The 71,623-nt window shown below is 43.3% G+C and overlaps 1 protein-coding gene and 1 pseudogene across 2 annotated transcripts; both read left to right on the top strand.

Annotated features, from left to right (window-relative positions):
- Positions 1-19,596: 19,596 nt before the first annotated feature.
- On the top strand, positions 19,597-31,408 carry LOC113604536 (E3 ubiquitin-protein ligase TRIM36-like; annotated as a pseudogene).
- Positions 31,409-31,784: 376 nt separating this feature from the next.
- Positions 31,785-65,244, top strand: TRIM36 (tripartite motif containing 36). 2 transcript variants are annotated; one of them, XM_027076878.2, is made up of 10 exons: positions 31,786-32,092; positions 34,153-34,387; positions 42,970-43,295; positions 47,395-47,541; positions 49,706-49,801; positions 53,343-53,596; positions 53,807-53,931; positions 58,294-58,584; positions 61,056-61,353; positions 63,106-65,244. In XM_027076878.2, exons 1-10 carry the CDS (start codon positions 32,066-32,068, stop codon positions 63,455-63,457), a joined length of 2,151 nt encoding a protein of 716 aa, XP_026932679.1. In that variant the 5' UTR covers positions 31,786-32,065; the 3' UTR covers positions 63,458-65,244. The 2 variants fall into 2 exon arrangements, with proteins under 2 accessions (XP_053075807.1, XP_026932679.1); XM_053219832.1 differs by lacking the exon at positions 47,395-47,541 and having other exon boundaries at positions 31,785-32,092.
- Positions 65,245-71,623: the final 6,379 nt, after the last annotated feature.

Here is a 71,623-nt window from a genome sequence, read left to right as displayed (position 1 = left end):
CATTTTAAGCGAGCTCCCCAAGGGTGTCTTGTGGATATTGAAGTTTGAGAAGTGTTGGTCTACAGGGTAATGTCGAATGTCTGCCTCCCTTGCGTGCTATTTAAGGCCCTGGGAGAGCTAGGCCCTACCGGCCTTCCCGGCTTCATCTTTGGTCCTTCCTCCTCCCCAACCCAGCCACAGCTAAGTGTCCATAACTCCTGAATGCACTCTGTGCTCTCTAATGTTTACTATATATTTTGTCGAGCAGACTGTGAGCTCTTGGTGTCAGCAGCTCGGATTCACTTGTCTTTGAATCCCTAAGTGGCAATGCACACACGGTAGGTATGAAAGTCATGCTTATTAGATAGATACATCAATCAGAGAATCTTGTGGGCCATTTCTTCCACAAACCTATTTCCTCTAAAAGCAATAGTGTGTATGATATGTACAAATCATTTAAAAATAATTCTGTGTGTATTCCTCTGATTTGTAGCCAGTTTATCATAAGGTGCAAAATAACATGTCAACTCATTTCTTACCCTCAAGCTGGATGTAAAATTATGGTCTATCTTTGCAAGATGTAATACATTTTGACTGTAATTAAATTATTGCAGAGAGAAATCACATGTAAATAAATTATAGGAGAAAAACATCTTTGGACATGACCGCTGTCTAAATCACTGTTCAGGGCTTATTTTTTAAAAATGTAAGCCTAAATATTGATCACTGTTTCTCCTTTCTTCAAGGTACTAAGACATCCTTATTCTAGCTGATCTGTATCCATTTTACAAGTCACATTCTCAAAAAAAAAAATCATGTACTCATAGTATGTCCTTTTTCTTCCTCAATAATTATAAACTTACCTCCACACACATACTCAGCTGACCATCTCCACACAGTAGTTTTTAAATTTTCATATGGGGGTGCCTGAGTGGCTCAGTCGGTTAAGCATCTGATTTCAGCTCAGGTCATGATCTCGCGGTTCATGGGTTCAAGCTCCATGTCGAGTTGTGTCCTGACAGCTCAGAGCCTAGAGCCTGCTTCGAATTCTGTGTCTCCTTGTCTCTCTGTGTCCCTCCCCCACTCTCTCTCTCTCTCTCAAAGATAAACAAACATTAAAAAATAAATAAATCTTGCCCTGCATACGAGGGACATTTCCTCTGTTGTTCGGAAGATCCATAAAAGGAAGATTGTTACAAAAGACCAAATTCCCCCTACTGGGTGGACAATTATTGGTGTAATTTACCAAAGAATTACAGCCTGTGAGACCACAGTGTGTGCTGAAGAAAGCCAAGCAGATAGAGTTTCTTTCCTCTTCTGAGTTTGGGAAAGTGGGTAGGAAGGGAAGGATGTTACCTCTCTCAGGAGATGATGTGGGCATCCATCTTTGAGAGGGAGAATGTCAGGACACAGAAGGGGACATGGTGGTGACAGTGAAGACTCCAGGCAGAGAGAAGACCCAACAGGTGGCTGCCCCCCAACCCTCAGAAAACATGGAAGTGGAGGAAATAATTTCAAAACATATAGAATAAAACTTAGCACAGATGACTGATTTAGAACCCCCGGTTTAGGAAATTGCTTCTGTAATGCAGAGACTTACTATTAAAAAGGAAAAAAATCTCTCATGTTTGCAAGATGGGCTTGAACAGAGCTTTGACCTGAGGCCCAGAGGCCCAGCGAGCAAACATGGCTCCTTCCGGGAGGCAGGGGACCCAGGGAGTGTCTCCCAAATCCAGTTCACAGCCTGAAGGAGACGTGGCTGTGTGTTAACTATCACAGGGTCTGAGAAAACAGTGTTCATCTCCCTTGTCCCGACTAGCCAATCAGGGACTAAAAAGCATGAACAGAAAATCCAAGCCTGCCCCTCTCTCCCAGAGTGCCACCATATTTTACAGTCCAGAAACTTCTGTGAAAATCTCCCTTCTTTCAGACCTCAGAGGCACAGGAGTAGGCCAAGTTACGTGTGCTGTGATTTTGCTCTTCCTGTATACTAAAGCCCTTTCCCGTTCTCACAAGAACCGGGCCACTGAACGTAAGGTTTATGCCCCATCAGAACATGCCCTCCTGTCACCAAAGTAAAACTCTGTAAGAGATCAGATGCGGGAGAGTCCCTCCTCTCAATAAACCCATAAACAAACCACCAATAAACCCATTTTTCTCTAACGGGGATTCACCTACCCTCTGCCTGAAGTGTTTCCCTGGGCCTTCCTGTCTGATACCATGGTTTCCTCCCCCACTGTCCCACATGGCCCTTGAGCAGGGAACTGAATCTGAACTCGGTTTCAGATTTCCGGTGCTTCCAATGCAGAGTAAGTGCTGGTTATCTTTTGTTGAACGGAATAGAAATGAGTTCATCCAAGCCAGTTTCCCTGCACAGCCTTTGGCCCCTGGTACTGGGAAAGGTAAACAAACAGGGCTCCCCACCCAGCAGTGCCCTCATACTGGTAACTTTTAGCACGCCCTGCCCTAGGTCAGATCTCATTACTGGATAACACAGGAATCATAAAAGGTACCACCTGCTTATACAGGAGCAATAAACCCGGTGTGCCCTTGTCTGTAGAGTGCCGGGAGCTCTTGATAGCTGAGTCAGTGTTGGGCTCAGGGATTTTATGATAAGAGGACAGCACATTAGCCAGTAAAATCCCAGATAGGACCAAACTTTACGATTGCCCACATTTGTTTTGTTTTCTCAATAAACTTTATTTTAGAAGTTTTAGACTTACAGAAAAATTGCAAAGATAGTATTGAGTTCCCAAACAGTCTCCATCCAATTTCCCCTATTGTTTTTAAAGATTTTTATTTTTTAAGTAATCTCTACACCAACATGGGGCTTGAACTTAAACCTCCAAGATCAAGAGTCACAGGCCTGTGACTGAGCAAGCCGGGCACCCCAGTTTTTCCTATTATTAACATGTGACATTTGTTGTGGTACCTTTGTTGTGGTACATGCTTGTTTATTTATTTTTTGAGAGAGAGAGAGAGCAAGCCAGGGAGGGGCAGAGAGACAGGGAGGAGAAATCCCAATGGGATCCGCGCTTTCAGCGCAGGGCCTCATTCGGGGCTCAAACTCACGAACTGTGAAATCACGACCTGAGCTGAAACCAAGAGTCTAATGCTTAACTGACTGAGCTACCCAGGAGACCCTTAATTAGCCAATATTAATGCATTATTATTAACTATATTTGATTTCCTTAAGTTTTACCTGGCGTCCTTTTTTCTGTTCCAGGATCCCACCCAGGATCTCATATTACGCTTCGTCGTCATGGCTCCTTTTGTCTGTGACAATTTCTCAGACTTTCCTTGTTCTTTTTTTTTATTTATTTTTTATTTTTTTTTTTATTTTTTTTAACGTTTATTTTTGAGACAGAGAGAGACAGAGCATGAACAGGGGAGGGGCAGAGAGAGAGGGAGACACAGAATCTGAAGCAGGCTCCAGGCTCTGAGCTGTCAGCACAGAGCCTGACGCGGGGCTCGAACTCATGGACCGTGAGATCGTGACCTGAGCCGAAGTCAGACGCTTAACAGACCAAGCCACCCAGGTGCCCCAGACTTTCCTTGTTCTTGAAGACTTTGACAGTTTAGAGGATCACTGATTAGGTATCTTGTAGAATGTCCCTCAACTGGCATGTGTCTAATGTTTTTCTCCATATTACATGGATCATGGGTTTGGGGGAGGAAGGTCACAGAAATAAAGTACAGGCATTTTTATACCATTTTCCTTCTTATTTTATTTAAAAAAAAAATTTAATAGCTATTTTTGAGAGAGGCAGAGTGTGAGTAGGGGAGGGGCAGAGAGACACAGAATCCCAAGCAGGCTCCAGACTCTGAGCTGTTAGCACAGAGCCCAACACGGGGCTCGAACTCATGGACTGTGAGATCATGACCTGAGCCAAAGTCGGATGCTTAACTGACTGAGCCACCCAGGTGCCCCTGCCCTTTTCCTTTTTAAAAATCCCCCACCCTGCCCCTGCCATCTTTTCTCCCACCTGCCCTGCCCGCCACACAAAAAAGCTATTATTAGATGGATAGTGCCTGTCAGGAGCAAGGAAATGAGGCTTTATCCCAGCGTGTATTAGAGGAAGTCTTTCTTATCCTGTTGGATATCACCAGCAGGAATGGCTCCTTAGCAACAAAGTTTGGGGAGCAGTGTGGTCGCAGAGCCACAGACTAGAGGCCCTCGTGGGCTTTTGACAGTGAGCTTAGCTGAAGGACCAAAAAGGCAACACCCCTCTGGCGTGGAAAATAGACCTGGTGCTTGACCTGCCTGGCAGAGGACACTGCCTCAGGGATTTTATAAGCCTCTGTGAGCAATGAAAGACCGGAATGCAGAACCAGTGATACGAATATGGCTACGGTTGGAGGCGCCTTGTCCAAGAAACATGCCCGCTCCTGGGGAGTGCCGGAGGCTCGAAGTGGAGGCTTTATGACTGTGACAGATCCCCAGTGGTGACTAAGAGCCTGGGCTCTCTCCTGGCTCTGCTGCTGTCTCTCTCAGTGCCTTTGACCCAAGTCATTCCACTGTGAGTGATTCAAGATGACTGTCTCTGAAAGGTGGGTCTAATAGTACCCCCACCCCCACCGCCTTATAGAATCTCTTGGAGACCAAATGGGACGGTGTAATTGATGTGATATGGAGGCTGGGAGCAAATGGTCAAGGAATGAGTTCTTGAGACGTTTTCAGTGCAAAAAGGGTTTTTTGTTAAAGCCCAGGGATAGGACTTATGGGTAGAAAGAGCTGCACTGGGTCCCCTGGGGGGCTCAGTCAGTTAAGTGTCCGACTCTTGGTTTTAGCTCAGGTCGTGATCTCAAGGTTCTTGAAATTGAGCCCTGTGTCTGGTTCTGTGCTGAGAGTCAGGAGCCTACTCGGGATTCTCTCTCTCCCTCCCTCTCTCTCTCTCTCTCTCTCTCTCTCTGGCTATTGCTGAGCTAAGGCTGCTTTTTTCCTCCTAGCAAAGCATTAACAGTAAGGCAGTTGGAAACTTCTCGAGGAATGTCACTCTGCCTGTCTCCAGGACTCGTCCCTGGGCTGCAAGTTGTAAAGGAAATTTCATTTTAGCTACATTTCTTCCGTCAGTAATTCCTTACAACAGTGCCTGACCCATAGTGAGCGCTCAAAACATACTATGATCATTCTTATTCAATTAAGATTGCGTGGAAATAATCTGACAACCATCCTAAAGTCAAAACCCAGAAGGCTTCTGAATGAACGAGCTGGAAAAAAATTCTTTTTTCAGATTTCTGGATAAAAATTCAGGACGTTACTTTCTAAAAAAAAAAAAAAAAAGCTCTTATTACAACCCATCTCCCTGCCCTTGCTGGCAGGTGGAGAAGGCAGAGGGTTAGGGTTTCTCCAGAGCATGGCTAAGTTCTACTTCCTCATGTCCTTTCCCACTTGATTTAAACTTGGAATTATGTTCAGAGAGCAGTTCACCAGGGCTGCGTCTGCCGCGCCGTCTAGGGCCGTGAAATGGAACCAAGCCAGCTGGCCCTCATCAGAACAGTGAACTTGGATATCAGTCACTGAGCCGGCAAGCTGATGACCAGCCAGTACAAACAAGCTGCAGCCTTCTCTTTGCCTCAGAGCCCTGGGAAGGACTAGAGGAACTCAGGTATCCCAAAGCACTTCGTGTAATCTGTAAAGAGTGTTGTAGTTATTCATTCATTTATTTGTTTGCTTGTTTGTTCGTTTATCCATTCATGTATTTATTTATGGTATATAATTTTCTAGTTTTTTTTAACTCCAAGGTACTTGACATTATTAGTTAACATGATTAATTCACAGTGTTCTACAATTTCAGGCGTATGATGCAGTGTGATTCAACAATTCTATATGTTACTCAGAGCTCATGGCGAGAGAAGTGTGCTCATAATCTCCTTCACCAATTTCACCCACCGCACCCCCGCCCCCCCGCCGCCCCATCCACCTCCCCTTCTGGCAACCACCAGTTTGTTCTCTACATTTACGGGTCTGCTTTTTGTCTCTTTTTTGCTTTGTTCGTTTGTTTTGTTTCTTAAATCCCACATGTGAGTGAAGTCATATGGTGTCTTTCTCTGACTTATTTCACTTAGCATTATACGCCCTAGATCCATCCATGTTGCGGCAGACGGCAAGATTTCATTCTGTTTATGGATGAGCGATATTCCATTGTAGGTATAAACCACATCTTGATCCATTCTTCTGTTGATGGACGCTTGAGTTACTTCCATATTTTGGTTATTGTAAATAGTGCCGCAATCCACATAGGGCTGCATATATCCTTTAGAATTGGTGTTTTCATATTCTTTGGGTAGATACCCAGTAGTGGCATTACTGGATCATGTGATAATTCTACTGTCAACTTTTTGAGGAACCTCCACACTGGTTTTCAGAGCGGCCGCACCAGTTTACATTCCCACCGACAGCACAGGAGGGTTCCCCTTTCTCTGCATCCCTGCCCACACTTGTTTCATGTGTTTTTTGTTTTAGCCACGCTGACAGGTGTGAGGTGGTATCTCACTGTGGTTTTGATTTGTATTTCCCTGATGATGAGCGATGTTGAGTTCTTTTCATGAGTCTGTTGGGCATCTGGGTGTCTTCTTTGGAGAAATGTCTATTCATGTCTTCTGCCCATTTTTTAATTGGATTTTTTTGTGGGTTTTTTTTTTGTTTGTTTGTTTGTTTTTTGGTGTTGAGTTATATAAGTGCTTTGGATATCATTTGCAAATATCTTCTCCCATTCAGTAGGTTGTCTTTGTTTTGTTGATTTTTTTTTTTTTTTTGCTGTGCCAAAGCCTTTTATTTTGATGTACTTGCAATAGTTTACCTATGGTTTTTAATTAATTAATTAGTTAACTTATTTATTTATTTATTTGAGAGAGAGAGTGAGAGCAGGGAAGGGACAGAGAAAGAGGGAGAGAGAGACAGAGTGGGGGGGGGGGGGGGAGAGAATCCCAAGCAGGCTTCATGATGCCAGCACAGAGCCCGATGCAGGGCTCAAACCCACAAACGGTGAGATCATGACCTGAGAGGAAATCAAGAGTCGGACACTTGAACCAACTAAGCCATCCAGGTGCCCCAAAAGATTTTATTTTTAAGTAATCCCTACACCCAGCGTGGGGCTCGAAACTGCAACCCTGAGATCAAGAGCCACACAGTCCACTGACTGAGCCAGTGAGGGCCCCAGAAGTAGTTTTTAGGTAAAAAAATTTCCTTCCATATTTTTATTCTCAAATTGTAATTTGAAGGCTTTTGTTTGTTTCCAAGACATTACTCTCAGAGTTCCCTTCCTAACAGTAAATGTCCAATACCAAAGCTTTCATTTGTCTTTTAATGAAAGAAAGGAAAAGAATATTTGAATTAGCTGTTTAGAGAATTTCTTAACTGGGTTATATATTATACTTGATAATGGCCCAAACCTTTCATCTGACCTCAGTTACTCCAGTTGCAAAGTAGATATATTCATTCGTTCCTTCAATAAATACTTCAGTGGGCTTAATAGGTGTTGGATGCTCTATATGTGATAGTCATTTTCATCTAGTTGTTAACAAAATAATGGGCTCATGTGTAACTGATTATTTAAAGTTTGTTACTCAATGAATACTTTTACGGTTAAATAAAAAGTATGCCTTTTCATACAGATAAACCAAATTTCTACATTGCAAAAAGAAACTTAAAACTCTTCTTTGGAATCATGAAGTGCAAATATTTCGACAAAGTACACATTACACACAACAAAACACATTAGGCATTTTTGTATGTAAGGATCCTGAAAGATAAATATTAATAATTTTCCCTTTTAAGTGTAAACAACACGCAGTGAAGTGCCTCTGTGAAATACAATGCTTTCCCCCTAGCAAGCTGATGTAACTCTAAAATGCATGTATTTGCAGAAAATAATTCTTCTTATTTGTGTTAATGTGGCCATCCATATTGCTTTTCTAAGGAAATATTTATAAATATTACTACTGTGTTCCAGAAACGTTAGGAAGCAAATCAGAGGAGAAGACTCCTCTACAATGGAAGATTTATAAAAATGTTCCCCCTGATAGAATTCAAAATTGTGCATGTCACAGTGAATTAAGAGACATGAATTCAGAGGCAGAGCCTATGGCTATGGCTGGGGTGTGTGGTTTGTCTTCAGTTCCTTACTAATTCTCACTATCTCCCAACACTAGACAAGCCATCCAAACCATTAAATTCTTCACCTTCTGTTGGCCAACACGCAGCCCACGGCCAGGAACCTCAGAGCACCTAGAAGCTTTGGTACACCGGCGAGAGACCGTCTAATACACGTGTGAGCCCTGGGGGAAGGCACCACAAAAGAGGTTTGAGGCCTTGAAATGGAGTATAATTACTTCAAATTACAATAAACACAGACCCCCTCCACTCAACTGTGGATCCAGATAAGAAGCAGATGAAGTAAATTAGAGTCAATGAGAAAGGAGGCACCTAGAATAGCAAGACTCTGGAGGAGAATGTTCTGTAGAAAGCGAACAAATATGGCAGATACAAAAAGGCAGAGAATAATTTAATAAATACAATTTTCAACATGCTTTCCATATTGTGCCCTCGGTCTTATTCATAAAAAGGTGATCTATTATTTTAAATATATAGCATAGTTCCTCTCCTTGCCTTGGCTTGTAGTCTGGGACAGGTGAAAATGCCTACCTCCTGGCCAAGAGATTGTCCTTCCTGCTTTTCAAAGTCAATGTTATTTTTATAGTAGAATTCTTATAGAATCCCTTTCTTGGCATTTGTTTCTACTCTGCAAATTTCTTCCTGGGTGTTTCCCTCCCCTATAAGAGAACGAGCTCAAGCCTTAGCAAGTACTTTCATCAATAAATAAATCAGTATCCTATATTGGTGTTATTAATATTCTTAACTTCAAATTAATGGAGATATGAACTTTGTTGAGGAACCCCAGCACAAGGAGATTTTTAAGATATGCCTTGGTGGCAAAATAGAACACGAGACACAGTTTATCATTTTTGCCAGAGCCAGCCAGCTCCTTGTTTAGATAATTAGCAGCCAATCCTATACTAATGGATTCCTCTTAATATACCCTATCTCCTCATTCACTGCCACCAAAAAACAATACTAGATCTGAATCTGAGATCCTGTAAATTGTCCCCCCATCTTCCTCCCCCATCTCCCTTCTTCCAACACTCACAAAAAAAACTTCTAAAATAAATAAGGTGGGGCGCCTGGGTGGCTCAGTCGGTTGAGCGTCCGACTTCGGCTCAGGTCATGATCTCACGGTCTGTGAGTTCGAGCCCCGCGTCGGGCTCTGTGCTGACAGCTCAGAGCCTGGAGCCTGCTTCCGATTCTGTGTCTCCCTCTTTTTCTGACCCTCCCCCGTTCATGCTCTGTCTCTCTCTGTCTCAAAAATAAATAAACATTAAAAAAAATAAAATAAAATAAATAAGGAATAGAAGACGGCTCTTGGAGCCACTCCATTTAGCTTATTACCAGTACTAGTAAGTGACTTCCTTTATCTCTGGCTTGTGACATCTCAAAGGCAGCAATGCATTTGAGATCCTTCAGGATGCTTAGTGATGAGGCAGATGGATGGAAACAAAGCGGACCTTTGCCCCCGGAAGAGGACTGAGATGCCGGGAGCATTTCTTCAGCCTCACAAAGAGTAAACTTTCGTGGCAGTAACACCACATGATGAGAGAAGCAGATCAAAGAACTAAAAATGGAGGATGTGCTTAAATTATTTATGATGATGCCGCAGCTGTATTGATCAGAGGCAGTTTTCTCTCTTAACCTTCCCTTCCCTCTACCTACAGAAGCTGCCACCTGCACCCCTTACCCACCCCCCCTCCCCACCTGCCCCCCTCTTCCCCACTACCGAAGGAATTATGCCATTATGTGCCTAGTGTGGTGGTGAGGGGTGGGTTACTGGTCAGGACCTTGGTTAAGAGAAGGCTGGTCATCCAATATGGTTCCGCCATATCTAATGACAAACAAACCCATGATCTGTTTGCATATCTCATTTCCTAGGAAAGAAATGGTATATTGTTTCACAGTGTACCCTGCAGGAAAAAAAGGTTCTGCCCTCTCTGTCAGGATCGCATTACCTCAGTATCCAAAAGCCTAATACAAAATTGAAGCTGTTGGAAGACATTATGGTATTAAGAGGACATTTATATTTTAAGAACCTTGTTTATCTTGTTCGATGCTGAATCTGCATGGCTACAACACCTCCAGGCACACAGTAGGTGGTCAGTCGTAGTTAGCGAGTGGATATTGTTGGTATATTGGGATTTGGGCAATGAAGGCTGTGTGTGCAGCAGCATGTCTTAAGGAGTCGCTGGCTCCCCAGCTAGCCTGGGTTGAACATTCTAGGCTTCCTCTTGGGCAAGGTCTTATTTACTGTCATCTCACATTGAGGCTGAATTGAGGATATGTGCACACAGTTCCAAGCTTTGTCATTTGGGCAACTCTAAGGCAAGGCTCAATGCTTTGTCCTTAAACAATCCCAAGGCAATTTGCCTCCCCTCTTTGGGCCAAAGATGAGGTGTGGCAAACTTCTGGAAAAAAAAGAAAAGGAAGGAAGGAAGGAAGGAAGGAAGGAAGGAAGGAAGGAAGGAAGGAAGGAAGGAAGAAAAAAGAAAGAAAGAAAGAAAGAAAGAAAGAAAGAAAGAAAGAAAGAAAATAGTAGAAGATATAATCTAAGAATTTGTCCCAAGTGGGTATTAAAAGCCATGTAAGAAAGGCAGATTGTGACATATCTCCATTACAGGTAACTTTGGTCAAGGTACTTACTACCTTTCTTCCTGACAGTCAAGATTTTATGGGATTAAATCAAAAAGCACATTATTAAAAGAGAAGAAAATGTTAAGTAGGTGTGCCTAGTTTTCTGGTGATATTTAAATCAATCAGAGAGTACTAGAAATAATCAGGTTCCAACAAGAACCTCCAAATGGCATCAATCTTAGATTTGGGAGAAGATGGAAAGTACAGCCTATTCAAAGGCTGCTGTCCCTCCCATCCCCAATTCCTGGAAATGGCAGATTTTTTTTTTTAATTCATTATAGTACTAGAAAACAGAAACAGGTGCACTGGGTAGGCCAGAAATTATTAGAAGGAATCCCTAAAATATGCAAAACAGATGCAATCTTATTAACAGAAAAAATCCGCTTCCTGAAAATGAGATGACTTCAAATGTGCTACTGGCTCAGAAAGGTCAGAGACAGGGAACAGGCAGAGCCCTAGGCCACCAGAGAGTGATCAGATGGGACGGATGGGAACATTAGAGCAAAATGCTGAAGAACACGTTAACATATCAGATTCAGTAATGTGTTAATAGAATTATATATGATAACCAAGCAGAATCTACACCAGGAGAGGTTCAATATTGAAAAACTATACTAATGCAATGAACTCTACTGCTAGATTAAAAATGGAAACCCTTTAATCATGTAAGTAGATGTCCCAGAAAACGTTTGATAAAATTCAACATACAGAAGACTTTTTTTGGCATAGTAGGAAAAGAAAAAACCCTCCTAACCAAATATAGCATATTAAATCAAAGTCCTTAAGCCAACAAATCTTCAGCTACAGAAGACTGTCTCCATTAAAGTCAGAAATAAGACAAGAATGGCTGTTATCACTTGTGTTACCCTCATCATGACATCATCACCTATTGTACCCATCTCCCCACCCACCTGCCCTCTGGTAACCATCAGTTTGTTCTTTATGACTAAGAATTTGTTTCTTGAGGCTCCTGGATGGCTCAGTTGGTTAGGCGTCTGACTGGCTCAGGTCATGATCTTGTCGTTCGTGGGTTCGGGCCCCACATCAGGCTCTGTGCTGACAGCTCAGAGCCTGGAACCAGCTTCGGATTCTATGTCTCACTCTCTCTCTCTGCTCCTCCCCCACTTGCATGCATTCTTTCTCTCTCAAAAATAAATAAGCATTAGAAAAAAACTTCTTAAAAAAAAAAGTTTATTTCTTGGTTTGTCTCTCTTTCATTCTCTCTTTCCCCATCCCCCGCTTTGCTCCTGTATTTTGTTTATTAAATTCCACATATGAGTGAAATCATATGGAATCTGTCTTTCTCTGACTTAGTTCATTTAGCTCCATCCATGTCGTCGCAAGTGACAAGATTTTGTTCTTTTATATGGCTGAATTATATTCCATTGTATAAATACATACCACATCTTCTTTATCCATTCATCAATTGATGGGCACTTGGGCTGCTTCCATTATTTTATACTTTATATATATAAAATTTGTATGCTATACAGAATCTGGAGATTGGGTATAGCATAAATTATTCAAACACTCCTTCATGAGTGAAAAGTAAATTTCCTCCAGTGATTTACCATTATAGACCATGTTGCAACGAACATATTTATACATGCCTCCTTGCTAGATGCTTCTCTGAAGAAATACTGAAAAGTGGAATTTCTGGTTCATTTAACACTGTGATCTCTGTTGCCAAATTGCCCTCCAAAATGGCTGTTTCAATACCCAATGCCGAAAGTTCTTAAAGGTACATCTTTCCTTACACTCGTACAAAAATTTGCCTTTTCAATTCCTTTTAATTTCTGATAATCTAATGAATGAATGGTGACGTGTCATTGTTTTTATTTCTGTTTCCCTGATGGCTTTTGTGGCTCTGCATCTTTTTATGTTTACCGGTCATTTGTTTTCCCTCATTTACAGATAATCTGTCCATATCCCTTACCCATTTTTCTTCTGGGCTACTTGTTTTTTGCTTATTGATTTATAGGACATTATTTAAGTATTCTTAAATGTGCCCTTTTATCTGTTGTGTATATTGCAAATATTTTCTTCCAGTCTGTCTCATGTCTTTTATCTTTGGTATCTTTCGTTGTACAGACTTTTCTCATCAGTATTTGATCGGTCTGTCCTTTCACTCCTGATTCTAAATGTCACCTGTATGATTTAGTAAATAAGTATAAATCACGTACAATCTGATCGTGGGTTTTTAATCTAGACAGTGCAGATCTGGCTGTGGGGCTCGAACTCAGGAGCCATGAGATCATGACCTGAGCCCAAGTCCTCAAATGCTTAACCAACTGAGCCACCCAGGTGCCCATGCATTTCTCTTTTGAATTAACTTTAGAATTAATGTGACCAGTTCCTGAACAATGACTGAGATTTTTATTGTGATTGGTTTGGATTTACAGATTAATTAAAAGATTGAAGGAGTTCATGGCTAATAGGTTGTCTTACAAGGTACCCTACAGGGAGTCTTCAGGATGAAAGGAGACGCTTACAAATAACAAGAAATGTTGAACACCAGATATTATAAACATGTGAGTAAATCAGTTTTTCCTTTGCCCTTAATTTCTTTAAAGAACACATAGTCTTTTGTTAGATTGTGTAAAGTGATAATCATAACACTGTATTGCTGGGTTTATAACATGTATAGATGGGATATGTAATAGACAATAAAGGAAGGAGGATTGGAACTGTATTGTAAAGTTGCCATGTTTTAGCAGAATTTAAGTCAGTATTAACCTATTATAGATTGTGACCAGTTAATATTTACATTATAATTCCTGCAATAACTCCTACAAAATAACAGTTTTGTTAAAAATCAATGGAAGAAGGGGGCAGGTATACTAAAAAATATTTAACACAAAAGAAGACAGAAAAAGAGAGGGGTGCCTGGGTGGCTCAGTCGGTTGAGCATCCAACTCTTGCTTTTGGCTCAGGTCATGATCTCACAGTTCATGAGTTCAAGCCCTGCATCAGGCTCTGCACTGACCAGTGTACAACCTGCTTGAAATTCCCTGTCTCTGTCTCTGTCTCTGTCTCTCTCTCAAAAATAAAATAAATAGAAGAATGAAATAAATAAAAAGAAGAAGAAGGAGGAGGAGGAGCAGCAGTAGAACAAAGACATAAGGAACCAGCCTTACCTAACTGATTTGTAGAACACTCTACCAGCAGCAGAACACACGCTCTTTTGAAGCACACATGGAATATTGCCTCACATAGATGATAGTCTAGACTGGGGTCAATAAGCTACAGCCCAAGGGCCAGCCACCTAAATTTTTTAAACCATTAAAGAAAAACATTTTTAATTCATTTTTGAGAGAGAGAGAGAGACAGAGACAGAGTGTGAGTGGGAGAAGGGCAGAGAGAGAGGGAAACACAGAATCCGAAGCAAGCTCCAGGCTCCAAGCTGTTAGCACAGAGCCTGATGTGGGGCTCAAACCCATGAACCATGAGATCATGACCTGAGCCGAAGTCAGATGCTTAACTGACTGAGCCACCCAGGTGCCCCTTAAACCATTTTTAAGTGTGCAATTCAGCGGCATTAATTACATTCATGATGTGCACCCATCACCATTAACTACATCCAAAACCTTTTCATCCTCCCCGACATAAACTCTGTATCCATTAAAGAGTTAACTCCCCATTCCCTACCCCGCCCCCAGCCCCTCTCATCTACATTCTATCCCTATGAATTGGCTTATTCTAGATATCTCATATATGTGAAATCATATAATATTTGACCTTCTATATCTGGCTTATTTCACTTAGCATGTTTTCAAGGTCCACTGTAGCATTGGACATATTGTAGCATATATCAGAAGTTCATTCCACTTTATCGCCAAGTAATAATCCATTATATGTATATACCACACTTTGTTTACCTTTCATCTATGGATCAACACGTGGCTTGTTTCTATCTTTTTTTTTTTAAGTTTATTTATTTATTTTGAGAGACAGAGAGAGAAAGTGTCAGCAGGGGAGGGGCAGAGAGAGAGGGAGAGAGAGAGAATAGAAAGCAGGATCCATGCTGTCAGCGCAGAGCCTGACATGGGGCTCAAACTCATGAACAGTGAGGTCATGACCTGAGCAGAAACCAAGAGTCTGATACTCAACTCACTGAGCCACCGGGTGACCCTCTATCTTTTGATTATTGTACAGAGTGTGGCAGTGAACATTGGTGAATAAGTATCTGTTTATGTCTCTGTTTTCAGTACTTTGGGGTCTACCACTAGAATTGGAATTGCTGGGTTCTTTGGTAATTTTTTGTGTAACTTTTGGCAGGATCATCAAACTGTTTCTCAAATGACTCCACCATTTTACATTTGCAGCAGCCATGGGTTCCAATTTCTCCATATTGTCACTGGCACTTATTTTCCAGTTTTGTTTGTTTGTTTGTTTTAATTATAGCTCTCCTAAGAGGTATGTGAAGTAGAATCAATTGTGGTTTTGATTTGTATTTCTCTAATGACTGGTGATGTTCAACATCTTATTTTTAAGTTTATTTATTTTGGGTGGGGGGAGAGAAATGAGTGGGGGAGGGGGAGAGAGAGGGGGGGAGAGAGAGAATCCCAAGCAGGCTTCATGCTGTCAACTTGGAGCCTGACATGAGGCTTGATCCCGCAAACCCCAAGATCATGACCTGAGCCAAAATCAAGAGAAGACCCACGTAACCAACTGAGCCACCCAGGTGCCCCACTGATGAACATCTTTTCATGTGGTTATTCCTCTGCCTATTTTTTTAAATAAATATTTATTAGAACATAACATTACCCACTTGTTTAATATTGTTGATGGTGGCTCATATCCTGTAACTGCAGTATTCACAAAGACTGTATGGCTACAAGTATAAAGTGTTTAATTATATCTCACCCATTAAGAAAAAAATTGCTAACTCACATGTTAGACCACAAAAAGGCTTCAATATATGAAAAAAGTCTTTTTAAGTTTATTTATTTATTTTGAGAGAGACAGAGACAGTGTGAGTGGGGGAAGGGCAGAGAGAGAGAGGGAGAGAGAGAATCCTAAGCAGGCTCCCAGCTGCCAGCGCAGACCCTGATGTGGGGCTTGAATTCACAAAACCATGAGATCACGACCTGAGCTGAAACCAAGAGTTGGATGCTTAACCGACTGACCCACCCAGGCACCCCAAGCCTCAATATATTTTAAAAACAGAAATCATTTAAAGGATGTTTTTTGTTCAAAACAGCGTTAGATTGGAAGTCAGTATAGAAACATGAGAAATCTAAAATATTTAGGAGTTTGGAATTTGTGAAGAAACCACATGGGTAATTTAGAAAATATTTCTCACTGAAGGAAAACAAAAACACAACATATGAAAATGTGTGAAATATAGGTAAATCAGTACTTGATGGTTAAAGACAGAATGCTTCTCTCCTGTGATTGGGAATAAGGCAAGGGTGTCCACTGTTGTCATGTTGACTTAATACTGTGCTGAAGGTGCTGTTCAGAGTAATGCGAGAAAAATAAACTAAAGGTATAAAGTTTGGAAAGGGAAAAGTAAAACTTGTTTAATTATACATAGTATGAGAAGGAATCTACAAATAAAACCTATTAGAATTAACATATGAGTTTGGTAACATTGCAAGATACAAGTTCATTATGCAATTATTAGTTGTATTTCTATATGCAAGCAATGAGCAACCCAAAAATGAAATTAAGAAATCATGTACCAAAAGGAGTACAGTGCTTCCAACGCCCAAAGCTATTAAGCATAGCTAAGAGACGTTAAAGACAATCTCAATAAATGGAGAGATATTCCAGTGTTTTAAAACTGGATTGTGGGGGGTGCCTGGATGGCTCAGTCAGTTAAGCATCCGACTTTTCATTTTGGCTCAGGTCTTGATCTCATGGTTCATTGGATCAAGCTCTTCATCTCTCTCTCTCTCTCAAAATAAATGAATAAATAAATGTCAAAAAAAAAACCAACCTGGATAATGGGATGCTTGCATAATTCTATAATTTAATTTAAAAAACTGTCCACTTACAGTGGACACTTACATTGGTGGATTTTACAGAATGTAAATCATACTTCAACAAAGCTGTTTAAAAAAACAATTTCAGGGCACCTGGGTGGCTCAGTTAGTTAAGCATCCAACTTCAGCTTGGGTCATGATCTCACATCTTGTGAGTTCAAGCCCCACATCAGGCTCTGTGCTGACAGCTCAGAGCCTGGAGCCTGCTTCAGATTCTGTGTCTCCCTTGCTCTCTGCCTCTCCCTTGCTCACGCTCTGTCTCTCTTGCTCTCTCAAAAAGAAACAAAACATTAAAAAATTAAAAAAAAAAAAAAGATTTGGGTTTTTAAAATGTCCTTTCTGGCTACAGGTGCTAAGATGCATTTTTGTCAGAAAGCCACATTTTTCTGCTTGTACTTTTGAAATAAAAACCAAGGGTTTACCAAAACCGAGATCTTTTTAGATTTCTTATTCCAGCCTCTAACTCTTAAACTGCTACGTATTTATCATCATAGATTTCAACCTTCTAAACCTCCACACCTATTTGTGTCCACAGTTTAAGAAAAACTTGAAATATGTTTTCTGTCAGTATTTGTTAAAACTCTTAATGTATCATGTTGTTTACCCTCAGATGGAGAAAGTAGGGTGTTAGGGGTGAAAATGAAGTCAAGACTGCGTATGCATTATGCTTACTTCAGTAATTGGCACGGTATTGGAGCAGTTGCATTGAAGTCCTTCTCTGTTAGATGGAGGTTGGCAATTAGAGGGTTTCCCACAGCAAGTGACCCATTTAGCATCGCTAGTCCTCTCTGTGTGAAAAATTCACACATTACATAATCCCACTGTTAAATACCTTTCTCTTAGGTAGGAAAGCTCCCTGTGAAGTGGCATCTGTCATCTTAATTTCGTGATATTTAAGAAATGTGAATTCACTTTTTTTTTAATTTATTTATTTATTTTGCGAGAGAAAGTGCAGTGTGTGGGTGCACAAGTGAGGGAGGGGCAGAGAGAAGGAGAGACAGAATCCCAAGCAGGCTCTGAGCCAACAGCCAGCGTAGAACTGGATGTGGGGCTTGAACTCGTGAACCCTGAGGTCACGACCTGAGATCAAGAGTCGTTCACTTTAATAGGCTGAGCCACCCAAGCGCCCCAGTTAATCTTCTTCTTAATTTTGGTTCCTTTGGGGAATGAAGTTTAATTGATATCAGTGTTTATCATATTAATCTTCATTTGTTCTTAGAAAAGGAATGATAAACCACACTTTGGTACCTGTTGACTGTCTGTCTCTGTGTCTTTGAGGTTCATGCTTAGAATTTCAGGAGAGATTTTTTGTGGTCTTTATTTTGTATGCCTGTCATCTTTGAAAGGTCTTCGCTCCACACCCAACATGGGGCTCAAACTCACGACACTGAGATTAAGAGTCACATGCTCTACCAACCGAGCTAGCCAGGCGTCCCACTTTGAAAGGTTTTGAATGCTCCATAGTGCCTCACACACTGCCAACCATAAAGAGTGGTAAATACCACCAGGCGTCTGCGTAAACTCCAGGATCTAACCCAGGTTGTAATTTCTGAACACTGATCTGGACTCTCACGGGCACTTCTTCTCCTTGTCGCTGAGCAACTGATTCTAAGACCCTTGCCTCCACCACTGTCTTGGTCTTGGGTAGGAATCCAGGCAACTGAGAACGATATTTTGCCTGGGGTGTTTCTGCGGTCAGGTGGACAGACCTTTGCTAACAGCAACTTTTTTTTTTCAGGGAAAAGTGCTGGTGCTGCCAGATGGCAAAGGGATCCTTAGATCAGAGATCTTAGCGTTAAGATCAGGGAGGGTTAGAGACAGTTTAGTTCCAAACTGGTCGTTTTACAGACGGGAAAGCTGAAACTCAGAAAATTGAATGGACTTACCCAAGGGATAACAGAAGCTAACAATTTCCTATCCAATATCTGTTTCTTCTTCTTCCTTACTAGCAAGTCCTTGATTTTGTTTACAGTGGCAATGCTCCCAGAGTAAAATAATCACCTTCCCAGCCTTCCTTGAAGCTAGGGGTGGACGTATGACCTAGTTCTCACAAGGGATATGTAAGTGGAAGTCATTGGATGGGGTTTGGGGGAAAGCTTTTTAAGAGGAAACATTTGGCTTGTATGCCCCTTTGTCTCAACTTTCCTCCCTCTTGCTTTTCATGCAGACGGAAGACTAGTTCAGTTCTAACACTGTGGTTTTTATTATGTGCCAGATTCCATTCTGGGGCATGAAAAACTCACTTTTAGAGCAGTGCCTCTTTCTGGTAATCTGTTGGCTATTGCTATTGTTAGGGAAGAATCTGTTCATAAATGCTATGGATGTATTAGAATTCTGCTAGTATTTTGGGGCACCTGGGTGGCTCAGTCCATTAAGCATCCAACTTTGGCTCAGGTCATGATCTCACGGTTCATGGGTTCGAGACCTGCATTAGGCTCTGTGCTGACAGCTCAGAGCCTGGAGCCTGCTTTGGATCCTGTGTCTCCCTCTGTCTCTGCCCTTCCCCGTTTGTGCTCTCTCTCTCTTTCTCAAAAATAAAAATAAACATTAAAATTTTTTTTTAAAGAATCCTGCTAGTTTTATTATAGAAGCAAAGAGAACACAGGAGGTTCTCCAGAACTTGAGGACAAGAAGCTTCCAAGCAAGAAGTATTATGATTGTGTCTGACCTCCTACTCAGCCCCAAACACCTAGTGCCTTATCTTTTGCTGCTTTGCTCCAATCAAGTATCAGCATCAGCTCATAGAGGAATGTGACACGTTGAAGAAGTAGGAAAGTTATGATTAGAACAGTTAAGGAGCAACATTATTGAAGCTTTAAGGAGAGGTGTGTAGGGACCGGGGTGGGGGTGGGTGGAGGAAGAAACAGAGGTCTCTGGGCCAGAGGAGAGAAGTCAGAACATGACCAACAACAGAAGAACCCAAGAGGAAACACCCCCTGTGTATTATGGAGCCTCGAAAGCTGCCCTGTGCCTGCAAAATGGGTCCTTTCCATACACCACCCTGCCCACTGGTGCTGAGCCCAAGCTCAGCACGATGCCAACCTGCTTAAGGAAAGTGGCTTCACTCCTGTAGTAAATCTTGTATTTGTGTCTAATCCAATTATCGCCGGCTGATTTTGTTTTTGGGGGAAAACTCAAGCCCTTATCGCTCTCCTCCTTTCCGAGGAAGATAAGAGACAGCCCACAGGGGAGTAATAGACCAGGGCAGACTTGTTAAGCCAAGTATTCTTTTCAAGGGAAGCAAAGATTGTCAGGTATGAATGAAGCAGGGAGGAGACCGGGAGGCCATTTCAGCCCCCGCTTCCTGGGGGAGCTGCTATTTTAAAAAGAAATATAAAATATGAGAAACATGCGCTGAATGCTTAACTCGGGTAGTGAAACGAATTGTTGGAAAAGTGAGTGAGTCGTAACTAAGGGTGTTCATGCAGTGCTGGCAGAAATGATGCTTTTTTTTTTTTTATGGGAAAGTCGAGTATCAGGAGGATATAGAGATACAATCGCCCTTGCACACTTAGAGTGTTTAAAATACAATCCTTGTATTTGTTCTCATCTCGGAAGCGCTGGGCTTGGTCTTTGTTACCTATTGGGTTTCAGGAAGGCTGACTTGAGATGCGGCGTTGCCATTTTCTGGGCTCTCACTAAATTTTTTTTTTTTTTTTTTCCGGCGCTGGCAGCCTGATCCTTTGTTGTTGCCTCCTCTGCATTCATCCTCTCTGCCCTCGCACCTCCAGACAGTGTGATGGGTTTTTTTTTCCCCCCCAGTCCTCGCGCCGGGAGCTCCGGAAGGCCACCTTCCCCGGCATCCGAGGAGGCACCGCTCTCACCATCCCGGGGGCGGAGGGGGGGGTGTCGTTGGGCTGGGACCGCGCCACGCCGGGAGCGGACCCGCTTTTGTGTCGCTGTTTGTCTCCGCAGCCGCTCGACCCCGGGCTGGAGGCGCGCGGGCCGCGACCCCCGAGGAGGCGGGGCCTCGGCGCGGGGCTCCGCCTGGTGTGCATTTCACTGCCGCCGCCGCCGCCCTGGTTTGTTCAGATACTCCGCCCTGCCCCTGCCGCTGCACCCAGAGCCCAGGACGCGGCCGCCCGGATCCCTCTCGGGCCTCGAGCCCGCCCAGCCCCGCTTTGGGCTTTTCCCCGAGCTTGCTGGCTTTGCCTCGTTAACCGCATCCTGGAGCGGCGCTTGGCAAAACTCAGACTAAAAAGAGAGGGGGGGGGGGGAGCACAAATTCGATGCACCCGTCCGGGTCCTCCAGAGTTTGTGAAGGGTCGTAACCATGACCGAGTCGGGGGAGATAAGTGAGTTTGGCTACATCATGGAATTGCTAGCCAGAGGCAAGGTAAGTGCTGGGGCGCGCGGTGTCGCGGCCTGGGCCCCCACCCCGGCCACTACCTGGCCTGTCACTGTGGGCGTCCCAGTCCCTTCCAGCGCCCGCGGAGGGCGGGGGCCGGAACCCCGGGTCCGCGCTCCCAGCCAGGGCGTCCCAGCAGCTGCAGAATGCAAAGTAGCCGCCTTTTCTTTATCGCGCCGCATCTCTGAAATGAGCCAAGGGGACTTGGCCAGCTGGGCGACGGCGGAGGCTCCTGGGACGGCGAGGGGCGCGAGCTCAGCTCCGGGAGATGGAAAGGAGGGCGGGGCGTTGGCCTTCGGGGGCGCTCCTCGACGCCCCCAGGACTGCCCAGTCGTGGTGACTTCGAGTAGGTGACCTCGAGCGTCCAGGCGCGCAGCGCGGAGCGGAGCGGAGGGTCGGACCAGCGGGTGAACAGTCGGGAGGCGGGATCGGGTTCAGCGCGCAGTGCGACCGTGAGGCGGGTAAAAGGCAGAACCCCAGTTCGCAGACCCTTGGCGTTGTCAGCCCTCTTTCCAGGTCCGTAGCCGCTGTCCGAGGCCGAGAACATTTCAAGCAGTCTGCTTTTGCAGGGGAGGCTGAGGGGGATGCCAAGGAGCCGGATTTCAGGCAGGCACCTGTCCGGGAGCCCGTTCGAAACCCGGGCTGGCGCCGTCGGTGTTGCCTCGCGACCACGCCCTCGGCCGGCCCCGGTGGCGCCGAGCCTAGGCAGAAAGCTTGGCGGCAGGCTGGCCTCCGCGCTGCAGCCGAGAAACTGCCCAGGGAGGCACCTGAGAGCTTTGTCGGCCGGCGGTGTCGGGAAATGCAAAGCTGAGCCAGGCGCGCTCAGCCGGGAGTCGCAGCAGGAGAGAGAGAGAGCGAGAAACGGCGCCTGCCTTTGCCCTCTGCACCTGGAGTTTCGATAGGTGCTGGCATGAGGGAGAGAAGGACTTCCTGCGCGCAGTCTTCAGAAAGGAGCATGATCCCGCAGCCCTGCTGTGAGCATCTGAAACTTCGGGCTCACACCTCACCAGCCCCAACTGCGCCAGGTTTTAGCTTTCAGGGCAGGCAGTCCCAAGGCTCCCCGCCGGCGCGGGTCCCAGCACTCCCAGATGAAAGCGTCCCCGGGGAACCGCGCGCCTCCCGGGATTCTCTCTCCCGTTCTGCAAACACGGAATACACTCATCTGAAATAGAATGCTGGTTAACATCTCCAAGATAGAAGCTGTGCTTCGGGCCGCCCCTCGCCCCCCAACCGTTGACACCCGGGGCCCAGAAGTACACGTGGAGGACCCGCTTTCCACTTTTCTTTCTACCCTGGGCTCTAGCCTGCACCTGGAAGGAGCCTCCGGCGCGTGCGTGGGAACACCCGGGCCACCACATCCAAGCTTCTGTCGCCCAAAAAGCTTCAACCTTGGCCACCCGCTGGGCCTAGGATGCGTACCACAGCCCGCTCCACCCTTTGGAGGGCCCACCCTGGGAGGAAAGGAGAGGGCCAGAAAGAAGGAAGCGCCGCTTGGAAGGAGGAGACTTGCAGCCAGGGGGTCAGAACCCGGCTTTCTTAAGCGCACCGCAGGATCCAGGCTGCCCATGATCTCTGGGGGCTGGGGGTGCGGAGGAAACAGGATGCCTTTTGCTGATTGCAAAATAAATGGACCGCTCTTGATGGGGAGGAGTGGGGTGATTGAGAGGTGAGTTCTTCAGAGGGAATCAGAATTGTATTCATTGGCTAATACTTTCCTTCAGTACAGGCCCAAACTTGCAGTTCTGAGAGAATAGCTCTGCGGCGGGCCCCAGGGATCTGCGTGTCGACACCCCAGGTGATTATGAAGCAGACGGATGAACTTCCCATAAACACCAAATGGGCAACTAAGGCAGCACCATTAGTGAACCCTTAACACTTACAATAAAACCAAAACCAAACCGCACAGAGTGAGCCACGTGTTCACACTGTTCTTTCTGAAATGAAACGGGGAGAGCAGAAGAACCTGGCTTCATCCACGGGTCTGCATCGCTCAGTAGCCACTCACTCGCTCGCTAGGCCGACCCTCTACACCAGGCTTCCCCGCCAAGCACCTGCAGCAAGCACACGAGCAGCGTTCTCCACCGACTTCCAAGGTTAGAGGCGTGGGTGTCTCTCTGAAAACCTCTGAGGTTGGGAAGCAGGCTCTTGCTGTAAGAACTTAGGACAGTTCCGCCCTGGGCCTTTTTTTTTTTTTTTTTTTTTTTTTGATGGGGTGGGGGTGGGGGATTAGGAGTAGCCTCCTACGCATTTCCCCTCAAGCTTATTCTCTGCCCACTCTTCTCATACTTCCCGCCCCCACTTATGTGTGTGATTACACAGGATTGGGACACTGAATACCTCTGCGAGCATGAGCCAATGAATAGCAGACCATTGAGATTCACTTGCTTTCTTTTCCTTTGGGAAGTTAGACCCCACTTTGGAGTTCAGACTTATAGTGTAAAGGATACTATGAAATGGCACTAATGACACCAAGTCTCCCGAGTTAAAGGAGAGCAGAGGCCCATTATCTTCCTGCCCCCTTCCCTCCCCTCCCCATCACTCTCCTCCACTGCCCTCCCCACCACGCTTCCCTTCCCTTCCCTTCCTTTCCTTCAAAGTTGAGACCAACAGCTTGACCGTCATCCTAATTGCTTTTGCTTTTCTCTGATGGCTTTACAGCTTTACGACATTAATACGTGCTTGTTCGCGTGTAACAGACTTTACACAAAGTTTTACAGAGTAAAAAAAATGGCACGTCACTCCCACCTCCAAAACCCTGCCCCCCTCCTCATGGGAGCTGCAGCGTCTTGTGTGTCTCTTTCCAATTAAATTAGCTTATTGTGTGTTCTCTGAATGTGTGTGTGGGGGGGGGGGGTGTGGGCGGTGAGGCCACATTCATCTGAGGGTAACCTAAAACCTGCATCACAAACTTGATCAACCTATTTTGATCAGCTTATTTCACTCTCTTGTGATGATGACTTTAATATTTAATGGACACAGGATTCTCTACCATTGTGGTCTTTCTGCTCAGCAAACCATGACCTGGAAGTATAGTTGATGCCTGTGATAATTCTCAGGAGGCTTAAAAATCAACGTACATGGACCGCCTTATATTTCACTCTCAGAGACATTTGTGCCACTTCTGGGAGATGCTTTTTGGGCTTTTGTTTGTTTGTTTTTGTCTCTTTTGTATCTCATCCCTTTGGACTAAAATAGACCTTTCCAAATCTGTGGTCCATGTCCAGGATTACTCAAAGCAGTATTTTCAAAACTTTTGGGCTCTAGAAGGGTTTGGCTTATTAATTTTTTTTATCATCCTCATTCACCTTTTCCCTTCACACCATCACACACTCTGGAACCATATAATGAAGATTTGATGACAGTGGAAGAATTGTCCATACAAATGGAAGAATTTATATTTAGGGTACCTCTTTATATTTAGACAATTTAACACATTTATATTTACATATAAATAGTCAGAAAGTACTATTTGGTTTTTGTTTTTTTTAAGTTTATTCATTTTTGAGATGTGAGAGAGGCAGAGCATGAGCAGGGGAGGGGCAGAGAGAGAGAGGGAGAACAGAATCCGAAGCAGGCTCCAGTCTCTGAGCTGTCAGCACAGAGCCCGATGTGGGCGTGGGGTTCGAACTCAGGAACCGCGAGATCATGACCTCAGCCAAAGTTGGATGCTTAACCAACTGAGCCATCCAGGTGCCCCTAGAAAATGCTACTTGTTTTTCCCATAGTTCAATAGTTCCTGTTCAGACCCCTCCAAGGAGTATAATAGTTTGAGCAGAATAAAAGTGGCTTTGGAAAGCTTACTATTTAACTTTGATAGAGAAACAGGCGATGATTCCATTATCTGGTGAATTATTACTTTTAATTTTGAACATCTCTGAAGCATAAAAACTACAAGAACTTTCATAAGCACAAAATTTACCGTGAAACAAGAAGATACTTGTATTCAGAAAGAATTAGGTTTAGAAAATCCTCAAATCTAGACTAATGGAAAGTCTTAAAACCTCTCCCGGGACCAAAACAAAAATACCACCAAATGATCTGTTTCAGAAGGCTCAATAGGTACTTGCTCACACAACCAAAATCTAAACTGGGTGATAATGCTAAGGTTGGGTCCACTGCAAAGTATTCTTTAAAATATTTTTTTATATCCTGGGATAGGGTGAAATGTGTGCGTTGTGGGGGGTAGGAAAGGCAAACAGAAAATTCAGACTTTAGCAATATATTTGCAAAGTAGCCAATTTCACAAATATAATTTTCCTCTGTTCTTTTTTTTACTTTGTTCAATAGATAATTTGAAAAAAAAGGATCTTAAACTACTTAGTCATATAATGCTTAAATCGTATTTTTTTGTGCAACTGTGAATTACATGTTGCATATTTATCTGTGGGCAGTGCAATAGGGATGCTGGAGGGAGACTCAAATTTGAATCTCAAGGTTCTTTGGTATCTGGTCATGTGACCTCTAGGGTATTACTTAATCTCTGGTTGAAGGTGGAGAGCCCTGTCCTGTCTGAAGGGAATCATACCTATTCACAGTGTTATTGCCAGGATTAAATGAGTATTTTACAGAAAGTTCCTAATACTGTTCTTGGCACACAGTAGGCTGTTAAGTGAAAGTTATTACCTCTAGGTGCCATGACAGCAGAGTTTGGTTTTGAGACACCTTTATCCAAACTGTGATTACTAACAAGTAGAGATGGGGAGTTGCCAGCCAGGTAAAATACAGGATATAGAATCACATTTGAATTGCCGATAAACAACAAATAATTGGTTTTAAAAATTTTTTAAACGTTTATTTTTGAGAGATAGAGTACACAAGTGGGGGAGGGCCAGAGAGAGAGGGAGACACAGAATCTGAATCAGGCTCCAGGCTCCCAGCTGTCAGCACAGAGCCCGACATGTGGCTCAAACCCACAAACTGTGAGATCATGATCTGAGCCAAAGTCAGATGCTTAACCAACTGAGCCACCCAGGTGCTCCAACAAATGATTGTTTTAATAGAAGTAGGTCCCTTGCTGTTTATGGAGCATACTTACACTAAAAAAAATTATGTGTCTGAAATTCAAACTTATCTGGGTGCCCTGTGTTTTTGCTAAACCTAGCAACCCCAAGTGTAGGAATAACGTGTAGTCCAAGGGGACCTGCTAACAACGTCTAAATATTGTTGTTCACCTCGAGTTGGCCAAGGGGGACCAGCCAGTTCACTCCTGCCATTAATGGAAAAAATGTCTGCCAGAGAGATGCTGTGTTTTTCTCATCAAATTTCAAATTACTGGCTGGTGCTGTTTAGTAGGGAAGTGTCTATTGGATTTTCTCTCAAACAGACAAAAGCTTAAAAGGGAGGGAAGATAAGGCTTACAAGACATCAAACACTCATGTACGAAATGAGAGTATGTAATCGTGTTAAACTGAGCGGAAAGACTGTAAGTGCCAAAGGAGTTCAGAGTCAGGAGCTGATCAGTGAAAACGAGACCAAGGAGGGAGAAGGCTGTAGATCTGCAGCTTGAAAGATGAGGAGGAGTCGGCTGGGCAATGGACATCTGAACTTCCGGCCTCCCTGGCTCCTCTCCCCTGAGGTTGTTCCCATAGAAACACTTTCTGACAGGTAAGCTTGGCCTGTCACAGGGTTGGGTCAATGATTGATAACTGCCATTCATTGTCCTTTGCCTGTAACCTCTTGATGCCCACTGGTGTAGATAGTGCATGTGGCAATCTCCTGGGAAGCCCTGTGATTTACGTCATTGCTGTCTTGTTCCTAGGGACTCTTCATTTTGTACCCAGGTTGTCCATTGACTAGGAGTCCCCAATAGGGCAAGGTGGAGGAGGAGGTGGCCGTATCGCCTAGTTGCGACTTCTTGTTCAGCACATGTTAATGGAATGGCACCCTGGCTGTTTGATCTCAGACCAAACAGATTAAGAGCCAGTGGTGTTGCACGGCACTGACTGAAATATGCACCATGGTCATTAGGACCTGACTGTGCCAGGAACTTAATCTCCTGTTGGGTATTAGGAGTCGGTATGGAAAGAGACCAACCAGGTCAAGTGTAGTGGATAGCCTAAAAGGTAACAGGTTTACATTTTAAATGTCAGGTAATGAACACTTACTGAGCCTCTCTCCTTTACCAAACCTGAATGGTGGTGGTGGTGGTGCTGGTGGTGTGTGTGTGTGTGTGTGTGTGTGTTTGGGGAGTGGCAACTGCTTGTAGCTGAACTAGGGGAAAATTGACAACATCCTTCCCTGACCTTTTGGGCTTGATGAAATATATAGATGCAAGACAGCTCATGCCTCTGTGATAGAAGAGCCATTAAGCAACACCGGATGAGATAATGTACGCAAGAGTGCTGAAGGTCTGTGAACTTGGTGGAAGCGGTGATAGGTATGGCGTAGGCTTCCTTGTGTTGAACTTTGACCTGTATTTTATTTTAATTTTTTGGTGTTTATTTATTTTGAGAGAGAGAGTGGGAGGAGGGGCAGAGAGAGGGAGACAGAGAATCGCAAGCAGGCTCTGCACTGTCAGTGCAGAGCCCAGTGTGGGGCTCAGTCCCACCAACTGTGAGATCACGACCTGAGCCAAAGCCAAGAGTTGGTTGCTTAACCAACTGAGTCACCAGGCGCCCCTGACCTATATTTTGAAAGAAAGTATTGGAGAGGTGCCTGCGTGGCTCAGTCATTGAGAGCCTGACTCTTGGTTTTGGCTCAGGTCATGATGTCAGGGTTCGAGAGTTCAAGCCCCGCATTGGGCTCTGTGCTGAGTGGAGCTGCTTGGGATTCTATCTCAATCCTTCTCTCTCTGCCTCTCCTCCACTTGTGTTCTCTCTCAAAAATTAATTAATTTAAAAGATAAAGTATTGGAAAAGGAGGTGCTAGGATACTCCAAACTAGGAAGGGGTAGGTCCCCACAGGACAGTATGTGCAATGCAAATCGGGAGAATAATGATTTAAAAAACAAAACAATACAGATCACTTGTGTCCTTCCCACTTAAAAGCTTTCAAAAGCTTCCCAAAGTCTGCAGAAAAGACGCACGGCATTCAGGTATACTAGACTCCTTTTGTATTATTGCAAGTTTATCACCTCTCCTGTAACCCTTGTCCCCCAACACACAAACATTTAAATCCACTCGCATGCACATATACCCCTCCTGTTATGGTCCTACACTACGCTTCTCGGGGTCTAGGACCACAGCTTTACGCTGTCCCTGTGGCAAATGGAGCAATAAGGACAGAGAGACCTGAATGGAAAGTCATCTGTAAATACCTAATTGATAGGCTGTTTCTGTAATCTAGGCACCGGTAGCAGAGACTCAGGGTGGGCAGGGGAATTGGCTGTAAGGATGAGAAAGGACAGGGATCTGAGAAGAAACCAGAGGATTTGAAGCCTGACCAGAGGTAGAGGGGAAGGAGAGAGGAGGCTTTAAAAAACAACAACAACAACAACAACAACAACAACAACAACAAAAAACCAACCAAACCCACAGAATTTTAACTTGAGGAACTGGGAGAGATCTTGGTATGTTCGATAAGTGGGAAGCTAGAATGTATGGGCCAAGGGGGGGTGGGTAGGGTGGGGTACAAATGACTAGAAAAGTGGGTAGAATGGTTTAGAATGGTGGTTTTCATATTTGGCTATCTTCCTACCAATACACCCCCTCCCCCCTTAAGCTTTTCAAAATTTATGGGTTAATGGTTTAAATGAATATGGATCAAAACCTCTATGGATTAATTATGTAAATTGCATTAAAAAGTTTCCAGAATTAGGGGCGCCTGGGTGGCTCAGTCGGTTGGGTGTCTGACTTCGGCTCAGGTCATGATCTCATAGCTCGTGGGTTTGAGCCCCAGGTCGGGCTCTGTACTGACAGCTCAGAGCCTGGAGGCTGCTTTGGATTCAGAGAGAGAGGGGGTGGGGGGGAGAGAGAATGAGCCAGGGAGGGGCAGAGAGAGTGAGGGAAACACAGAATCCGAAGCAGGCTCCAGGCTCTGAGCTGTCAGCACAGAGCCTGAAGCTGGATTTGAACCCACGAACTGTGAGATCATGATCTGAGCAGAAGTCAGACGACTTCCACTGAGCCAGCAACTGAGGCACCCAGGCACCCCTGCTTTTTACTTTTGTAATACAATTTTTAGAAATCCTTCCTCATCAGTACGTTCATTTCAGCTGCTGCGCAGTATTCTATGGTATGGTTGTACATCATGGATGATAGATAATACAGATATTTCTTTAAATAAGGTCCGAACAAGGACTTTGTACATGTTTTTGTGCACACATGCAAGTCTTTCAGTAGGAATTTTTTTTTAAGTTTATTTATTTTGAAAGAGATAGCGTGCACAAGCAGGCGAGGGGCAGAAAGAGAGGAGAGAATCCCAAGCAGAATCTGACTCTGGCTCGATGCCATCAAGCTTGAGACCATAACCTGAGCCGAAATCAAGAGTCCAAGAGATGGATGCTCAACCGACTGAGCCCCCAGTAGGACAATTCTTAAAGGTGGAATTGCTTAGTCAAAGGTATACGCATTTGACATTTTTGATAGGATGTGCAAAATTTCCCTTCCAATAAGCTGTACCAGTCTACAGCGTTACACACAAAAAGCTTGAATGTACCTACTTCCCCACATTCTTGCCAAGTGTATTAAGATTATATTTGAACTTTGGGGCACCTTGGTTGGCTCAGTCGGTTAAGCCCAACTTCAGTTCAGGTCATGATCTCCCAACCCTGGGTTCAAGCACCACGACCAGCTCTGCGCTGACAGCTCAGAGCCTGGAGTCTGCTTAGGATTCTGTGTCTCCGTCTCTCTCTCTGCCCCTCCCCTGCTCGTGCTCTCTCTGTCAATAAATAAATAAATAAATAAATAAATAAATAAATAAATAAAATAAACATTAAAAAAATTTTTTAAAAGATTATATTTGAACTTTGAGAATCAGGTGGAAAATGCTATGTCATTGAAGTCTGATTTGCATAATGGAGAGCTTTCAAATTTATTTGTGGCCAAATATTGTCTATACAAGTTTAATCTTTAGCTCATGTTAATGAAGTCTTCTCATCTCTTTTACTCAGTTAACTAGTTCGTTTTGGACCAAAGTGCTATTTAAGTGGGCTGATGTGAGGTTACAGCCGGAGGAGAATAATTTAACGCAAAGAACAGTATTAAAAACAAACACTGATTTATGCTTTTTAATGGCTGAGTCTTTAAAAAGTATATGGGGACATGGTGTGGTACATGATGTAGGTAACCAAGTTACGCGGGTATTTGTTATTTTCCTCATTTCCCTCCTGATTAGGACGCTTCACAACCTGGGGGAACGAAGCAGTCTCAACTCAAGCACGCGGGGCCACAGAGAGGGCATTAATCCAGATCAGACTAGTCCAGGCATTGCTTGGCTAGGCGTTCATCCTCTCTACACCTCCTCATCTGAAAACTGAGGGTTTTCCACTAAAGACAACTGCTCTAGCCCCTTGCTGTTCTTAAGTCTACACTGCCACCCCAGTATTTAATCGCCGGGTTGGAGAAGAGGCTACCACTGCTGACCGTGCTGTGGGAAGACGGCGGAACTTTTCACACGGAGAGACTTCTCCCAAATAGAAAATACGTGGGAAGCATTTCAAAACCTAAACGGGATTCCTCTGCTGCAGCTCCGAGGTCCCTTCACCCAGCTGTTTAGGGCGCCCGTTTTCCCTGTCTCTACGTAAGGATGGAAATAGCCGGCTGGGAAGGCAGTGGCGTGATCCAGTAACACGGCTTCCAACCACCCCAGGTTAACCCGTTTTCGGTTCGCCGTGAAACGAGACAGAAGAAACGCGCTGGAGAGCCGTGGAAGGTGAAACCCGCGCTGCTGCTCCCTGAGCAGGCGAGGCACCGCGAGGGTGCGCAGGTGCCAGAGCCTCCCCGGACCCGCGGCGCCCCGCGTCCCCAAGGGGGAGCCGCAGGGCGGCTGCCGGGGCGGGGGAGGGGCGCTCCCGCGTAGCCGGCTCTGGACCCCTACCCCGCGCCACTTGGCGACAACGTGTTGTGCGTGCCAGCGCCGCGCCCAGGGGTGCCAAAGCAGAAGGAGAATATGAGTGATTCGTGACCAGTTAGGGGATGTGAAGTTCACCCGACGAATTGGGCCGGAAGAGAAGGAGGAAGAGCCGGGCGGGGACGGGGACCCGCTAGGGGAACCCCCGGCCCGGGAAGGGGTGGGACGGGCGGGTCTCGCTCCGGTCGTCTCCCCCGGCGCTCTGTTCTGCGGCGCTCGGTGCTATGGCACCGGGAAGGCGGCCCGGACCCGCCCTCGCCCCCGCCGGCCGTCCAGAGTCGGGAAACCGGGCTTGTAGGTGATGCCTCACATCGCGCTTCACCAAAGCGCAGGGAAAGCAAAATGAAGGGCAGAGGGGCGGTGCCCAGCCAGCAGCCAGAGCTGCAGTCCGCGGATACTCTGCCGACCGCTCCACCCCGGCCCCGCCCCGGCCCCGCCCTCCGCCTCCCTAGCCCCCTCACTTCCGCCCCTCCGAGGCTTCCTACAGCGTCTGGCCGCGTAGGCGGCGGCTGCCCGGGAAGGGGCGAGCGGCCGAGGGGGCGGGGCCCAGGCGGTGGCGACGGCGGAGGGAGCCCGGACCTCGGCGCGCGCCGCACTGCCGCCCCGCAGCCGCCCGCGGCCCCGCCCCCTTTGTGCGGTGGGCGCTGTTGCCCGGGCGACGGCGCCGCCCCGCCCCGGTCCCGCCCCTCGGCGGCGTCCGCGCCCCGGTCTCCGCGCGGCCGCCAGCCCAGCCGCAGTCTGCAGGAGCCGCCGCCGCAGCTGGCCGCGGGGCGGGATTCCGGGGCCGTCGCAGGGAGCGCAGCTCGGCTCTCCGCGCGTGTGCTTTCGCCCGCCCCGCTCCTCGCCGCGTCGGTCCGCTGGCCGGGTCCGGCCGACCAGCTAGCCCTCTGGCTCCGAACCCAGTCTTCCCGGCCGCCGCAGGGACCCGCCCACCAGACCCTGCCGGGGCCGCCTGCCTGTTTGGACCCTGCCGTTGATGACACCTGGCAGAAGGCTACTATGGAAGGGGATGGTTCCGAAACGCTGGTGAGTGGGCGACAGGGGCCGCCACCTCACGCTTCCCTGGCGGCTCGCCGGGACCCCCGGGTCTCTCTCCTCCGCCCTGAGCCAGAGGGAGCCTCGCCTCACGAGGAGCGAGGGCGGGCGTGTGGTGGCCCCGCTTCCTCTTCGCCTTCCGCGCCCCGGGTTCCGCAATCCGGGGCGCCCCCTTTCTACGCCTCGGAGGGTCGGATCCCGGGTCTCCTGGGCCCGCGAGGGGGCGCCGCTCGGGTGCGGCGATCGCCCACCTGAGCACCTCGGGCAATCCGGGAGGGGCTCTTTAATGGGGTCCAGGCTGTAGACTTCATTCGCCTCTGGGAGTCGGGTGCCCGTCGCGGCGCGGGGCGCATGCCCCGCCCGTGTCGGGCCGTCCTTTGTCCCGGAGCGTCGCGGAGCCGGCGCCCGGACCCCCGCGGGCGCGGCCCACCCGGCTCACGGTCGCGGCGCGCGGAGAGCCTCCTCCCCGGCTTCGCCAGCTTGCGCGCGGGGGGCGGGCTTGCCCTGGCAGCTGTCGGGGTGCAAAGTGTTTTTGTCTGAAAGGGTCGGATCGGCAGTTTTTTCCAACTTGTTAGTTTCCGGTCGAACCCCCCAGTGATTTTCAGACAGCTTCATTGTGGGAGCCGCCACATCCCATTTCTCTTAATCAGGGTGTTTCCCTCGGTGGACGTAAACGGAAAACTCATTTTTTCTTTTGGATAAGAATTGTCTTGTATCTGTCGTGGGTAAAAAGCTTACGTGCCGCTTTATGGACCAGGAAGATGGAAATGATTTTAGATCTTCCAGCGGGAGGTAAACCTCCCATCAAATGAGAGCCTATTTTGGACACTCAGAATAATCCCCCTTGAATCTATTTTGGACGCTCAGTTGGGTGTCACGTTCTTGGTGAAATGACATAGGACGTGAATATTCTATTTTCTTTGCCATGAAGTGTGGCTGTCTTCCAAATTTGAAAAAATCGTGACATGATGTGGGCTTTTATTAAATATTTATTGAATGATGCAGCAAGAAACACTTCAAAGACCCATCCACGGTGATAAAGGCATTTCAATGTGGTGCTGTTGTCACGGACTGTTAAAGCACTCAGTGTCGCTTTAGGGGGAATGCGTTTTTATTTAGTTAAACTAAATGAATTAACTCGATGTTGACGTTCTGTGTGTTTCCAGTAGTTGAAATGATTGCACGAGGTCTAGGAGTACTTTCAGATTTGACTGTGAAATGGCAGGGAGGCTGAATATAGATTCATAGCACCTGCAGTTTGGGAGGGGTGTGTGTGTGTGTGTGTGTGTGTGTGTGTGTGTGTGCGCGCGCGCGCGCGCAGGAACTACATATAAAAGGTTGCGAAAACTGGTATGAGGTCATCTAACCTTTGAGACTCCGTGTTTCTCGTGGAAAATAATGCACGCCTGTAGTATGGAGAGCACTTAAATAATGGTGCTTTGTAGTCCTCCCCACCCTTTCAATATTCATAAAGTGCTTTTAAGAGAACCACTTCGATACCCAACGCCAGGAGATGAAGCATTTTAGCTACATTATAGTTGCAGCCTATGAAAATTGGTCACATTTAATGTAGAAAATTGCTGATGGTACAGCTCGTAAATAGATTTCAAGGAAGCTTCCACGAACATACTGGCGAACCCACCTTTTGCCGGCTCCTGTTATTTGCCACAGAGTTAGTGTGCCCAGGAGGAACATGGTTTCATTCTCAGTATGCCATGTTCTTCCCTTTTACTGTAGTGATCTACTTGTAGGATTTCTCAGATGTCCTAAATCAGTGAATTCATGATGATTTGAGTAACTTCATAACAGATGAAATATTATGGGCCCCTCATATTTTGTGCTGATTTTTCTCATACTTCAGTTTTAACCATGTCAAGTGTCCCTTCTGTTCTAGGAGGTGGGGGGTGAGGGTTGATGGTACGGAATTCCGTTGCCAAAAAGGGACTTCAGATTAAACACCTGAATTCTTAATTCTTTTGGAAGGGTGAACACACATGTTTAATGGGGTCCAGGCACTTATTTTGATTCTGATTTCTTTTCCTCAACTCCAGGTTACCATTAAGAATATCGAAAGAGAGCTCATTTGCCCCGCATGCAAGGAGCTTTTTACCCATCCGTTGATTCTCCCTTGTCAACACAGTATCTGTCATAAGTGTGTAAAAGAACTCTTGCTGACACTCGACGATTCCTTCAACGATGTGGGATCGGACAATTCCAATCAGAGCAGTCCTCGACTCCGGCTCCCCTCTCCTAGCATGGACAAAATTGACAGAATTAGCAGACCAGGTACGTGCCAGAAGCTTGGGGTCTGGGAGTTTCCGCTGTGTCTATGGAAGGGAAGTTACTGTTGCCGCTTTGAGGGTTGATCTTTCCAGGTGAATTAATTAAAATTAGTTGTAAAGGAACCGTTCCCTCTTTGAAAATGTCAAAATGAACTCCTCACTGTCCTGGTACACACTAAAAGTCGGGGATTGAACACCAGCTTTGTGTTAGACCCCTCATTAACTGTATTTAGGGGATGTTCTGACCCTGTGGTGTCCTTTATACGAGGGATGGAGTAACGGACCACAGAAGTACTTACTAGGGAAACATCTGTCTCTGGTAATATGTAAATAAATATGCCAATTAAAGGATGAGACTCCACAGTGACTACTCCTACAAGACTTTTTAGATGCGTTATTTGGTATCGTTTTGTTCTATCTGAGGATTCTGTTTTCTTCAGCCATTTTTAATCCATGTTTTAGAAGAAGAATTTTGAATATCAACTAAATAGTGGCGGAACTCTGTCGTAATGACAGAAGTAGATCTAGATGTGTGGCGCGTCTGTCTGTACAGCCAGAGCCCTTATTATGCAGCCAGAGTGTCAATTGTTGCCCTTTGCGATGGTGTTGCTTTCTTCTGGACATCCATTGCAGGATTAAGGTAGATCAAAACTAATTTGAAATCATTGGGAACAGGGCCACTGAGAATTTCAGGGCCAAAATCAGCAGTGAGGAAAGACCAAGGGGAGGCAGAGCTTTGGGTAGAAATACCGCAGTGTCACGTTAGGTTCGCCCTTTGTTTGGAGGAGAGTCCTTGAGTGGCTCTGGGCACCAGACTGTTGGACTTCGAGGTTTTAGTTTTGATCCTTTAGGCCACTGTGTTTATTTCTCCCTCTTACAGTGTAGGAATAATTTTTTAATCTTATGTGTTAAAAAAAAACATATCGGAAGAGAGTCTCTTCCTCCTTACTTGCATTTAGCAAATGTTGTCCCTTTTGGTCCACACCGTGATGGGGAATCTCTTAGAGCAATGTTGGTGTCCTTGTGCTCCATCAGACACTGGATAAGAGGGGATTTGTTCTAAGAGTTGTATTAGGCTGTTTTAAAAACATGTATTTTACTTTAAATGGTAATCACGAATTCCTTGGAAGATTATTTTGCACACATAAAAAAATTAGAAGGCTATATAAAAAGAGGAGCATGAAGTAGGTGGGGATGTAGGGAGTATGAGGTCAGAGAGGGTCCTGCCTATTGTGAAGTCATCACTTGTATGTTTCCCTCCCTGCTAGGAGCTAGCTGTCACACGGAGGAGGGAGGAGAGACATTTCAATAGCTTAAAATCCCCTACTAGATAAAATGGAGATATTCTGTTGGTAGATCCTCCCTGGCTAATTAGGGATCCCTTTCTGACCAAGAGAAATTCACTTTTTGTATATTAATATATAGCAGGTATTTATTAAATATTAGTACTTAACATTCAGAGGAATTTTAGTCACGTACTAATATTTCTGTAATTAGATTGGGCTTATGTACCTTTTTTATGAAATCCTGTATCTGTTGCCGGTTTTTAATCTCAGTACTTGGTTGGTTTTTATATGTGATTCATATGGAGAATGAATGAAATACAGATGAAGTATGTGTCTAGCAAGATGAGATATGGCTGTTTTTAAGAGCTCATCTGACAGTACTTGGTGGATGTTTAATAAATACTTGTGGAGTGGTTGTTGAATGTTGTGGGATTTCTACAAAGCATGCCATAGTGGCTTTTATTCTGTAATAGTGGTGTTTTTGTCCAGAACAAGAGATCCATTCCATCATACTTGATGGTGTCCAGATGAGAAATAGACTTAGTGACATGTTCCTCCCTCTTTAGGAAGAACTTACAGTTTGGATCATGTTCCAAGGGGGGGAAGCGAGAAAACTCTTCTGGGAGGAGCAATTACAGGAAGTCAGAGTATTTAACTTGGAGAGGGGGAGAGCGCAGGATATGATGGTGGTCTTGCGGAAGAGAACAGTAAGCTGGGGATCTTCACACAGAGGTTCCCGATCAGTGAATGGTGAAAGAGGAATGCAGATTTCAGCTCGGTGTGTAAGAAAATACACCCCACAGGCTTTCCCAAAATGAGATTGTCAGATCCCTGTCACTGGAAGAGATCAGATTTAGATGCTGCAGGGCCCAGTAAACACATTAGCGAGGCAGGCCCCTGGCATAATAAATACAGGAACGCCTTTCATCTTACTTGATATGGAGATAGACGAGATTTCATTTTCCCGTTAACTCAGCTACCATAGGAAAACCAGCAGCCTAGGTATCAGCAGCCAGCTGTCTTCCAGGCCTCCCCTGTTACAGACAGTGGCGCATGGTTCCGGACCTTAGACTAGAATGGATGCCTTGTCTAATGGGGCAGTAGCCACTTGGCACTAGTGGGTTTGGGGGTGCCAGACATTCCCACTCCCCCCGCACAAGAGCCTGATGGTGGGTTTGACATGTGATCTTTTACATGTGGGTAGTTAATTCAAATCATTTAAAAACCACGCCAACTCAACAGGATAGGGCAGCCAAAACACATCTTTGACTGGGACCCATCCAGTGTTTGGGCCATCAGTATTTGGAGTCTTTTTTATTTTTTTATTTTTAATGTTTATTTATTATTGAGAGAGAGAGAGCACGCATGGGTGGGGGAGGGGCAGAGAGAGAGGGAAACAGAATCCAAAGCAGACTCCAGGCTCTGAGCCATCAGCACAGAGCCCAACATGGGGCTCAAACTCTTGAACCACGAGATCATGACCTCAGCCGAAGCCGGATGCTTAACCCACTGAGCCACCCAGGTGCCCCTGGAGTCTTTATTTTAAACACTGGTTGTGTGACCACCATTTGCCTCCCTGTAGAGGGGATTTCTGCCTTGGGTTCTGGGTCGAGCCCATTGTACATGAGCAGCCAGTACAGAGAACTTCTGCATTTCATTCATTCGCTCAACAAATACTTAATTTACCTGCTGGTTGCCAGACATGGCCCAATGCTGAAGAGGCATGAACAAGATAGATCCACCGCTCCTTTTTAAGAAGCATATAGTCCAGCATTGTACAGAGTCTTCATGTACACATGGAGAACACAGTCCTCCATCAAGAAGAGCGTACAGAGCAAATTAACAAATACAGATGAAGAACTCAGGGTGGGGAGGCTCCAAGTATAGTAGTCACTTCTCAAATGAATGCAGATTTTAGGATTGTCCTCCTTTTCATGATACCAGTTTTAAATTAATAGAAGTTACTGTATCACAAATATAATGCTACCCTCCATTTATGGGGCCTTTGGCTCTAATTTCTCTTCGGAGAGATTGAAAGAGAAATTTATAGGGAAGTAATGCACCCCCCCCCTCTTTCCCTTCTGGCAGATTTTTAAAAAGGTTTTCGTCATTTGGACATACTTGGGGAGGAAATCCTATTCTGAGCAATTGGTGTGGGAGGAGCAGATTTCTAAAAATTGGTTTTGCTCTTGGTTTGCCAAAGGGATTAATTAGACCAGTACTGTCCTGTATAGTAGCCATAAGCCACATGTGGCTGTTGAGCACTTGAAATGTGCCAGCTGGAACTGAGATTACTGGAAGTATAAAATATACTCTGAATGTCACACACTTAGAATGAAAAAAGATATAAAATGTCTCTAATGATTTTTATCTCTGTTTGCATTTTGATGGGATAGTATTTTGGATATATTGGGTGAAATAAATAGCATGTATGATTAAAATTAATTTCACTTGTTTCTTTTTAATCTGGCCACTAGAACATTTAAAATGGCATATGTGGCTGATGCTTTTGGGCTCACATATCCCTTTTGGATATTGTTGCATTGGAGATTGGACAGATTTTTAAAAGGGTGCCCTGAAAGGAGAGTAAGGTTTGTGTGTATAACACAGTAACACATTCAGTGATGTAAAAATAGCCATTTTACTCTACATTTTGGGTCACACGTATGCAAGGCTTTTCCTGCATTTTGTATTTCCTTTCGTCAGGAGGATAAAATCCGCTTTAACAATGTTTATATGCAGTGTTGATAATACATTGGTTAAAAAAAAATCAAACAAAGGATGCTTGATATTGCTGTGTATTTTCAACAGTTACCAGAAATATGATTGCTTAAAAACGCAAATCTATAAGATAAAGTTTAGGCCTCTTAAGTGTTGCACCAACAATGATTTAATTCTGGGCTCCAGGATCAGCCTGATGAATGTTTTTACAATGATGGTTTCATAAATACCACGTGTGCCAAGGAGAAACACATTTTCTTAGTGTTAATTCAAGAATTGTGTTATGTGCAGGACACAGTTGCTGCTTTATCTTTTGTTAACAAGTTGTGAATCTTCTCTTTGAAATTAAATCCTAAATCCAGCTTTCTGTTCATTGTTCACAGCATCACAACGGAGATCTTTGGGGTGGAGAGGTAGAAAATGCTTTTATTGCTTGTGTGGCCGCAGGCAGTATAGTGTTAGATTTAAATTGAGTAACCGTGTATACGTAAAGTTGTTAAACATCAGTGGTCAAGTGTTCAAAATTCTGTAGAACGTGAACACATTTGGGCTGAGTGACTTAAAGGTCAACAGGACTAAATTTCCACGCGAGGTCTGCTGTTTTTAAAGGGAGCACTGATGATTAGCGCTTCCGTTTTGTCAATCCGCGTGACAAGATACTTTTGAAGAAAATGACGTACTCTTGCGGATCACCTTAAAAATCCTTTATGTGTAGTTTGGTTAGTGGGACAAAGCTTGTATTCGCGGCCATGTTGCTACCGTGAAGATCTTAAATCAGCCAGTGCCTTTTGTATTTAAAAATTTGCTTAAAGGCATCGGTAATTTTTTTTGGACTTAATTATATAGGCTTAGCTTGTTTTATGCCTATGGTGCCTTTCCTTTATTAATGTTTCAAAGTATTTGAGTTTTAACATTGAGGTCTTACCCACTTGTGGGTAAATAACATAAACTGCTTTTTTAGGCTTTCCAAAGTATCTGACTCCGAATGAAAGACAGGCCAACCTACCTTATTAAAAAACACGTGTTTTTATTCCAGTTGACCTTTAAAGTAAAATTGGCTACTTTTCTTATAGAATGCTGGTGATACCATATATCTTATTGGAGAAAATAAACATCTGGAATGTTATCCCTTTTCTGTCTTCCTTACCTTCCTGTCTGCATGCCTCCATTTACAGACCTTCTCGTTACTTCTAAAAGCCACATGTAATCCTTTCTCTTACAGGCGTTAGTGAGTCCCCGAGAATTTTAAGCATTTTGAGATTTAGTAAATAGGAGGAAAGGTAGGAGCAGTTTGTTTAAAAAAAGTTCACTGCTTACTTCCTGTTTTTTACCCAGGCAGCCATTGAGAAAAAGATTCTGCAGGTCCAAAGTGTCCATAATACTCAAAGGGTAATGGTAATGCCTGGCTGTCAGATTGGTTACAATGTGCTACAAGAAACATTAAGGTGGCAGTACCATCGTCAGCCCATTTTCAAGCATAGAAGTCCAGCGGGATAGTGGGAGGTGGTCCACTACCTGGCTAGCAGGTAACAGTGGGGAAGTTGTCTGTAGCCAGAATATGGGACAGGATGCAGCTCGCAGAGGTTTTGAACCTGTCATGAAATCGACTCGGTTTTGAAATACTTCATTTTCTCTTTGATGTTTAAATGAGAAATCATAGTGACCAAAAACTGATTTTGGGGGAAGATTTGCTCTAAATCAATTTGAAGACATTTTTTTGGAGTCTTCATTTTAAAACTGTGTCATGATTCATACTCATTTAATATGTTTTTGAAATAAAGGTATACGGGGAAAAGAATGGATTCTGCAAAGTGACAATGTTCACATAATCCTGAACGATTGGCCCCATAAATACAGTTCGACATATATAATTGCATTGCTTGGCCTGCATTGCTTTCTTACCTTTCAAAGCCATCATTACTTTTTCTTTTTCATTAAGTCATGCTGTTGAGGAGTATTATCCAATGGAACATTCTAAGTTCAAGGGAATGTTTGTTTGACCCAGCTCTGTACAGTATGGGAGCCAGCAGTCACATGTGGCTCTTGAGAATTTGAAATGTGGCTAGTGCAGCTGAGGAACTGAATTTTTTTTTTAGTGTTTATTTGAGAGAGAGAGAGGGAGGGAGGGAGTGGGGGAGGGGCAGAGAGAGAGGGAGACACAGAATCCGAAGCAGGCTCCAGGCTCTGAGCTGTCAGCACAGAGCCTGATAGGGGCTCGAACTGCAAGATCATGACCTGAGCTGAAGGCAGACACTTAACCGACTGAGCCACCCAGGTGCCCTAGAAACTGAATCTTTGATTTAAATTTAAATAGTGATATTTGGCTAAATTATTACTATGGTAGACAGCACAGTTCTAGAGAGGAAAAAGTTGACTCTATTACATTTTATTCTTAGTTCCCCTGTCTTGATTTTTTTTTTTCCACTAGATTTACTTCCCAGAATATCTTTAGATGTGTTCTGTTTCTTTGTTGCCCTGAACATATGTTCTATTGTTTGTTTTTGAAAACAGTGGTAGAAGTCCATGACAGATGAGATAAAAGATAAATGTCTTCGCATTTGCCAAAAAATGTGAGAATTTTTTAAAGATCTGTTAGGAAAACAGCTAAGATTTATTGATTTAATATTTTGCCTGATTTATGAAAATTAGTGTGATGCTTGATACCTTATTTTTGTTAAAAGTTAAAAGAGGTTTACAGAAAAGGGACACAACATCTTTTTTGAAATTTCTGAACTTGAAGACCACAATCTGGGTGTCACCAGTATACAGGTTAAAGCATGACTTTGTTGTCGTGATTTAATTTGGTTTGATCCTGTCACTTAAACTGATAGCAACCTTCAATTCATAAAACCAGTGATAAATAACCCATTTTTGTTAAACATTGTCTGTTGGGATTCTCCATTTTAATTTCTGTCACCTGGTTCACATGTGGAAGCATTCAGTTAAATGTGACTTTCCATTACTTTCAACTTGACCACTGCACTAGATCACTTCCAAAATTATGTGGCTTGTTTTGTTTCACTGACTGAGATTTTTCATTGGCATGTGTCTTAAAAGTGGCTTTGCTGCTTATTTCGTTCTGTGCCTGCTGTGTTGTGAAATATCTCGCTTGGACTGTGTTGCATGTTTTGAGAATTATTAGAATATACTTTAAATAGACTTTTCAAACTGTTATGGGGAAACTTTTTTTTTTTTTTTTGGTATGTGGTTTTTTTGTATGTTTAGAAATGTAAAGGTTAAAATATCCTTAAAAGAAGATAATACAAGTATTCTGCATGTTTGTTAAGTAAGTAGTTTTTGGGACCCAGTGCACTCTTAGCATGTTGTAAAGTCACTTCCAGTGGAGAATAAATATGCCAAGACATTATTAATGTAGCTGTAGAAAGACCTTTTCTAAATGGGATCTACTGAGTTGCACCATTCATTTTCCATACTGGATACACGGCAGAGTGAAGGAAGGCTGTAGGTTAAGGAGTTTGTGTTTATATTTAGGTGATTTTGTGGGCAATCAAGACTACATACTCTAAGGGTAGATTTATAAATGAGAGCGGGGAATTAATGGCATGCATACACCTGTGTTAAAGAGACAACCCCTGGATTCTTGTGAACCTGTGGGTAAGGACGGTCGTGTCTTGGTTTCTTGATTTGTTAAAATCCAGATAATATTGAACCAAAGCATGCTATTTAAGGTCATTCAGTGTATTATGTATAGATTGGAAAGTTATTTGTAATACTTTTTGGGTAGCTCTTGGCTTAACGAGTTAAGTAATTTTAATGATTCTTTTTTTCAGGTCATAAGAAGATTCTAAATGGTTGGTCTCTCTTAAAGTCACTAGATTCTAGGTCTATGGATGGGCTTTCACTCTTTTATAGATTGCACTCCATTAACTAATGATTTTGCCTACCCAGATAAAACAATACTACCGTGGGAAACTCTCTTTTGCAGTGGTCCTTAACCATTTTGTGGTTACGTATGTCTGAGAATCTGATCATAGCTATGGATTGTTGAACCAGAAAATAAGCATAGGTATATTGATGCAAAATCTTGCGTACAATTTCGAAGAGTTTGCCAGACGATTTGGATCCTTCTGGAGCCTATCCATGGAGCACTGGTTAGGGACTCTTGTTCATTTATATCTGAACTCATTTCCTAGTCATCAGCCAAGGCTGTCTTCATTTAAATGAAAACGAAATTACTTTGGAGGTGACATATAAAAGTCATTATGTATAATTATATGATTTCAAAAAAATCCTGACCCCGTGTAGTATTGTATTACATGTTTTTTCCTTATATCTGTTTGATGTGATGTGGTTTTGCGTGGGGTTTACTATAGAGGGTTTTCCTTTCTGCTTTGATTTAATACCTATTTAACAATTTGGGCTTGTCTTTTGCATACCAAGGAAAAACAAGCGTGAAGCATTTTCAGAAAACAGACCAATTCAAGCGGAGCCACTTTGAGTATTAGTTTGGGAGTGGGTATATATTTGTAGATTTCTCTTTCCAAAATCTCTCTTCTTTTGTCTTCATTCTGTTGATTTTCCTACTGCCGTAACTAAACAAGGACTTCCAATTACACAGGCTGGAAGCGCAGCTCCCTGACCCCTAGGACCACCACTTTTCCTTGCCCTGGCTGTGAGCATGACGTGGATCTTGGAGAACGAGGAATCAATGGTCTGTTTCGCAATTTCACTTTGGAGACCATTGTCGAGAGGTACCGGCAGGCAGCCAGGGCAGCCACGGCCATCATGTGTGACCTCTGCAAACCCCCACCGCAGGAGTCCACAAAAAGTTGCATGGACTGTAGCGCGAGCTATTGCAATGAGTGCTTCAAAATTTACCACCCGTGGGGTACCGTGAAAGCTCAGCATGAGTACGTGGGCCCAACCACGAATTTCAGGCCCAAGGTAAGAGAAGTTCTGATTTAGTTAGAATATTGGTATTACAAAAGGAATTATTACAAGACTAGAACTTGACAGGAAGGGACGCCTGGGTGGCTCAGTCAATTCAGTGTCCAACTCTTGATTTCGGCTCAGGTTATGATCTCATGGTTCTTGAGTTTGAGCCCCACTGTCATTGCAGAGCCTGCTTGGGATTTTCTCTCTCTCTCCGCCCCTACCCTGCTTGTGCACTCTCTTTCTCTCTGTCAAAATAAATAAACATTAAAAAAAAAAAAAAGAACTTGACAGCAAGAATGGAAATAACTTGAAAAGCCTGTATGGGGGGTGGGGTGCAGGGCACCTGGCTGGCTCAGTCAGTGGAGCGTGTGACTCCTGATCTCGGGATCTAGAGTTCAAGCGACGAGTTGGGCATAGAGCTTATTTAAAAATAAATCCGTAGGTAAAATGGATGTTACATGCACGTAGAAACGTGTATGTTAAAATGAGCACATAAAAAAAAAAAAGCCCGTACCAGAAACCAAGGCCTGGTGTTTGGAGTTAATTTAGTCTGTTGTTAAACATCCCCGCAGCCTAAAGGCAATATTCTGGTTCACCGGGTTACAACAGTGTAATGCAGCACAATGCACGAAGGTGAAGGTTCTTAACGAAAGCTCTGCAAATAGGGGAAAGGTTGAGTTCTCTCCAAGATTGAAATGATTATCAAGTTAAAAAGCTTTGTGCTTTAATGTGTTAGGGTCACACTTGTGTAAAAGATTTTGATTGGGAAACATTTTTTTTTGACATTTTTAGTTAGCTACAGTTGTGCTCTAAGTAAGTAAGTACAGCCTAATATTTTGAAGCTTGTGGTATAATGTTAATGTAACATCTGAAGTGGAAGTCATATTTCTTAACCTTTCTGGGTAATTTCTATGGTCATGCTCAAAAGAACTTTATGCATTGTTGTTTGCCCTGCTTTGTGACTGACAAGAAGAATGTTTGGATAGCTTCACTAATACTGCTTTCTGATTTATGCAGATTTAGAAAAACTAGGTGATTCTTTTGGTGAAAGTTTTTATTCATTACAACTTAGTAACTTGTGTATGAAAATTTATTTCCATTCTTGAGCCCAAAACTTTTCTCTTTAATTTGTAATAAAAAAATGAAAAAAAAAATCCCCAAAGTTATCTTGAAACTATGAGCTGAGTATTTGTTGTATCATTTTTTTTTTTAATGTTTATTTATTTTTGAGAGAGAGTGTGTGTGCACAAGCAGGAAACAGAGGATCCGAAGCGGGCTCTGCTGACAGCAGAAAGCCTGATGTAGGGCTCGAACCCACGAACCAGGAGATATGACCTGAGCTGAAGTCAGGCTAGCTTAACTGACTGAGCCAGCTGGGTGCCCCCATCATTGTTTTGTTTTGTTTTGTTTTGTTTTGTTTTGTTTTTAGAGACAGAAAGGTGGGGGCGCAGAGAGAGAGGGAGGGACAGAGGGAGGGAATGGGGGAGGGGCAGAGAGAGAGGAAGGTGGGGGTGCACAGAATCCAAAGCAGGCTCCAGGCTCCAAGCTGTCAGCACAATGCCTGATGCAGGGCTTGAGCTCATGAACCATGAGATCATGACCTAGCCAAAGTCCAATGCTTAACTGACCAAACCACCTAGGTGCTCCCATCATTTTTTTTTTTTTTTTTTAAAGTAAGTTCTACACCTAGTGTGGGGCTTGAACTCAGGACTCCCAAGATCCTAAGTCACGCGCTCTACTGACTGAGCTAGCCGGGCGCCCCCTCTTACATCCTATTAAGTGCAGGGCTGGTAGATTAAAACAAAAACAGTCTGTGCTTGTATGCTTTTTAAACTTCTGTGCTTGTTTTTCAAACTATGTCATTGTGGCAATAGATTTATCAAATGATTTTTAACCCCCTGTTATGTTCCTTATCTCATTTTAAGTGCTCCAGGTTGTATACTTTTAGAAAAATTCATGCCTTCAGGGATGCCTGGTGGCTCTATTGGTAGAGCACATGACTCTGGATCTTGGGGTCATGAGTTCAAGCCCTACAGTGGGCATGGAGCCTACTTAAAAAATTATATATATATACATATGCATGCCATAAACTTTGTGTTTTAATTAAACACAGATTAATTAAGTTGATTAATACTGTTCCATTATGAAAGAACCTGATTATTAAATGAATTCTATTAGGTTTGGGTTTTTATGACTTACAAACTCATGAAATCTTGAGTAACATTTTCAGAGTATTGCAGACTTAATTCTGTTTACAAATATAATGAAAGGTTGGTAAGAAAGAAGCTGAAGATATAGGGGTAAGGTATATTGAGGAAGAAACTATTTCCCTTCAAGTCATTAGTGTTCCTGAATATAGCGAAATTTTACAAATTTTACAAAAATTTTACGAAGGGAAAGTATTTGCCAGTAACTTTGAGTTCTTGTCATCATTCCTTGCAGAAAGCCAAATTTTATAACTTATCTTAAAGGTGATGGCTTTTGGGGGCCTGGCTGGCTCAGACAGTAGAGCGTGCGACTCTTGAACTTGGGGTTGTAGGTTCGAGCCCTACATTGGGATTACTTAAGAAACATATTTAAGGGCGCCTGGGTGGCTCAGTTGGTTAAGCATCCGACTTCAGCTCAGGTCGTGATCTCACGGTTCGTGGGTTCAAGCCCTGCGTCGGACTCTGTGCTGACAGCTCAGAGCCTGGAGCCTGCTTCGGATTCTGTGTCTCCCTCTCTCTCTGACCCTCCCCTGTTCATGCTCTGTCTCTCTCTGTCTCAAAAATAAATAAATGTTAAAAAAAAAAAAAGAAACATATTTAAAAGATACAAATAATAAACGTAAATGGCTCTGAAAAGTAATACAACTCTGTATGTATGCTAACTATGCTGGAACTAAGATAATGATTAAATAAATACATGTAATGGCTTTGAGAATGTAGGCAGTCGGACCTGCTGAAGAATTTGAATTTTTTTCCTCTATTTTTCTCCTGGACCTGCACATTAGTATTAAGACTTTTCATATCGGATGTTACTTTTTGTCTCAGTGTTACCAAACCAGTTGTAGTGGCACAAAATCTGAACTGTCAGAGCCCCCGATAACTGTTTAATTTCATTGACACACTAGTCTAAAGGAATCTCCGCTTTCTTGCAAACCCAGTTATCTCATGTACAGTTTCAGACATACCTGTGATGATAGTTTTCAGAGTAAAAAAGAAGGTAGAAGCTTACATCTTAAAAAAACAAAACAAAAAAACAATTCTAAGTTTGGTAATTGTGTGCATGATTAATATGTAAAAGCAAATATCTGGAGGCTTGTATCATAAAGTGTTCTAAGACTCCTCAGTAACAGATTTCTTTTTCTTTCTTTCTTTTTTTAATTAATTAATTAAATGTTTATTTTTGAGAGAGAGACACAGAGTATGAATGGGGGAGGGGCAGAGAGAGAGGGAGACACAGAATCTGAAACAGGCTCCAGGCTCTGAGCTGTCAGCACAGAGCCCGACGTGAGGCTTAAAGTCACAAAGTGTGAGATCATGACCTGAGCTGAAGTTGGACACCCAACTGACTGAGCTACCCAAGCGCCCCGTCCTTTTTTTTTTTTTTTTTAAAGTTTTTATTTTTAAGTAATCTACACCCAACGTGGGGCTTGAACCCACAACCCTGAGATCAGGAGTCACCTGCTCCACCGACTGAGTCAGCCAGGTGCAGATTGCTTATGAGGATGGTGAAGCCATGGGTTCCCATCAGCCATTTGCTATTGGGCCTTACAAAAATATGGGTCATGGTCCTTAAGAATTGCCTACTCCAGTGTGGCCAGAGGGCCTTTCGGGCCTGGTTAAGCATGCAAGTCTGATAGGAATGAAATTTTCATCTTCTTGCCACCAAGTTTAAGGGCGATAACATCTGTATATTTCTCTCAAACTGAAAAATAGTAATTGTAATACAGAAAATTTTCATACGATATACCAAATGCTTTTACGCTTCTTCTTTTCACACTTTTATGTATTTCACTGGCTTTATTTGGTGATTTTGTAAAGCGCATCTTTGTACCTTAGGGACTTTGTGAGTATCCGGCAAACTCTGCTGACCCTTAATTGCACTTTGGTTCTTCATTCCGTAGATTTTAATGTGCCCAGAACATGAAACTGAGAGAATTAACATGTACTGTGAGTTGTGTCGGAGACCGGTTTGTCACCTCTGTAAGCTGGGCGGCAATCATTCCAATCACCGAGTAACCACTATGAGCAGTGCCTACAAGACCTTAAAGGTAGGATTTGTGTGGTTTTGGAACTCGATTCTGGGTCTTTATAACTTTGTTTTACTTTGTGCCTTTAGCTTTGTCTTCGTAAGATCCTAGCTTCCTTTGTGGTCTTGTTTGACTGAAATGAGTTAACAATGTAAAGAGTCACTCAGTGTTCTACTAATATTAGGTTGTTAGTGTTTTTAACCAGGTAGTTCTTTGTGGTACTGATGGGGAGGGGCACAGAAAGAGAGAGAGAGAGAGAGAGAGAGAGAGAGAGAGAGAGAGAGAGAGAATATCCCAAGCAGGCTCTGCACTTGTCAGTGCAGAGCCTGATGTGGGACTCGAACTCACAAACCTTGAGATTAGGACCTGAGCCAAAACCGAGAGTCAGACGCTTAAGCCACTGGGTCACCCAGGCACCTCACAAGCTCAGTTGTGGCTGATTTTTCTTTTCAGTGTGATTTGTATGGTATTGTAAATTTTACCTTGTTGAGCACTGTATCTGTATCCTACAGATGTTCTTGAGTTTTCTTCCAGCGTGTGAGTAAGTTACTTTGACACAGTTTGCTCCTTCTCTGACTTGCTTTTAAGCTTCAGTTGCCAGGACAGAGCGGCAGTTAGATCTGGGACTAGTTTTACCAGACTGTTGAAGCAAAACCTTATGTGGTTTACTCTTCTGGATGCCCCATGAATGTTGAGTGTTTTTTAATTTGTTTTTTGCTTGTTTAGTTTGGCTGGTGAGGCACAGGGCTCTCCCAGCCTCGAGTTAGCTCCTGGAATTGTTCCTTGTTGAGCCCCTCAGGTCAGCAGCAGTGACTGAGAAATCCTCAGATCCTTTCGTTAGGGCGACAGCTCAGGATATTCTTATGCATATTTAGACTCTGAGTACACTTGTCTCTCATAACTTTGAACCCCATGGTGCCTCAAGGCTTTTTTGTTTGTGTTTTAATATACTTCAGTCATGTTACGTGTTATTTTTTCTGGGCTAAATGAGGGATCTCACCAACACCTATTATATTCTCTCTGCAATAAGCATGCTAATTTCAGAATCACTCCTTTATAAAGAAGTTCTTTAATGAGCTCTGGTAGCTTAATGAGCTCTATTTAAAAAAATTTTTTTTTTACTGTTTATTTCTGAGAGAGAGAGAGAGAGAGACCTAGAGTGTGAGAGGGGGAGGGGCAGAGAGAGAGGGAGACACAGAATCTGAAGCAGGCTCCAGGCTCCAAGCTGTCAGCACAGAGCCTGACACAGGGCTCGAACCCATGAACTGTGAGATCATAACCTGAGCCGAAGTTGGACACTTAGTGACTGAGCCACCCAGGTGCCCCTAATGAGCTCTATTCTTATACATCTCTATTTTCATTTTCACGTATGTGTAATTATATAATGAATAGCTCACCTGGGCTAGGCTGTGAAGTTTATTTTAGAAGGGTCTTTGTTGCTGTTTGGGTCGTGTGTGTGTGTGTGTGTGTGTGTGTATGTGTGTGTGTGAGAGAGAGAGAACGAGAGAGCGAGGGAATGAATTATAAAATCTGATGGAGGACACACTCCCGTTTGCTATTCTTCCATTTACTCAGAAGCCTGAGGAGGAAGACCTTTGGGAGCGATGAGGAGACAACAAAAATGTATTATATATATATATTCCAGGTTTTTGAATACCAGTCTGAGCATCACTGCCTTGTTCTCATATCCAGCCTGCTTCTAATGTCTCCTATGTCCTTGGACCTCAGTGTTCAAAGCCAGTAACTGTTTACTCCAAGTTAATAATGACAGTCTCCAGGGGCGCCTGGGTGGCTCAGTCCGTCAGGCATCTGACTTTGGCTCAGGTCATGATCTCACAGTTCATGAGTTCAAACCCCGTGTCAGGCTCTGTGCTGACAGCTCAGAGCCTGGAGCCTGCCTCAGATTCTGTGTCTCCCTCTCTTCCTGCCCCTCACTCACCCTCTCTCTCTCTCGAGAATAGATAAACGTTAAAAAAAAAAAAAAAAATATATATATATATATATATGTATATATATATGTATATATATATATATATAAAATGACAGTCTCCAGTTCTCATCATAGGCTAAAGAAGAAGATGGGTATTGTGTGAAAAAAATAAATAAATAAAAGCAGGAAAAACCTGTGAGGCCTTTGTTTAAACTCCTGCTTCTGTTTATTTGTGTTTCTGATATGCTCTAACAGGAAAAGCTTTCAAAGGATATTGATTACCTTATTGGCAAGGAGAGCCAGGTGAAGAGTCAAATTTCTGAACTCAACTTGTTAATGAAAGAAACCGAGGTAAGTGCTAACCTGGTTTGCATGTTTTTATTTATCCATCTAGAGAATGTGTTCCTTCACAAAACCCTGAGGGTAGTGGACGTGCTGGGCTTACAGGATCGTGTTGGATTTCACCCCTGCTTTTCTGGGACTAGGAAAACACGTGTGAGAACTAAGTTACAATGTGTGATCAGCTCCTGATAGGGGCAGTGATTAAATTATATTGAAGCACAGGGCAGAGGATGACTCCCCCTTCTGGTGGCGGTTACGGTGTCAGAAGTAGTCACATGAGGTAAATGATCGCTTTGCCAACTATCGGCATTTTACAAAATGAACAGAATGCATCTGAAATACATACTGTGTGTGCTTGGGACCAGGTTGATTTAAAATGCCGGCTATCCCTAAGTATATATACCTGACATACGTTCACCAAAACATACGTATCAGAATGTTCCATCTCTGTGTTGTTTGGAACAGCCACAAAGTGGAAACTACCCACACATCCATCAACAGTGGAAGTTAAGCAGAGGTAGAGTGAGTATCTACAACTATATGCAACAGTGTAGCTGAATCTTGCAATAGTATTGAAAGGAAGATGCCAGAGACAAAGGGGTACAAACTAACCCATTCCTTTTGTAAAAAGTACCAACAAAAGGGAAGCTGGATCCTCTGGTTAGAATTCAGGATAGGCGTTGTTGAAGGGTGGGGCGGGGAAGGATGGGTGCCTGGAAAGGTTATAGGGATGGTGTCTGGGATCCGGTAGCATTCCTCCATTTAATCTGGATGCGGGTTACGGGGACGTGTTTACAAAGGTTCATCGATCTCCACGCTTACGTAGACCATTTTCTGCTTGTATATTACACTTCAGTAAAACAAGTGAAGAGAATTGGTAGCATTTAAAAAATAAAGATAGGATTGGGTTCTTTTAAAATTCCAAATGTTCACCGATCTTGATGTGTGTTTCTTTTCCTCTATTTAAAATAAACTGAAGGGCCATTACTCCTGATCACTGTAGAAGCTGTGATTCAATATAACAATATCCTAGCTAGTGTGAGACTGTTACTTCTTGAGATTTTATTTCCCAAAATGGGCTCGAAAATTGAGAAATTATGCAAATGAGCAGCATTATCGCCATCACTGCCTTTGTTTCTAATTTTTTCCCCCTGATATTCACTGATTGCATTCCCCACCCTAAGTAAGTTGTTTTTCCATGTACTTGAAAAGTGTGATTTTGTGTCTCCTATTTTTGTCTGATTGAAAAACTCTCTGTGTTTCATATAATCCCCCAATCCTTGGTAAATTATCACCTACCTGGTAGGTTGCTTCAGGGATTGTATCTTTGGTCGTTTTAGGTTTGTTTTATTACTGGTCCTCAGTCATGCTGCCCTTACTTCCTGTTACTTTTTGATGTTTATTTATTTTGAGAGAGAGAGAAAGAGCGAGCACATGTAGGAAGGAAGAGCAGAGAGATACAGGGAGAGAGAGAATCCCAAGCAGGCTCTGTGTTGTCAGTGCAGAGCCTGACATGGGGCCTCATCTCATGAACCGTGAGATTATGACCTCAGCTGAAACCAAGAGTCAGACGCTTACCTGACTGAGCCACCCAGGTGCCCCTGGCCTTACTTCTGAAATAAGGGAGACCCAGGACCCGTTGCTGAGTTTGTGATTCAGTAGGCTGAAAATGGAGGAACTCTCACGTCACCTGTTCATGCAGACGCTCATTCCTTGGGATCCTGGAGAAATTACCTAGCTTCTTATACCTTTGACCTAAGCTGCATTGGTCAGCTCGTCAGTTAAGAATCTTTCCCATTGGACAATTTGTCTGCCTTCTTGACTTTTGCTCAGTGAGGACTGTGACACGGTCTTTTTTTCTATAATTACACTTAGCTGGAAAAAAAAAAAATCCCCCTTTTTACCTATGCATAATGACCTTTTGAGTTTAATGTTGTGATCTCTCATTGAACTACTACCAAAATGTCACCACCCTCTGTCCCCCTTCCTTCCTTCCCTCCTGCCTAGCATTTAAAAAATTTTATTAAATTTTTTTTTTTTTACAGTTTATTTTTGACAGAGAGAGAGACAGAGCATGATTTGGGGAGGGGCAGAGAGAGGGAGACACAGAATCTGAAGCAGGCTCCACGCTGTGAGCTGTCGACACAGAGCCTGACGCGGGGCTTGAACTCATGGACCATGAGACCGTGACCTGACTGATCATGACCAAAGTCAGACGGTCAACCGACTGAGCCACCCAGGCGCCCTATCCTTTAAAATTTTTTTTTTGCCTGTTGGGTTTAGGAAACAGAGAAAGGAATCTGGAAAAAAATTTCCTTTCATTAGAAATGTTGGCCAGAAGACACTGGGAAATGCACAGTGTAGTTCTTCCACATGTCAGCTTTTAAGAATGTGTTTGAAGCATTTTTTCTGATGGCTGCTGCTTATGGGTCTATAATGATGGCTGCATACGTGTGCTCTGCTGGTTTTGTTTTCAGAATCAAGTTGGTCTCTGATGCTACAGACATTCAAAATGTTCAGTCAGTACTGCAGATAGGATCATTTTATAGCCAAGTAGAGGAAGAGCTGCATGTACAGGGAATATAATCTCTGTGTGTACAGACTATGTACCATTGTGGTGGGCATTTTATGTAAATAATCTTTTCCCATCTTCAAAAAAACCCCAAATTATTTCTCTTATCCCTTTTATCTTACCCCTTATATCTCTTTTCAGAAGAGAAAAACTCAGGGGTTCAGAAGTTAAATAATTTGCATAAAGTCATGTAAAATTTAATTTTAATTAAAGTACATTAATTTGAAGAGAAGAGTTACATTCTGATACCTTAGTAAAGGATGTCATCTTCCTGAGTTTTAACTGTTTTAACATCTCGTAAAAAATTGGAATAGGATAGAAGGGGTCAAAAGTTGCCTGAATTAGAAATGAATTAAAAGCTCTGGGATTGTATTCCCCTCCCCCCCATGCTCTGTCTCTCTCTCTCAAAAATAAATAGACATTAAAAATTAAAAAAAAAAAGGGGTGCCTGGGTGGCTCAGTTGGTTAAGCATCCGACTTTGGTTCAGTTCATGATCTTGTGGTTTGTGTGGGTTCAAGCCCCGCGTTGGGCTCTGTGCTGACAGCTCAGAGCCTGGAGCCTGCTTTGGATTCTGTGTCTCCCTCTCTCTTTGCCCCTCCCCCACTCATGCTCTGTCTTTCTCTCTCTCTCTCAAAAATAAATCAACGTTAAAAAAATTAAAAAAAAAAAAAGCTCCTGTGTCTTTAGTTAAATCAGTTAATTTCTTCCTCAAGTTCCTTTGTATATAAGTTGACGGTTGTTTCCCTATTTAATTATTTATTGCTGAGCTTTGGAGATTAAAGCTTAAGGAAAACACAGTATTATAAAATTACAAAGTATGTCTAAATAAAAATTGGCCATCGTTCCTTGCTAAGTGTATTCAGTGCCAAATTACTGTTCTGAAAATGTCAGAGTCATTCAAAATTGAATTTTGGTTATTTTGAGAAAAGACATTTGGATTTAGCAGATGAGGTAACGTGTTGCTTGTTTTATAATAGTGTAATGGAGAGAGAGCTAAAGAAGAAGCAATCACACATTTTGAAAAGCTCTATGAGATTCTAGAAGAGAGGAAATCATCTGTTTTGAAAGCAATTGACGCTTCTAAGAAACTGCGATTAGACAAATTTCAGACCCAAGTGGAGGAGTATCAGGGGCTTCTAGAGAACAACGGGCTTGTGGGATATGCCCAAGAAGTGCTTAAGGAGACGGACCAGTCTTGTTTTGTACAGACGGCGAAACAACTCCACCTCAGGTGTGTTGCTTTGAATTTAGATCTCCTTGGCAGTATCTTTCAACTTGAGCTCCGAGTGGCTCCTGGTGCTGTGTTCTGTGCAAGGCACGGCCACACTCCTTACCTGAAAGTTGACGGAAGTATTTTTTTTTTTTTTAATCACATGGCAGATATGTAGTCTGATTGGCCTTTTAAAAAATTGTTTTTATATAAAATAATCTCTGTCTGCAGAATACAGAAGGCTACGGAATCTTTGAAGAGCTTTAGACCTGCGGCTCAGACTTCTTTTGAAGACTATGTTGTTAATACATCTAAACAAACAGAACTTCTTGGGGAATTGTCCTTCTTCTCTAGTGGTAAGTTTTACTGATGACAGAGCCTTACTCTTGTAGTCGGAATTCAGAAGGTATGGGGACAACAAATGCTTCGGTTTGCTATTATGAAAACTAGGTTTTTATGCACAAAAAGTATATTCTGTTAGTTTGTGTGTTTTATTTTTTATTTTATTTATTTATTTAAAGATTTTTTTTTTTAATTTTTTTTTTAACGTTTATTTATTTTTGACACAGAGAGAGACAGAGCATGAACGGGGGAGGGTCAGAGAGAGGGAGACACAGAATTGAAACAGGCTCCAGGCTCTGAGCTGTCAGCACAGAGCCCGACGCGGGGCTCGAACTCACAGACCGCGAGATCATGACCTGAGCCAAAGTCGGCCGCCTAACCGACTGAGCCACCCAGGCACCCCAAAGATTTTTTTTTTTAAAGTTTATCCATTTTTGAGAGAGAGAGCGTGAGCAGGAGAGGGGCAGAGAGAGAGGGGGACAGAGGATCTGAAACAGGCTCCACCCTGACAGCAGCGAGCCTTGTGTGGGGCTCAAACCCACCAACCGTGAGATCATGACCTGAGCTGAAGTCGGATGCTCAACCGACTAAGCCACCCAGGTGCTCTGGTTCATGTGTTTTTTAAACATTGTAGAAATAGGGGCGCCTAGGTGGCTCAGTTGGTTAAGCATCCAGCTTTGACTCAGGTCATGATCTCACCGTTCCTGAGTTCAAGCCCCACATTGGGCTCTGTGCTAACAGTTCAGAGCTTAGAGCCTGCTTGGAATTCTGTGTCTCCCTCTCTCTCTGCTTCTCCCCTGCTCAGGTGTTCTTTCTCTCTCTCTCTCTCTCTCACTCAAAAATGAAGAAACATTAAAAAAAAAATTAAACATTGTATAAATGGCATTACATTGTATATGTATCCTTTTTGTAAATTGCTTTTTTAAACACGTGAAGTTTAAGATATTATCACACAAAGTTCTGGTTTAAAGCTATATTTTAGGGCTGCCTCGATGGCTCAGTCGGTTAAGCATCTGACTCTTGATATGGGTTCAGGTCATGATCTCATGGTTCGTGAGTTCAAGCCCCATGTCCGGCTCTGTACTGGTAGTATAGAAGCTGCTTGACATTCTCTATCTCCCTCTCTCTCTCTCTGCCTCTCCCCTGCTCACTCTCTGTCTCTCAAAATAAATGAACTCCCCTGCTCATTCTGTCTCTCAAAATAAATAAACATTAAAAAAAGCTATTTTAACTGCTTATAGTATTTCATTTTATAAGTCATTTCCCTACTGAGAGACAATTTGTTTTTGTTTTTTCTCTGTTGTAAACAGTGCCGTATTGAACATCTTCATCAGTGTTCTTTGTGCACATGTGTGTGAGTTTCTCTAGGGCAGAAACCTAGAAATGATGTCTCCAGGCTACAACTGACTCTAAGATGTTTCCATCTTTACTTTGCTATGTTAGTTTGTTAGGACTGCTGAGACAATATACCATAGACTGCATGCCTTAAACAACAGAAATGTATTTTCTTACAATTCTGGAGGCTAAAAGTCTAAGATCAAGGTGTTGACAGGGTTGGTTTCTTCTTCTTCTTCTTTTTTTTTAAATTTTTAATGTCAATTTTTGAGACAGAGAGACAGAGCATGAACAGGGCAGGGGCAGAAAGAGAGGCAGACACAGAATCTGAAGCAGGCTCCAGGCTCCGAGCTGTCAGCACAGAGCCCAACGCGGGGCTCGAACCCACAAACCGTGAGATCATGACCTGAGCCAAATTTGGATGCTCGACTGACTGAGCCCCCCAGGCGCCTCTGCATGCACCTGTTTTGCTTTAAAAAAAAAAAAAGTGTGGGGGGGGGTGGAGTATACTCGTCATGTTATTTTATAACTAGGTTTTTTTTTTCTCCCCCAAATGTATTTTGAATGACTTTCCAGATCTCATCATGGCTGTAGAACATAACAGTTGCATAAATGTACTCTATAAAGACATGCTTATACATTGCTTATATATACCTGGGGAGAAGGACAAGAGGGAGACTTTTATTTTCAATTCATATACTTCTCTGACGAATGTGTGGTATGTGTGTGTGACTTGTATAGCTTACCCCTGGGCAGTTAAGCTTGTGGGAGTTCCTTGTATGGAAAGGATTATGCATATGCACAGAGATTTAGCTGAGATACTTTTGTGTTGTGTTTTTCATGAAAAACTAGAAACCTGTTTCTGAGTTTCTGGAAACAGTTAAATGTTGACATGACCATGCAGTGGAATTGCCAGTGGGAGAAAAATACTGGCAGGATCTATAAAAAATTGTTGTAGTGCTTATCTTGGAGTTGCTTGAAGTGTGTTTTGTGTAGTTTCTGATGTTCTTACAGGAAATATTATGTATTGGGGCACCTGGGTGGCTCAATCGGTTAAGCGTCTTACTTCGGCTCAGGTCTGATCTTACCATTCGTGAGTTCCAGCCCCGCATCGGGCTCTGTACGTATGGCTCAGAGCCTGGAGCCTGCTTTGGATTCTGTGTCTCCCTCTCCCTCTGCCCCACTTCCGCTTCTGTGTCTCTCTCTCTCAAAAATAGATAAAAATTAAAAAAAATTCTTTTTAATTAAAAAAAAGAAATTTTAGTATCATGTTTATACCAAGAAAAATTCATTTAAATTGCCTTGCAACTCTGTGGAGGAAAATATGAAAGAAAATTGTGTGATGTTTCATTGAATTTTGTTATAGACACCAAACTTAGATTTTAAAATTTATTTATTTTGGGCGCCTAGGTGACTCAGTCAGTTAAGCATCTGACTTTGGCTCAGGTCATGATCTCACAGTTTGTGGGTTCGAGTCTCGCATCAGGCTTCATGCTGACAGCTCAGAGCCTGGAGCCTGCTTCTGTGTCTCCCTCTCTCTCTCTCCTCCCCAGCTTGCACTCTGTCCCTCTGTCTCTCAAAAATAAACGTTAAAAAATTTTTTTTAATAAAATTTATTTATTTTTATTTTGTTTTAGTTTAGAGAGAGAGAGAGAGAGAGCGTGAGTTGGGGAGAGGCAAAGGTGGGGGGTGGAGGGAGGGAGACACACACACACTCACACACACACACACACACACACACACACACTTTTAATCAGGCTGCATGCTTAAGATCGTGGGGCTTGATCCCACGACCCTGGGCCAAAATCAAGAGTTGGACACTCAACCAACTGAGCTACCCAGGCACCCCCGATTTTAAAATATAATTACAGGAGGGCACATTAAATATTTTGAGCCCCAGCATTACTATTTAGTAGGTGGAAATTGAAAGGCATATTGTTAAAAAACTTTATGGTGTTTCAGAATTAATATAATGCTTAAAGCTAAAGTCTTTTTTTGGTCTGTCTTATTTTTTTGTTCTTCTCCCTTTTAGTTACACACCTCAATATACCTTTGAAAGTCTTCATTGCTTACTCTTTCTCATTAAAAAAAATTTTTTTTAATGTTTATTTATTTTTGAGAGAGACAGAGACAGAATGTGAGTGGGTTAGGGGCAGAGAGAGGGAGACACAGAAGCAGGCTCCAGGCTCTGAGCTGTCAGCACAGAGCCAGACGCAGGGCTCGAACTCGTGAACCGTGAGATCATGACCTGAGCCAAAGTCTGACGTTCAACTGACTGAGCCACCTAGGCGCCCCTCTTTCTCATTTTAAATTTTGTGGTGAGAGCACTTACCTTGAGATCTGTTCTAACAAATTCTAAGTGTGGAAATACAGTGTTGCTGACTCTGGGTACAGTGTTGTACTGCGATCTTTAGAGCTTATATATGTCTTGCTTAACTGATACTTGAGGTAACTGATACTTTATGCCTCTTGATTAATAACTGCCCATTTTTGTCCCTCCCCCGCCCCTGGAGCCAGAATCTCAGTCTTTGATTTTATGAATTCGACTCTTCTAGATTCCTCACATAAGTGGAATCATGCGTCAGTATTTGCTTTTCTGTGTCTGGTTTATTTCAGTTTGCATGTCCACAGGGTCCACCCATGTTGTTGTACATTACAGGAGTTATTCTTTCTCTTATACGTAGTGTTACAAATTTAGAAAACTCTTAGTACAGAAATGATTTAAGGGGCACCTGGGTGGCTCATTTGGTTAAGCTTCTGACTTTGGCTCAGGTCATGATCTCATGGTTCTTGAGTTCGGGCCCCATGTCGGGCTCTGTGCTGATGTCTCAGAGCTTGGAGCCTGCTTCGGATTCTGTGTGTGTGTGTCTCTCTCTCTCTGCTCCTCCCCCACACATGCTCTGTCCCTTTCTTAAAACTGAATAAACATTAAAAAAAAATAGAAATGATGTAAGTATTTTCAATACATGATTTTTATCGAGGAACATATAGGTTCTGAAATAACAGTATTTTAACTCTGTTTGGTTTCTTCTTTCTTACAGGTGTAGATGTGCCAGAGATCAATGAGGAGCAGAGCAAGGTGTATAACAATGCTCTGATCAACTGGCACCATCCAGAAAAGGACAAAGCTGACAGCTATGTCCTTGAATATCGGAAGGTTAACAGAGATGAAGAGATGCTGTCTTGGAACGAGATAGAAGTGTGTGGCACGAGTAAAGTTGTTTCCGATCTGGAAAGCAATTGTAACTATGCTTTCAGAGTAAGAGCCTACAAGGGCTCGATCTGTAGTCCTTGCAGCAGGGAGCTGATTCTTCACACCCCTCCAGCTCCAGGTATTGGGAAGACTGGGAATAAAAAAACCACAGAGTTGGAAGAGACCTTGATAAAAAATAAACTAGGGGCGCCTGGGTGGCTCAGTCGGTTAAGCATCCAGCTCTTGATTTCGGCTCAGGTCATAACCTCACGGTTCAGGAGTTCGAGCCCCAAGTCGGGCTCTGTGCTGACCATGCGGAGCCTGCTTGGGATTCTCTCTCGCCCTCTCTCTCTCTCTGCCCCTCCTCTGCTCTTTTACATACTCTCTCTCTCAAAATAGACTTTAAAAAATAATAAATAAATTAGGCACTTTTTATATAGCTCTACATTGAAACCAGTTTTCATTGGTTTGAAAAAAAGTTTTCTAGAAAACCCATTCCATCCCCAGCTAGGTTTTGGAAGTAGACGAATACTTGAATTTCACCATGTAGGCTGGGAACAGGATTAGAATGTGGACTGACATCAGATGGAGAAAAACATGAAGACATTTGAGTGAGGGCTATTAATTTGAAATGAAAAATAGCATTTGCTATTGCTGCCTTTGAGGTTCCTGCAGTTGGTTTTTAGACCCCACAGCCCCTGCCTGTTTTTATATGCTTGTGTGTCCATATTTTGTAGGCTGTCCTTCCTTCCCTTTTTGTCCAAAGTGTACTAGCCACTACTTGTTTTTCATGCACATTGTGGCTAATTAAAAAAAAAAAAAAAAAAAAGAATACAAATAAAGTAGGGTTGACGAAAATTGGTTATCTTGAATTTGAATAAAATCTGATAGTTTTAGGGTGGATTTGCAAGTATGAAATAAATATTTGTACATTTAAGGCAGTTTCCCCTTTCTTGTCTGACTGAAAGTGGAATTAAAAAGAAATCTGGAAGTAGCTGCTGGGTTTTCAGTGACTTGGTGGAGGGGGAAGGAAGAAAGGACACATTCAAAGTTCTTACTTTTCTTTTTTTTTTTAAGATTTTATTTTTAAGTAATCTCTATACCCAGTGGGGGCTCGAACTCACAGCCCCGAGATAAAGAGTTGTGTGCTCCACCAACTGAGTCAGCCACGCATCCCCAGAGTTGGCTTTCTCTCCTCTAGGAATAAGGTGACCAGGGTGACCGTTACAATTTTTATTTTGCAAACGGGGAGACTTTTGAGATTGACGGGAAGATACCAGGCCAGGGCGATAGGCATTCCCAGAGAGGATGGTCCGCCTACATACGGAGAACGGCTTTAGCTTACTAGTACACAATTTCTTCTTTATCATGGTATATAGTATAGTCAAAAATTACCGTCTTAGCCACATTTAAGTGTGCACATCAGTGGACAGTGGCATTAAGTACATTCCTATTTTTGTACCACCACTACCACTCATATTTCTACAACATTTTCATTTTTTCCAGACTGAAACTCTGTGCCCATTAAACACAAATCCCCCCTCCCCACAGAGCCTGGGAGCCTTGATTCTATGTTCTGCCTCTATGAATTGCCTGTACCTCATATAAGTGGATGGATATAATCCTATTCCTGGCTTCTTTGGGGTTTCATCCTTGATGTAGCATGTACCAGAATCTCCTTGCTTATTTAGGGTGAATAATATTCCACTGTATGGATAGACCACGTTTTCTTTATCTGTACATCTGTTTGATGACCATTTGGGTCATTTCCACTTTTGAGCCAATGTTCTGCTTAACGGATCTGAGTTGATAGAGACTTAAGAGAGTGGTATTCTGTCCATTCTGTAGTCAGGAAATCAAAGGTTAAGTTAAACTCCATTTAAATGCCTCAGCTGGAGGGTGCCTGGGTGGCTTAGTTGGTTAAGGGTCGGGTCATGATCTCATGGTTTGGTTCCTGAGTTTGTGAGTTCGGGAGTTCAAGCCAAACCCCGCATTGGGCTCTCTACTGTCAACACAGAGTCCGCTTCAGATCCTCTGTCCTCCTCTCTCTCTGCCCCTCCACCCCACTCAAAACCAAACAAAAATGCCTCACCAGGGATTAAAACTCTGGTCTCTCTAAACCCAAAACATGTGCCTTTTTTTTTTTTTTTTTATACTACTGTACAGTTTTTCATGTCTGCCCTGTGGATTGATAAGGAAAAGCCCCTACTGAAATTGCTAATATTTAGAATAAATATTTAGAAAACTGTACAGGTAATTATGAAAAAGTACATCCCCTTATATTAAAGGGAAAAGGGACAGATCCAGTAGTGTAAAATAGAAGAGATCTCCCGTGTCTCTTCCCAGGAACCACGTTTGTTAAGTTTTCTCGTACACTTGAAATACTTTTTCTGCCGTTTGACATTCCTAGAGATTTTCAGGCATAGAGAATCTACTGGAAGTGATTTCCCAATTGGGGATTCAGTTTGTAATACTTTGTCTAGGGTCATGTGACACATTCCTCTTCAAGTCTGTTTTCACTAATTTCTAGTTCAAAAACATCCTATTTAACCGTCAGTTATAGAAGTGCTCACCGTTAATGATGAGACTAATCTTAAGCTCTCTTTACAGTTTTTAGTTTCCTCTTTGATGAAAAATGTGGCTATAATAATGAACGCCTCTTGCTGAACTTGAAGAGAGACCGTGTTGAGAGTAGAGCTGGGTTTAATCTTCTGCTTGCTGCGGAGCGTATCCAAGTGGGTTATTACACCAGTTTAGACTACATCATTGGAGACGTTGGAATTACCAAGGGGAAGCACTTCTGGGCCTTCCGCGTGGAACCGTATTCATACCTGGTAAAAGTGGGAGTCGCTTCCAGTGATAAACTACAAGAATGGCTCCATTCTCCCCGGGATGCAGTTAGTCCAAGGTAGGCTCTTTTTATTGATCTAGAACTTGGTGATTCTGTTAAAGGTACACATCGTTGTTTGGCCAGGTAAGACTGGAAATTGATGTGGGTTTGCTTATTACATCTGGAATACATTCCTTAGATTCAGGTGTTCTGGCCGTGCGGATGTGGCTGGCTCCAGAAAGGAGTCAGGAGGTCTTGGGATACAAATCTCAAGTATCTAAGTCTGTTTTGGGTACTTCTCGACTATCCTGTAGCTTTGCAAGTAAAAAAAAATTTTAGGGGCACCTGGGTGGCTCAGTTGGTTAAGTATCCAACTTTGGCTCAGGTTATAATCTCATGGTTTGTGGGTTCGAGCCCCAACGCAGGCTCTGTGCTGACAGCTCAGCCTGGAGCCTGCTTCAGATTCTGTGATTCCCTCTCTCTCTGCCCCTCCCCTGCTCACACTCTGTTTCTCTCTCAGAAATAAACATGAAAAAAGGTTTTTTTTAATTTAAAAATTTCTTAAACCTTTTTTCTCCTAGAGAGAGAGAGTGCGGGGGTGGGGGGAGGGAGAGGGGAGATGAGGCAGAGAGAAAAAGAGAGAATCCCAAGCAGGCTGCACAGTGTCAGCACAGAGCCTGATGTGGGGCTCAATCTCACGACTGTGAGATCATGACCGATCCGAAATCAAGAGTCGAAAGTTCAACTGACTGAGCCACCCAAGCTCCCCACAGTTTTAAATTTTGAACATCTTTCATATCCATTTCCTTAATTCTGTGATAAAAATTACTCCCACGTATAGTGAAATGCTTCCAACTGCCATACCTCATAATTGGTATGAAATTGTTCTTTTGTAATGGGACATAATTTCTTTAAACTCCCCTGGAGGTACTTTACAAAATTGGGTCACGGTAAACAGGTTTCCACATCAAAGAATTCCAGTTTGTAAAGAGATTGATTATTTAATGGGGATTGTGTGGTTTTGTCGTTTTACGTGGTATTATGTATACTAGCCCACACAAATAATTTATGACCTCTTGTGTGAACAGAACCCCAAATTGGTAATCTGAGTGACAGGAAAAGTTTTTTGCATAAGGGTGAGAAATTAACAAAACAGTGACTGTGGTAATCGGGAAATGGTTAATTACACATGGTGCCATGACCACTCGATAGAATATTGATATTAATAATGTTTAAAAGGCTTGTGACATCAGAAATATCAGTGAGACCTGATTAAAAGCGTCAATATAGTATGATCACAAATACATAAAAAGTGAAGTATGCATCGGAAAATGAAGGAAGGACGTTTGTATCAAAAATCTCTATAAGCTGCTGTTTTATGCCAGCTCCTCACTGTCAGCACAGAGCCTGACACGGGGCTCAGTCCCACGAACCATGACATCATGACCTGAGCTGAAATCAAGAGTCGGAGGCTTAACCCACTGAGCCACAACTTCATTTTAAAGCAACATATGTCGGGGCATTTGGGTGGCTCAGTCGGTTAAGCGTCCGACACTTGGTTTCGGCTCAGGTCATGATCTCTTGGTTCATGAGTTCGAGCCCTGTGTCAGGCTCCACGCTACGCTGAGCACAGAGCCTGCTTGGGATTCTCTCTCTCCCTCTCTCTCTCTGCCCCTCTGCTGCTTGTGCTTTCTCTCTCTCTTAAAATATGTAAGCTTAAAAAAATAAATAAAGCAACATATATTATCTTGTGAAAATGTTCTGAGGATAGTTGACGGCCTGTGGATGGCGCCACAGCTAAGACTGCTTTGTGCGTGTATTGTGTTCTAGATACGAGCAAGACAGCGGCCATGACAGCGGAAGTGAAGATGCCTGCTTTGATTCACAGCCCTTCACGTTAGTCACCATAGGCATGAAGAAGTTTTTCATACCCAAGTCAGCCACTTCCGCCAATGAACCTGAGAATAGAGTTCTTCCGATGCCAACAAGTATAGGGATTTTCCTTGACTATGACAAAGGCAGAGTGGCTTTCTATGACATGGATCACATGAAATGCCTTTACGAGCGCCAGGTGGACTGTTCGCACACGATGTACCCAGCATTTGCATTAATGGGCAGTGGAGGAATTCAGCTTGAGGAACCCATCACAGCAAAATATCTAGAATACCAAGAGGACATGTAGTTGAAGCGCGTGATGTGACTTAGGGTGAAAAAGGGGAGCAAAACGACGGCTCTGTGTTAACCTTCGTAACTAATTACACATCATCTAAGTAGTCTGTGGCCACACTTGTATTTTGTGTGTGTTTCTTCTTAAATCGGAAAAACCTAAACAGTCTTGCCTCTTTCCTGTCTTCATCCTGCCTTTTACAAACTGCGGGAGTAAAGACGCTCTCTCCTGGTTAACCCTGAAATGGTGAAACACTGTAACTGGATTGTCTTTTCTTATGAACAGGAAATCTAATGTATTTATGTCAGTCAGTGTTGCTGATACTGATGCTTCTTTTTTGAGGGGGAAGGGATACAAAACTATTTATTATTATGTTTCTTTTGTGTTTGGTTTTTCATTTGGTATCATGTTTATGTCTTAAGCTATTTTTTAGATGCCTTATGGATAGAAATTAGTACTTAGCATTGTGTCTTGTGTATGTTTTTCACAAGAAAACAAAGGTATAGTTAGTATAAAGGCCAGAGAAGTGGTAGTATATTTAAATGGGAAATTATGTATTTTGAAGTGCGTAACTAATATTCAGAGTATATTCCCCAGAAAATGAATACTGCTTTTTTTTCTTTTGAGACGGCAAATTGTATTTTTAAGGATATTTTTAAGAGTTCGCTTACCTGTAATGCCCATACCTGATCGTGTGTAAACATTTTTGTTTTTTGTTTCTTGTTTTTGCAGGAAACACTAAGTTCTTGGCTAGCACAAGCAGCTTTTCACTTGGTGTAATTTTTTTTTTTTTTTTAGAAAATTTGTCTTCAGTTTTTCTTACTCTGAAAATACCTGCGTCTGTATCAAATAATTTATTTTTCACAAATATTAGAGAAGCTGCACTGATATTTAACATATTTGTTCTTTGCCCTCTTATTGTGTCCTGTGATTTTCATTTTTTGGCACCAATATTACATATCACCTTGCCCTGGTTTATGTTTACATGTTTGGAAAGTTCATGAAATATTTTTAATGTCATTAAATATGTTCTAAAATGTAGAGTAACTTACTGGTCAGTTGGATGATATTTTCTATGGCCTGTTGTTTGGCAATAAGCATCTGTAAAAGTCAGTAAAACTACAAGTCTAGTTTAGGAATAATAATGAAAATCATATTGACTTTGTGTGTACCCTTTTAAAAGTTCTTCTAATTTGAAGAATTAATACTTTGACATTTTACATTCATTTTTGAAAGATGTCCTTTAAAGGGTTTTTACTTAAACTGCTTATTTTTTAGAAGTCTAAGTGTTCAGAAACTAAGCTGTTACACATTGTAGCGCTAATGATTTTGAAATGCTTTTGATCTCTCTTAATTGACCCACCAAAATCTTAGGCCTGATTTGGTTTCCTTGTTGTTTGCTTGTTTTTAATATATATTTTTAAGTGGAAATCTGTTATTCAGGCTGGCAGCATCAAATTGGCCTTTCCCCCCCCACCCGGAGTAGGAAGTATCATGGAGAAGTTGAGTGTTTAGTAGGTTTGTACCTTCCTACCGATGAATAAGCACTTTACGACATAGGCTGAACTAAACAAATACGCAGTATTATGTGGATCATTGTGCAGTAACACTGCTAGAGTCACGTGTGTGGTCAAGTTTGAGCCTCAAGCTTGTGTAAGCACATATCATGTAATGTAAGCATTTTAAGTATAAAGCTTTAATAGGATAGGGAAGCCACTTAAAACGTTGTATAGTTGTATAGAAATTGTTCTCCGTGTTTGCTTTCATTTTGAATAAAAATTAAAATAAGTGTAATTATTGAACTGCATTCTGGGAATTCTCACTTATGTTTCTGTGGAAAATGGAGACAAATCTTTCACGAAGAGCTGTTTTGCTGAGTATATTAGCTTCAGAGCGAAGGTTTTACATAAAGTTCTTCTGGGCATGTCCTTACTAGCCTGATTCTTGCCGAATGGATCATTAGAAAAGTTTGACGTGATGCTGGTTTTCTTCGGCTAACTGATCAGATTCTCTGATGTTGCTTTTCTGGTCCATAATAGATCAGATATTGATTATATGTGTGTTCTTTCAGTTCACATTCATACTCTCAGGCCTTGGGGCTCTGATAGTCGTGCATCACAATGAATTGTTATTTATGCTTCATGGGTTTTAATTTTTTAAAAAAGTCAATTCCGTGTTGTCCCGTGACAGTGTATAATAACTTAGCCTCATATTCACAGTTGCATTCTGGGGAAAGGAGTAGGAGTCGGAGCGATCTCCTGGGCACTGAACACAGTCTGGGTCCGTGAAATTTTTGCCATGGTCCATCATCTGATTAGATCCCGGGAGCATGTCCCATGTGGGAATGTGATCAATCGTGCTATTGCTACACAAAATGGAGAAGTGTTCTAGCCAAGAATACTCGTAAGACATTATTTTCTATCAGACAGATGTGCATCCGTTTTATTTTTTTTCAATGTTTTTGTTTATTTTGTGAGAGAGCAGGCAGGATAGGGGCAGAGAGAGGGAGGGAGAGAGAGCAACCCAAGCAGGCTCCCCGCTGCCAGCGCACAGCCCGATGCAGGGCTTGAACTCCCGAACCGTGAGATCATGACCTGAGCCGAAATCAAGAGTCAGACGCTTGACCCACCGAGCCACCCAGGTGCCACAGATGTGCATTCATTTTAGAGGATTTTCACCTGCTTGTTGATGGGGATTAACACGCTGAGAATTGAAGTTCTCCTTGGGACTCTTCTGCTTTAACAAACCCGACGGAAGTTAGTTAAGGTCGATTTGGAACCCACTTCACTGATGGACAAGTTTTTAAGTTGTGCTTTCTGAGACATCGTGCTGTGTGCTTACTGGGTTTCGGGTGAACCAGACCACCCAGCCAGGTTCTTCCTCTTAGGAGCTCTGTTTGCAGGAGGGGGGAGGTGATAGAAATGGAAGGCGCTACAGAGTGTCTGAGGAGGAGGCTCTGCTAGACCCGGTGCTGAGGAGGCAGCACAAGATGGACCCCTGACTGCTAAGGAGCTGGCCGTACAAAGAGCCGAGTGAGGTGCATGCTGGGTAGAGAGGACAAGGAGCACAAGAAGGCTTTGAGATCGTGACCTGCTCAGAGTTTTGGCAGGAAACAGCATTCACCCTGGATGGTTCAGCTGGAAAGTGAATGAAAGGGGTACTTTGAGATGTGAGTGACCTTGAAGAAACAAGCAATGGTGAGACCCTGGAAAGACGAGCAACAGCCAGAAGCCATTAGTGCTTCCAGATCAAGGAGGGCAAGGGGAAAGCGTGTTCCTAGATGTCAGGGAGAGTGAGACATGAAGGAAGGGTTGCTTGGTGGGAGTTGGGCTCACCATGGGAGGCAGCAGGTCCCTAAGACGTGGCGCCAGGACGGGGAGGGAGGCAGAAATCTCCTTCACCGGATCTGTTGCTACTGCCTATTGACCACCGGACTAGCCTACTGGAAGCCACCCAGCAAGGGCTCTCTAGGGATGCAGGCAGTGGGGATCCCCTTCCTGGGGCGCAGAAGGGAAAGCAGGCATCTGGTGGTAGTTCTGGGGGTGGCTTAAATGGAGAACAGCTGGCACAAATGGGAAGAAGCTGCGTGTATTTGAGGGGGAAAAGGCTATTGGCTGTTGTGCTGAGTGCTTAAATAAGGGTGTTTATAATGTTCTGAAATAGTACAACACACAAAAACGAAGGCTTAGAAAGCCATGTACCTGGGAGGTCTCCTGCATGTACTTCCTGTCCCTGAGTTACTTCTCCAGTTTTCTTTAGAAGCTCCCCCTCCTATGTCTGGAAGTGGGTGGGGGTGGTGGTGAACTATTCCCTACGCTAACCTTTAAGCAGTCCCTTTGGCTCAACTGTGAGAATTTACCCAAAGTCCACTTTCTCCCACCTTCCCCCACCACCCACAACCTCACCTGATCACTATAATAACTGCCTGTCAGACCTCCCTTTCAGCCGCGTAGGAGTTGAATAGCTAAGTTCTAATAAACCCTGAGCTAACCAAAATTCATTTTTTGCTCTCCCCAAATCTCTTCTAGGTCACCAATGGCTTCCGTCCACCAACGATACAGGGATCAGGCTCCCTATGCTTTATGATGCCACCTTGTTAGCACATCATTTCTAACATTGCTAGTTTACATAGTTTCTAGAAAAAGAGCTTAAAGCCATTAATGTCCCCAGCACGTCATTTGCTGCATTCATGTTTCATTAGATAGAATGGATCGCGTGGTGCTGGCCGTCATGGGGGTGAGAAAATTGTTTTCTCCAAGTGCCCAGGTGGGGAGACCAGCAGATGTGGGCAAGCACTGATAATGTCCATCTCAAGCCTTTCCGCTGTTACTTTTTCTCAGTTGCAAAATAAGCACGAGCTTTTTGCTAATTCCTACTGTTCCAGATATCCACACAGTCCTTCACCTTTGTCTTTTCTTCAGATGTCACCCTAACTGCTCTTTATTTTAATTTTAATTCTTTTAATGTTTGTTTTATTTTGAGAAAGACCGGGCTTGAGCAGGGGAGAGGCAGAGAGAGAGGGAGATACAGAATCAGAAGCAGGCTCCAGGCTCCGAGCTGTCAGCACAGAGCCTGATGGCAGGGCTCCAACTCAGGAACCTTGATATCATGACCTGAGCTGTAGTCACAAGTTTAACCAACTGAGCTACACAGGTGCCCCTGTATCCAGTTGTTTTTTTTTTTAATTAAAAAAATTTTTTTTTCATATTTATTTTGAGGGGGGGGAGAGACAGTGCGAGCCAGGGAGGGGCAAAGAGACAGGGAGACACAGAATCCAAAGCAGGCTCCAGGCTCTGAGCTGTCAGCACAGAGCCCTATGCGGGGCTTGAACTCACGAACCTGGATCGAGCTCATGAAACTATCCAGTTTTTATCACTGCTGGATCCCAGCACCTTGAAAATCTGGTTTCCAGCCTGGTGATTCTCTTATGTCTTGACGCACACGGTCTCTGCAGTTCTAGAACCTGTCTGGGGATCTGTGTGGACAAATTGGCTTGCAGGTCACGGGCTTCTCCCTGTGCAAGCTTTCAGATTTGAGCTTCCTCCATGGGGTCATTTACTTGCCATTTCTTTATTTGCTCATACGCCACAATAGTTAACACGTGTCCTGGTTGCACTGAAATTGGAGTTGGCTTCTCACTTCCCATGTATTTTTGTTTTGGGGTGTTTGGTGGGGGGAGATGATTTTTCAAGAGAAAGAGGCAGATAGGACTTTGCCAACTTGAAACTAGAAAAAGTATTATTTTTGGAATGATATGTCCATAAAAATTAGTATCTTTTCCAGATGTTCATTTTATAACACCTTGACTCTTCAGCAGAGCAAGGTTTTGGTTTTTTTTAATGATGGAGTTACAAGGTGTGTACCTTATTCTTTGCAGAAGATACTTTGCAAAATCGCTTATGAATTGAACTTTTATTGTATATGGTGAGTGGATTCAATATTTGGTAAAATATGAGTGTTTTAAGGGGCTTTGTAATACCTTAATCTGGTCTCTCCCCTTTTGATTCTTTTGCCCCTCCATTTTTAAGCAAAGCTCATCTATATGGCAATATTCTGGGCAAAATCCCAGAAATGGTTTTCCTGGTAAAACTTCTTGGGTTGCTGGTTCTGCTCATAACTTTAACATGTGACTTATTTTTTTTAAGTTTTTATTTTTTTAGTAATCCCTGCACCCAACATGGGGTTCGAACTCACAACCCTGAGATCAAGACTCTATTCCTATTGAGCCAGCAAGGCACCCCTAACATGTGACATTAGATTTCTTCTTAAGTGTACCTGACATGCCCTAAAACTGTTGATAGGGAAATGTCAAAACATTAAAAAAAATTTTTTTTAACGTTTATTTATTTTTGAGAGACAGACAGAGACAGAGCGTGAGCAGGGGAAGGGCAGAGAGAGAAAGGGAGATACAGAATCCGAAGCAGGCTCCAGGCTCCGAGCTGTCAGCACAGAGCCCGACGCAGGGCTCGAACTCATAAACCACGAGATCATGAGATGCTTTATCGACTGAGTCACCCAGGCGCCCCCCAAAACATTTTAAAAATGTTGTATGTTGTAGTACATGTCTGAACAGTGATCTAGTAGTCGTTTCTAGGTTTGGGGGAAAGGAGATCATATTAAATTGGGTGTTTCCCTGTTGGGCAAAGACACTTGTCTTATATTTGCAGGGATTCTCAGTTTTTACTGGCTGTTTGATTCTCTGGAACACGTGGACGGAGTAGTAGTGGTTGGTGTGGGTTTTTTGCTTTGGATTCCTGAGGTTTGTCATTTATAGCTGTGGGATTTGTGACAAGTGATTAACGGTGAGCCTCATCTGTAAAATATTTCTACGGCTACATACTCCAGGTAATTCAGATCATGTGTACAAAATGTTTGACACAGCATCTGGTGTATACGAAATACCCACTATATTGGGGCTTCACAGACACATTCTGCTTTTCGATAGCGTTTTGTTTTGTTTTTTAAGTTTATTTAGTTTGAGAGAAAGAAAGAGCAAGTACAAGCAGGGGAGGGGCAGACAGAAGGAGAGACAGAATCCCAAGCAGGCTCTGCCCTGTCAGCGCAGGGCTCCACGCGGGGCTCAAGCTCACGAACTGTAAGATCATGACCTGAGCTGAGGTCAAGAGTCAGACGCTTACATGACTGAGCCACCCAGGCGCCCCTTCGATAGCATTTCTGAACATAGTATGTAACTCCACAGATCTCTTTTACGAATGATGAGAGTATCTTTTGAGTACAAAATTGTACTAGCATATTCAAGTGCTATTATTTGCTTATAATACCCAGAGCCAAATGGAAAAGTGAACATGAATAACTTGAGGTTCAGACAGACAAGAATTAAATCTAGCTTTTGAAAGACCAAGACAATATGGTCCAGGTGTGTTTCCTTGCTATTATATAGCAATGAGCAAGCGCTCGCTCGGAAGACGCAGAGGAAAAGGACTTTGTGTCAAGTTACCAGCTTCGCCGGGAGACTTAGTTCTTCGGGGTAGATTTCTCCCTGCTCCAGGAGTCTGTGGATGGACTTGTTAATTAACAAGCCGCAGCAGGTGTTAAATGCGTGTGGTTCACCTGGGGATCTTGTAAAAGTGATTTTAATTGAGTAGGTCTGAGTGGGGACTGAAGCATCCGTGTTTCTAACCAGCTCCCAGAAAAGCCCACGCTGCTGACCCTGGCTCACAGTAGGCGTTAGCTGGGCTTTAGAAAACCCGAATGGGTGTGGGGGAGGAAGCATGAGAGCAGAACTCGTCTGCCCTGAAAACAAAGCAGGCTCAACTGGACGGAGAGGTAGACCTCCTGAGATTTACAGGTAAGGCTCAAATTTTGTTTCAATACAGTTTTGAATCAGCTTGGCCATGTGGGCAGTCATTTAATTGAAACTCCCCAGCTACTGTGTCATATGGTATAGGAGTTGAGGCTTCCAAAACAATGCGGGGGTTTTCGGCCGTTTAAAGCAAACCAACCGACCTCAGCCTGTTATCTTTCAGAACGTAGTAAAATTTGCCTGATCCTGACCCTTGGTCCTTGGTGATACTAGAATGTGTGAGTTGCGCAAGATACCCACAGGCGGTTTGCCTGCACAAGAGTTGCCTAGATAAGGATTTATTTCAAAAGTTGGCCATGCGTTGACTGCTATGTTCCAGAAACTATGCTAATTGCTTAGTGTAGACCTTATGTTAAATTCTCAGAATATTGCTAAGGAGAGTGCATCATTTGTTAAAATAACAAAATCCAGCCGAGGACGTTTGGGAATCATTGGCTTTATCAAACAACTCTTGGATTAAGAAGAGGGAGAGACACAAAATAGAAGGCTTTTATAGGAGGAGGGCGGGACAAGAAAGTATTTAGCAGAAGAAAAGGATTCTTCCCTGCAAGACTGCTTTCCCATCAAGGAAAACAAGGGGTCTTCTCATGCAGATGACCTCATCTTTCTTTTTGGGGGGAGATGGAGAGGCCCCCGAATGTCAGACTCACAGGCACTGATTGAAAAATTCCTGGGGCGCTTGGGTGGCTCAGTCGGTTAAGCGTCTGACCCTGGCTCAGGTTATGATCTCGCGGTCCCTGATTTCGAGCCCCATGTCGGGTTCTGTGCTGACAGCTCAGGGCCTGGAGACTGCTTCTGATTCTGTGTCTCCCTCTCTCTCTTCCCCTCCCCTGCTTGAACGCTGTGTCTTTCTCTCT

This window comes from Acinonyx jubatus, chromosome A1 (genome assembly GCF_027475565.1).
Source record: "Acinonyx jubatus isolate Ajub_Pintada_27869175 chromosome A1, VMU_Ajub_asm_v1.0, whole genome shotgun sequence".
In the NCBI taxonomy this organism is placed as follows: domain Eukaryota; kingdom Metazoa; phylum Chordata; class Mammalia; order Carnivora; family Felidae; genus Acinonyx; species Acinonyx jubatus.
The sequence above is the reverse complement of the archived record's forward strand: the minus strand, read 5'-3'. Positions and strand labels throughout refer to the sequence as shown.

What these genes read in the sequence shown, in the direction of transcription:
- TRIM36 (XM_027076878.2), top strand. Translation starts at nt 32,066, where the DNA reads ATGGAAGGGGATGGTTCCGAAACGCTG. An exon ending in TCACACCCCTCCAGCTCCAG is followed by an intron (nt 58,585 to 61,055) that starts GTATTGGGAAGA and finishes CTCTCTTTACAG; the next exon opens with TTTTTAGTTTCCTCTTTGAT. An exon ending in CGGGATGCAGTTAGTCCAAG is followed by an intron (nt 61,354 to 63,105) that starts GTAGGCTCTTTT and finishes ATTGTGTTCTAG; the next exon opens with ATACGAGCAAGACAGCGGCC.